Raw genomic sequence first — 72,089 nt, 5'->3', positions numbered from 1 at the left:
AGTGGCTGCGGGGGGGAGGGGGAGGGGGCGTGGCGGCTTATCTCCCTGCAGTGCGGGAGGAACTTGAATCTATCACCGCCATGCCCGCAGAGGGCCGGCGGCAGGAGCCACAGTGGCCGCAGCAGCTGGCAAGCGGCCAGATGTTCGGGCGCTGCCGCCCGCGGCCCACGTGACAGCGGCCCAGCGGGAAAATGCCCGGTTGGTTATATTGCCAATCCGGGCCTGAAGGGGTTACATACAGATTACAGATATCACTTCAGTAAATAAACTAGCAATCACAGACTGATACATAGGGGAGAGGACCCTGTCCTTTCAGGCTTACATGCTACAGGATGGTGGGGAAGGAGACAGTAGGTTGGGGGGTTGCAGCAGCTCCAGTGATGGTGAGGCGGTAGCTCCAGTAGTGATGGTGGGGCAGCGGGGATCATTGCAGGCTGCAAGTGGGTCGCCCTCACAGGGCAGCGGGGTACTCGGTACCGGGCCGGTGTCGGCGGGATGTGTCACAGCAGCGGTGACCCAGTCCGTGGCCCTGGGCACCCAATTAATAGGGGAAGTTGAATGGTGGAATGTAGTTAATGGAATAGTTTGTGACGCCACCTGTGGTGTTCGGCAAGTGAGGTGTTAAGCCAGCGCTGCATGCAGATCCTCTGGGACTGGTGGTGTGGTGCAGCCAAGATGGTGTAGCTCCCCACAGGTGGAGCTGTAGTCCCAGGGCAGTGTAGATGTAGGGGTGGAGGAGAGGCACAAGCAGTGTAGAAGCTGGTACCCCGAGGTAGTGGTACAGGGTGTGTTAGGAATAATTGGAGGACACCAGGCATGTAGTTCCAAAGCTTTACTCACAGTCTGTAGTACACACAGGTGCCTGCCTCCGTGCTGTGTCCTCCGGGTCAGGGACTCAGTCAACCTCCAGGTCAGATGGAATGCTCCCTTCCAACACTCCGCCAACATGTGCCTTTCTGAACGTTTCCTCTTATAGCGCCTTTGGTGTGAAGTACTCCTAGTACTGAGTTACACTGGAGTTCCTCCTGACAGATGTTCCCAAGAACTCTACTTGTAAGGCAGACAGCTGTAGCCTGCTTCGGGGACTCCTTACTCCTGAGTCCCGGCTCACTATCCAAGTTACTGTTGTGCCCTCAAGTCTTAGATGGGAGTAGTGCATTTACAGCTCACTACTCCACTTGTGTCTGCTGTAGAACCATTAGTATCCATACAACCTCGGGGACCGGGCCCCGGCCTTGTGCTTAGAACTTCTAGGCAGGGTTCTCTCCTAACCCTCGTCCTCTGTTCCCTTTTACTCCTTTGTTCTGTACTAGTCTCTCCTTCTTATGGAAGATCAGGTTTCTGTTCAATGTCTTTCTCCTTCTTTCCTTTCCCGTGCCAGCAGACCCAGGTCACTGAGGTCTGCTGCAGCACCTCCTTCCTCCATCCCTCTCCCAGGGATCCTCTCTCCTCACTCTCTCCTACTGACAGACTGACCTGAAATCCTAAACCTTCCCGCTCTTTTATGTATTCTAACTCCACCCACCTCCCAGCACGTTTCGTGTTCCAAGCAAGGAGCCACCAAAGGTGCTCTGCTACACTCCAAGCAGGGAGCCGCAATGTGGCTTTGCTGAACTACTGTTTTGTGTGGGATGCAGGTGTTGGAGCGTGGTCAGGAGCCTCCAACCTACCTGGATGGTGGGGTACCACACCTCAGGAGGAGGTGCAGTACCTCTGTGGAAACTGAATCCTCAGGGGCGCCACATTAGCTTTCCTGAAGAGGTGGGTTTTCAGGTTCCGTCTGAAGGATCCAAGTGTGGTTGATAGTCGGATGTGTTGGAGCAAAGAATTACAGAGGATGGGGGATATTCGGGAGAAGTCTTGGAGGTGATTGGGTGAGGAGCAAATAAGTGTGGAGGAGAGAAGGAGGTCTTGGGAGGACCAGCTATTACGTGAGGGAAGGTATCGGGAGGTTAGTTCAGAGACATACTGTATGGGAGAGACAAGTTATAGATGGCCTTGTAGGTCAGTATTAGACTGGAGAGGTGCGAGGGTGTTAGCAGGGAGACCACAGAAAAGGATGTTGCAGTAGTCGAGGCGGGAGATGATGAGGGCATGCACAAGCATTTTAGTAGAGTGAGGGTTGAACAAAGGACGGATTCTGGAAATATTTTTGAACTGGAGGCGACAGGAGGTGGAAAGAGCTTGGATGTGCGGGTTGAAGGACAGGGCAGAGTCAAGGGTTACTCCGAGGCAGAGGACCTCCGGTACGGGGGAAAGCGTGATGTCGTCAATTGTGATAGATAGGTCGGGTAAGGGAGATTTCAACATCCCCATTGCTCTTCCCCTCTCCCCATCTGCTGCTCACCTTTTATCTCTAACCTCCTCATTTGGCCTTTCGCAGCTTACTAATTCTCCAACGCATGAAGACGGAAACTCCCTCGACTTGGTCTTCTCTCGGCTTTGTGCAGTGGATGATTTTGCAAACTCCCCTCTCCCGCTCTCTGACCACAATCTTCTTTCATTCTCTATCAAGAACTGCCAGGCTGCTCAGGTCACCCCCACTGTCCAGACTTATAGAAACATACAGGCCATTAACACCCAGAAACTTATGAAGAACTTGCAGTCTTCATTGGCCCCTATCTCCTCCCTCTCATGTCCTGATTCTGCATTGAAGCATTACAATGAAACACTTCAAAGTGCCCTGGATGAATTTGCACCCCCTATAAATAGAACACCACAACGCAGACGGCGACAACCCTGGCACACGGTGCAAACACGTTTCCTGCAGCGGTGCTCCAGGTGCGCCGAACGTCTGTGGAGAAAATCCAATCTACACGAAGATTTCATCCATTTTAAGTTTATGCTTAGAACATACAACACTGCCCTTCACCTCTCCAAACAAACCTATTTCAACACCCTCATCATCTCACTGTCCAATAACCCGAAACGTCTCTTTGACACTTTTCATTCTCTACTCAATCCAAGAGTACAGGCCCCAACCACGGAGCTCTGAGCTGACGATCTGGCCAATTACTTCAAAGAAAAAATTGACCAGATCCGACAGGAAATTATCTCCAAATCCCCTCATACCATGCACTGTCCTCCCTCCCCCACTGCATCTAACTCACTCTCTGATTTTGAACCAGTCACAGAAGAAGAAGTAAGCAGGCTCCTTGCATCTTCTCGCCCAACTACTTGCACCAGTGACCCATTTCCGTCACATCTCCTCCAGTCCCTTTCCCCTGCTGTCACCCCTCACCTAACTAAAATATTTAACCTCTCTCTCTCTTCTGGTATTTTTCCCTCCTCATTTAAGCATGCCATCATACATCCACTACTTAAAAAACCATCCCTCGACCAAAACTGTGCCGCTAACTATAGACCTGTCTCTAATCTTCCCTTCATCTCTAAACTCCTGGAACGCCTGGTCCACTCCCGTCTTATCCGCTATCTCTCAGAAAACTCTGTTCTCGACCCTCTCCAATCCGGTTTCCGCTCTTTACACTCTACTGAAACTGCCCTCACTAAAGTCTCTAATGATCTGCTAACAGCTAAATCTAATGGTCATTACTCCATGCTAATTCTCTTGGATCTCTCTGCAGCATTCGACACTGTGGATCATCAGCTCCTCCTCACTATGCTCCGTTCCATTGGCCTCAAGGACACCGTTCTCTCCTGGTTCTCCTCCTATCTCTCCGACCGCTCCTTTACTGTATCTTTTGCTGGTTCCTCCTCCTCTCACCTTCCCCTTACTGTTGGGGTTCCTCAAGGATCGGTTCTAGGCCCCCTCCTCTTCTCCTTGTACACTGCCCCTATTGGTCAAACAATCAGTAGATTTGGTTTCCAGTACCATCTCTATGCTGATGACACCCAATTATACGCTTCTTCTCCTGACATCACGCCAGCCTTTCTAGAAAACACCGGCGATTGTCTAAACGCTGTGTCTAACATCATGTCCTCACTATATCTGAAACTGAACCTGTCAAAGACTGAACTCCTTGTGTTTCCTCCCGCTACTAATGTACCTATACCCGACATTGCTATTTCTGTGTGTGGTTCCACTATTACTCCCCAGCAACAGGCCCGCTGTCTTGGGGTCATACTTGACTCCGAGCTTTCCTTCTCCCCCCACATCCGATCACTGGCTCGCTCTTGTCATCTGCACCTCAAAAACATTTCTAGAATTCGACCTTTTCTTACTTTTGACTCTGCAAAAACTCTTACTGTTTCTCTTATTCATTCTCGTCTCGACTATTGTAACTCTCTTCTAATCAGTCTCCCTCTTACCAAACTCTCCCCCCTCCAATCTGTCTTGAATGCTGCAGCCAGGATCATATTCCTCACCAATCGTTACACCGATGCCTCTACCTTGTGCCAGTCATTACACTGGCTACCCATCCACTCCAGAATTCAGTATAAACTTATTACCCTCACCCACAAAGCCCTCCATGGCTCAGCACCACCCTACATCTCCTCCCTTGTTTCAGTATACCACCCTACCCGCGCCCTCCGTTCTGCTGATGACCTGAGATTAGCATCCTCAATAGTCAGAACCTCCCACTCCCGTCTCCAAGACTTTACACGTGCCGCGCCAATTCTTTGGAATGCACTTCCCAGGTCAATACGATTAGTCCCCAATCCCCACAATTTTAAGAGTGTCCTGAAAACGCATTTATTCATACTGGCCTATCGCCTCAACACATTAACCTAACCTATCCCTGTGTGGCAGAGCCAAAAGTTTTACCATAACCAGGTTCCCCGCATCATGTTCCCACATGCTTTATGCCTCCATTAGCCCTCTGTGTCTGTACTGTTACACACTTAACATTATGGCTGGTCCATACAATCAGGGCAACTGTTACCACCCACCTTTCGTGTCTCCCTCTTTCCTCATAGACTGTAAGCTTGCGAGCAGGGCCCTCACTCCTCTTGGTATTTGTTATAATCTACTGTATGTGATTATTGTTATGCTGTAATGTCTATTGTCTGTACAAATCCCCTCTGAAATGTAAAGTGCTGCGGAATATGTCGGCGCTATAAAAATAAAATTTATTATTATTATTATCTGTGAGATGGAGGAAAGTTGATCAGTTCAGATTTGTCCACATTGAGCTTGAATTAGCAAGAGGAGAAGGAGGATATGGCTGATACACTCCGGGATTCTGGAGAGCAGAGAGGTGACGTCTGAGCCAGAGAGGTAGATCTGAGTGTCATTGGCATAAAGGTAGTAGTGGAATCCGTGGGACTTTATGAGTTTCCCCAGACCAAGTGTATAGATTGAGAAGAGTAGGGGTCCTAGAACAGAGCCTTGGGGGACTCCAACAGAGAGGGGGTGGGATGAGGAGTTAGTATGGGAGTGGGAGACGCTGAATGTGCGGTTGGAAAGGTATGAGGAGATTCAGGATAGGGCGAGGTCTTTGATGCCAAAGGAGGAGAGGATCTATAGTAGGAGGCAGTGGTCAACTGTGCCGAATGCAGAGGACAGGTCTAGAAGGAGGAGTATAGAGTATTGTCCGTTTGATTTGACTGTAAGTAGGTCGTTAGTAATTTTGGTCAGAGCTGTCTCAGTGGAATGATGAGGATGGAAGACAAATTGTAGATTGTCAAAGAGCAAGTTAGATGAGAGGTGGGAGGAAAGTTCAGCGTGGACGTGCTGCTCCAGGAGTAAGCGAATGGGAGCAGTGATATTGGCCGATAGCTGGACATAGCGGTTGGGTCGAGGGTTGGCTTTTTAAGGATAGGTGTGATTGTGGCATGTTTGAAAGCAGAAGAAAAGGTAACGGACGTTAGTGATAGGTTGAAGAGGTGAGTTAGGACGGGATAAGAGTGGTGGTGAGGTTGAGGAGGAGGTGGGATGGGATGGGGTCAAGTGCATAGGTTGAAACAGAAAAATAAATGAATAAAAAAATGAACAAAAAAAAAAAATGATCATTCATCATTTTTTAATTTAATTTTTTTTTGTTCTTTTTTTATTCATTTATTTTTCTGTTTGTTTTGTACCTTAAATATCATGGTTAATGCTTTTAAATTTTGCATAGGACTTGCTTATCTGTCATCTCATATACTATTGTGTTGTGATTGGTTACAATCTTCTATATAGAGATAAGCTGTATATGGACTAGTATGGCTTGGTTAAAGACCAACAAGGTCGAAACGCGTAGCCTCTGTCTGTTATGGCACCTGTGGAAAGCGCAGAAGCTATTTGTGCATTTTAATACTTTTTTTAATAAAGAAGAAAAGGATTTTATGCGCAGCTGGAACCAATTCTTCCTTTGCCTTACTCTTCTCTTATGTGTTTTTACATCAATTGAGGAATTTGCTCCTCAGACCTTCTGGGGTCATCACAACACAGAACCAGACCCCAATCACAGGACAATAAAACTTTCACACTCCTTATCTATGAACTGGTCCACTATTTGTTTCTCCCTCTCCCATAATGATAGTTCTGCTTCACGTCACTTGTCTTATCTATTGGGTTATTTCTGTGCTGTGTTGTGTATAAATATGTGACTCTTCAGATGTTGTATTAGTTTTTGCCTGATGAAGAGACCTGAGGAGTCTGGAAAGCTGCAATGTGTTACCATCTTTTCAGTTCACCATTAAAAGGCATCAACCACTGAGGACTCTCAATTCTGAATATTCTTCTATCTACTGGCTAACACGGAACAAAGATATACATCTTTGCTGTATTATAATTGTTCAGTAATTTAGAAAACTCTATTTGTCCTGGTCATCTGGTGCCACCTAGTGGTTATATATATGAAATACATGCTGGATTCAGTGAATGGATTTCTCATTTCTCGACCCTTGATGCTTATATAAGTATACACTATCTGTACAAAAGTATGTGTCCCCTCCACATCCACTTCCAGAGGGTTTTCTGATTGATAACATACTGATCGCTAGGGGTGTCGACTACTAGGACAGCAGGGAAGGGAGCGACGGACTAAGGGAAAATGGGGTTACTCTGGAGCAGGGTTCCCCAACTCCAGTCCTCAAGGCCCACCAATTGCATCACCTGTACAATACAAGGGAAATCCTGAAAACATGACCTGTTGGTGGGCCTTGAGGACTGGAGTCGGGGAACCCTGCTCCGGAGGATCCTAGAATCAGTGGAGTCGGCAGTCACTCTTCTTCTTTTCCTCTGTTTTTGATGTCTCCTCGGTGCCGACTTTGGTCTTTTAAGATCTGGGAACTTATTGTTGGGTAGAGATTAAACACTGAGGAAAAACTTGGTTCCTAACTGACCCAGATGGAAGATTGTCCAAAACCTGTAAAAAGACCCAGTAAAAATGATCAATCATCTGACAAATTACAGCAGCAAAAGGTGTCAGTATGAAAAAGTGCTTTAAAAAGTATTCACACCCTATGAACTTTTCAACGTGTTTGACGTTACAGCAACCAACTTAATCATATTTTATTGGATTTTCTGTTATGTGTAAAGGAAATGATACGGGGTGTACTAATTATCTCAAACATATAAATCTGGACATTGTGCATTAGTATTCAGCAACTGTAATCTGATACCCATAAAAAAAAATCCTGAGTGACCAATCGCCCCCAGAAGTCACATCATTAGGACATTGTGTTCTCCTGGGTGTGTTTTCTCCTCAGTATAACAACAGCTGTTCTGTGAAGGCCTCAGAGGTTTGTGTAAGAACATTTGTGATCAATCATCATGAAAACCAAGGAGCTCACCAGACAGGTCAGGGATAATGTTGTGGAGAAGAAGCCGAAAGCATAGTTAGGTTATAAAAAGTAGCCCAAGCTCTGAACCTATCACAGAGCACTGATCAATCCATCATCCAAACATAGAAGGATTACGGCACAACTGTAAACCTACCAAGACATGGCCATCCACCTAACCTGATATCCCAAGCAAGGAGAAAAATAAGTAGATAAGCAGCCAAGAGACCCATGGTCACATGTGGAGCTGCAGAGATCCACACCTAAGGTGGGAGCATCTGTCCACAGGTCAATTATTACTTGTAGAATCCACAAACCTGCCATATATGTGGGTCACCCTCCCAGGGCTGTGGGGGTACTCGGTACCGGGCCGGTGTCAGGGGGAAAGGTGTCACAGCAGCGGTGACCCGGTCCGTGGCCCTGGGCGCCCAAATCAATGGTGGTTTGTGATATAGTTTATGTGAACAGTTCGTGACGCCACCTGTGGTGTTTGGCAAGCAAGATGCTAAGCTAACTCTGCGTGCAGATCCTCTGGGGCTGATGGTGTGTTGCAGCAAAGATGGTATAGCTCCCCACAGGTGAAGCTGTAGTCCCAGGGCAGTGTAATGGCAATAGATGAGGATAGGCGCAGGCGGTGTGAGGAATGTTGGTACCCAGATGTAGCGGTGCTGACGGTGTTAGCGCACAAATGAATGGAAGACACCAGGGCTTGCAGTTCCAAAGCTTTACTCACAGTCCGTGGTACACACTGGTGCCTGCTTCCGTGCCGTGTCCTCCGGGGCAGAGACTCAATCAACCTCCCGGGCAAGTCAGGATTCTCCTCTCCAACACTCCGCCAACATGTACCTCTCCTGAACAACTCCTCTATTGCGCCTTAAGGTGTGAAGAGCTCCAGTACCGTGGTACTCTGGAGTTCCTCCTGTCAGATGTTCCTAACAACTCTACTTGTATGGCAGACAGCTGTAGCCTCTCTCGGGGACTCCCTTCTCCAGAGTCCTGGCTCTCTATTCAGTTGCTGTTGTGCCCCAAGTCTTAGATGGGAGTAGTGCATTTACAGCCAACTACTCCACCAGTGTCTGCTGCAGAACCATAAGCGTCCATACAACCTCTGGGACCGGGCCCCGGCCTTGCGCTGAGAACCTAGGCAGGGTTCCTCTTCCAAACACGACTCTTCTCTGTTCTCTCTACTCCTCTTTCCTATGGAAGCTTAGGTTGCAGTTCTACGTCTTTCTCCTTCTGTTCCTTTCCCGTGCCAGCTGGCTCAGATCACTGAGGCAGCTGCAGCACTCCTTCCTCCATCCCTTCTTCCAGGGATCCCCACTCCTCCCGAGTGGCTTCCTTCCTCGCTGACCTTCTGTCAGACTGAAATTCCAGTCTGAACTGTAATTCTAAACCTTCCAAACCTTTTATATGTATCTCAACTCCACCCACCTCCCAGCACATCCAGTGTTCCATGCAGGGAACCACCAAGGCACTCCTAATGTCTATGAGGAGAGAGAGTCCTCAATGTGGTTGTGCAGAACTACCCTGTTGTGTGGGGTACGAGTGTTGGACTGTTGGAAGGAGCTCCCAACTTACCTAGTTTGTGGGGCACTGCACCTTAGGAGAAGGTGCAGTACCTCTGTGGTGACTGAGCCTCAGGGGCGCCACATATGCAAGAAGAGGCCATTTTTTAAAGCCATAAGAAGTCTCATGTAGGGGACACAGCGAGCATGCGGAATAAGGGGCTCTGGTCAGATGAGACTAAAGTAGAACTTTATGCTATGAGTTGTTAGGGTTTGCGGATCGCACTAAATATAAAATATGATAAAGTGCGATCGCAACCCGGAGTCCACCGTGCAGAGATGGAAACTGCTGCTCGGTAATGGCGGACGCCAACTGAACACCGGCGGAGTAACCGCTGACCCGGTGTGCACAGGAGCGAACTCTGTTACAGCACAGAGCCGCAGAGACGCCGACGTGTTATGAATGGGTCACCGAGGAGGATAAAGCAAAACAAGCTAAGTCACAGAAAACCAGAGAGGTTGGTAACTATGCAGATTGCAGATCCCTGATCCTACCACACAACTAGCAGCAGCCGTGGAGCGTACCTACGATGTTCCTAGACGCCTCGTCACGGCCGGAGGACTAAATAAACCTAAAGCAAGAAAAGGGGAAAACTAACTGCCCCAGAGCAGACCCCAAAGGAAAGACAGCCCCCCACACATGTATTGACGGTGAAGCAAGATGAAGGCACAAACACAGGCAGGAAAATAGGCTGAGCAAACGATGGGGCCCAAACTAACTAGAAAGGAAAGGAAAGGAAGGACACTGTCTGCAACCTGCAAAAAACCCTACAAAAATAATGTCCAACACTTCTGATAGCAAAATTAACCCTGAAGTCACTAGACTTCTCCCACTATATCAGCACTCTGAAATGTTCTGAGACAGAGCAAAAAGAGGCCAAACTAGTAAGGGACAAAAAGCAAATTGGCAAATACAGAAAAATAAGAGTGGAAATTCAGCACAGCCCCCAGCCGGGGCTGGCTGACCACATAAGAAACTGAATAGACCAACAAAATCAAGTGTGAACATTAGCAGAAAAACTTAGCTTTAGATGACTGGAACAGAGCTGAAAACAAGAGCTGACAAGCCAGAAGGAATGACCAGCAACAGAATAGAGCGTCGGCTGTCTTAAATCCAATCTGAGACTCCAGAGGTCCAATCGTCATCCTCATTCTCAGGTGGCAGATCTCCACCGATCAAATCAGCCTCATTACCTCCTGTTACCACCAGAGGGAGTCTGGAAGGAGAACTCACAACTGGTGAACCAGAGAATGAACTCACAACACCGAAGCCTGTGACCTCACAGGCTACGGCTTAGGGAACCACTACTGCGGTGCCAGGGATTAACCCTAGAGAAACGCTGTGCCCTGTTAGCAATCACAGGGTGCAGCCAACAGGGGTGTTACCGCACTGCGTGTGTACAGCACCGCCATGGCGGATGCCAGTAACCAGCTTGAGCTTAGCGCTGGAAAGCGCAGTAACTGCGCACAGCAGCGCTAAGACGGACACTGCGGCGTATGTGGTACAGAGGTGTCTTGTGCAGAGGACACTCTCTGGCTGAGCGTGTGTAGGGAGGACCCCCGTAGAGTGTCTGGGCCAGAACCAAGGGGACCGCCATCTGGGTTCCTCGAGAAACGGTACCCAGGGGACAGCGGAGGAGAGAGAGCTACTGAAAGTGACAGGACAGCAAGGGGTGGGGCAAGTATAAAGGGGGCAGGGAGCGCGCTGGGAAGTCAGTTGGTAGTACGCCAGACACAGAGAAAGAGATTGTGGGGGTGTGACAAAGCCAGAGTGACTGACAGCGACCAGTTGAGAGATCAGCAGCAGAGAGGAGGTCTTCAGAGAGGAGGTACCGAGCTTACCGGCAAGAGACTATCGCCCCTCTCCTAATTGGGCCCGCGACCCGCCCACGGTTGTCCTCAGCCACTGCCGCTGCACTCCAGCCCGTTGCGCCTGCCCGGTGCCTCCCGCGGCCGCTGACGCGCCCCTTCAGCCTGTGGTTGCGGCCTGCCCGCTGCCGCCCTGCCTCCGTCCTTGGTTGCGGCGTGTTCATCACCGCCCACAGCTTCCATTACCCCACTGCAGTTGGCAGTTGGGGCCTGCTCCTCGCCTACGGAGAGACTCTTTGCACAGGCCGAGTCCGTGCGCGTGGCCTACCAACCGCCACTCTTCTAGACTGCGTCACTACCCCGCTTGGGGGGAATGGAGTTCCCGTGGACTCGCTAACGAACGGGACCCTGCTGTGGCTACAGTGGGTTACCGCAACAAAAGACTTCCTTAGGGCCTGTTGTGCCCCAACTTCTCACTCGCTGGTGAACGGGACCCTGCTGTGGCTACAGGGGGTTACCGCAACTAAAGACTTCCTTAGGGCCTGTTGTGCCCCAACTTCTGGGTGCTGAGACGCCTGAAGACTACTGCAGTTTTACGACACCTGTGCCCAGCGGCTGCGACACCAAAGCAGCCACATCAGCGACACCAAACCAGGGGAAGAGTCTTGAGGAGATCATTTGCATATTCCCAGTGCCTTCTGGGATAAGTGAAGAGTCTCCGCGAGCTCAACGATCACTGGGTTTTGGTTTTGAATTTTGGCTCATCTTTCATCGTTTTTAAGAAACCTCAATATGGAAGAGTCCAGGAGCCATTTGGTGAGCTGCATTTCTTGCTACATGTTCACAGACTTACCAGTGGAAAAGCCAAACTTCACATGCCACAAATGCAACCCTGCTCCGGTGGATCCTAGAATCAGTGGAGTCGGCAGTCACTCTTGTTCTTTTCCTCTGTTTTTGATGTCTCCTCGGTGCCGACTTTGGTCTTTTAAGATCTGAGAACTTATTGATGGGTAGAGATTAAACACTGAGGAAAAACTTGGTTCCTAACTGACCCAGATCATTAAGGAAGGTGAAGAGTTCTTGGACAGAGCAGAATTATCTCTTCATGTTACAGAAAGAGAAATTCGAAGTGCACTTGAAGAAACAGAGGAATGGAGACATGTGACCCAGAGAAGCAGGAGGATCAGGAGGCGGTCAGCACCCATACCGCTCAGGAACCAGTACCAGGCTCTCACGCAGGAAAACGATGAAGAAATACATCAGGATAAGACTTTGCCCACAAACAGCAGCCTTGTACGCCTTCAGAGTCCTCCTGGATGGAGAAAGAAAAATGTTGTGAAGAAGAAACGGAGAGTGGTGGTCATGGGGGATTCCCTGCTGAGAGGAACAGAGGCCGCTATCTGCAGACCGGATATAACTTCAAGAGAAATGTGCTGTCTTCCAGGTGCAAAAATTAAGGATGTGTCTGACAGGATATCAGGACTCTTCAGACCTACAGATGACTACCCATTCCTGCTACTACATGTGGGGACAAATGACACCGCAAGAAACGACCTGGAAACCATCTGCAGAGACTTTGAAGACTTAGGCAAGAAAGTGAAAGACCTGGGAGCGCAGGTGGTCTTCTCTTCCATCCTCCCAGTGGATGGCCATGGAACAAGGAGGTGGAATAAGATTCTGCAGGTGAACAACTGGCTACGTCGATGGTGCCGTCAGCAACGATTTGGATTTCTGGATCACGGAGTGAATTACCTTTACGATGGACTACTTGCTAGAGATGGGGTGCACCTTACGAAGACTGGAAAACATGTATTTGGAAGTCGCCTTGCTACACTTGTAAGGAGAGCTTTACACTAGAACAACATGGGAAGGGAAGCAAAAGACCAGAAAAAGCCATACACCTGACAAATGCTATTGAGAACTCTGCTATTAGAAGTGGAAAGGAAGAACAAAGACAAAAGAATCTAAATAATAAAAATATTGGAGAAAGAGAAACCAATCACAAACTAAAATGTTTCTATACTAATGCACAAAGCATGGGCAACAAACAAGGAGAATTGGAACTACTAACACAGGAAAAGAAATATGATGTCATTGGAATCACTGAAACTTGGTGGGACGATACACATGATTGGAATACAAGACTAGAAGGATACAACTTATTTGCAAGAAACAGACTTGATAAACGAGGAGGAGGTGTCGCATTGTATGTTAGAAACGCGTATATCTGCACAGAGATCCAAGCTTCAGAGACTGGGAGTTCTGTGGAAACTGTTTGGGTAAGAATACAAGGACAGAACAATGGAAAGGACACCATTGTAGGCATTTACTACAGGGCGCCTGTGCAAGCTGAAGATATGGATGAACTCTTTATGCATCAAATGGCCAAGTTCTCCAAAAAATATGACATAGTTGTCATGGGAGATTTCAACTATCCAGACATTTGTTGGGAATCTCTCTCAGGCAAAACTAACAGGTCAAGGAAATTCTTATCCTCTCTTGCTGACAACTTTATCTTCCAAAAGGTAGGGGAGAAAACCAGGGGAACTGCTACCTTGGATCTAATCCTTATAAATAGGGAGGAAATGGTTGAGGAGGTAAAAGTGGCTGGGACCCTAGGAGGTAGCGACCATGCTATTTTAGAATTTTGGATAACTAGAGGAGGAAGACCTGTGAAGACTCAGGTGTCAAGGTTAGATTTCAGAAAGGCAGATTTTAAGGGACTCAGAAAGAGAATTGGAGGGATCCAATAGCTGGATATCCTTAAAGACAAAAATGTCCAGGAAGGATGGGAAATCTTGAAAAATTAAATTCTCAAAGCACAGTTGTTAACAATTCCGAAAAGAGGGAAGAATAGGAAGCATTTAAGGAAACCAGGATGGATGAACACAGAACTTAAGCACATGCTAAAAAGGAAGAAAAAAATGTTTATAAAATGGAAAGAGGGAGGCATATCTAAAGAAGAATATAATGCTGTCTGCAGAACCTGCAGGGCACAAATCAGATTATCTAAAGCTGACAATGAATTGAGGCTTGCAAGAGATGTCAAAAGCAATAATAAAGAATTTTGGGGATATGTCAAAAGTAAAAGAAAAGTCAAAGATGCTATAGGATTTTTACAGGATGAAAATGATGAAATGGTAAGACAGGATGTTGAGAAGGCCGAACTTTTAAATTCCTATTTTGCATCTGTTCTCTCTCAGAAAGGAAATGTAACATCAACTGTTCTTCACTGTCCTATTAAGGGAATAGAAGAATCCAGGATATCTATAAACAGAAAGATAGTGAGGTAACACTTAGCTAACCTAAATGAATTCAAGTCTCCAGGCCCAGATGAATTACACCCCAGAGCACTGAAGGAGATGGCAGAAGAAATTTTTGAACCCCTCTCCATAATCTTTGAAAATTCTTGGAGAACAGGAGAAGTCCTAGAAGACTGGAGAAGAGCAAATGTTGTTCCTATCTTCAAAAAGGGGAAGAAGGTGGACCCAGGCAACTATAGGCCGGTGAGTCTGACTTCTATACCAGGAAAGATCTTTGAACAAATTATTAAACAACATGTATGTCAATACCTGGATAAGAATGAAGTGATTAAGCAGAGTCAGCATGGGTTTGTAACTAATAAGTCATGTCAGACTAACTTAATTTTCTTCTATGACGGAATCACTGATTGGGTGGATCAAGTAAATGCTGTAGATATAGTATATCTTGACTTCAGCAAAGCATTTGACAAAGTATCTCATACAATCCTTATTGAAAAAATGACTAAGTATGGAATGGACAAGGCAACTGTTAGGTGGATTCATAACTGGCTTAGTGATCGGACCCAAAGAGTGGTCGTAAATGGCTGCACATCCAGTTGGAAGAATGTCTCAAGTGGGGTACCACAGGGCTCTGTCCTGGGCCCTGTATTGTTCAACATCTTTATCAACGATTTAGATGAAGGAATTGAGGGTAAACTGATTAAATTTGCTGATGACACAAAGCTAGGAGGGATAGCTAATACTAGAGAAGAGAGAGAGAGGATTCAAAAAGATGTAAATAAACTGGAGAAGTGGGCAGCAACTAACAGAATGGTTTTTCACAGGGAAAAATGCAAAGTACTACATCTGGGCAATAAAAATGTAAAAAGCATATACAGAATGGGAGGAATAGGGCTAAGCAACAGCACATGTGAAAAAGACTTGGGTATACTAATAGATCACAGACTGAATATGAGTCAACAGTGTGATGCAGCAGCAAAAAAGGCAAATGCAATTCTAGGATGTATTAACAGAAGCATACAGTCTAGATCACGTGAAGTCATTATTTCCCTCTACTCCTCTTTGGTCAGACCTCATCTGGAATATTGTGTCCAGTTTTGGGCACCACATTTTAAAAAAGACATCAACAAACTGGAGCAAGTTCAGAAAAGAGCAACCAGAATGGTGACCGGTCTGCAAACCCTGTCTTATGAGGAAAGGTTGCAGGATTTGGGATTGTTTAGTTTGCAAAAGAGAAGACTGAGAGGAGACTTAATAGCTGTCTACAAATATCTAAAGGGCTGTCACAGTGTAGAAGGATCAACTTTATTCTCATTTGCACAAGGAAAGACTAGAAGCAATGGGATGAAACTGAATGGGAGGAGACACAGATTAGATTTTAGAAAAAACTTTTTGACAGTTAGAGTGATCAATGAGTGGAACAAGCTGCCACGAGAAGTGGTGAGTTCTCCTTCAATGGAAGTCTTCAAACAGAGGCTGGACAGACATCTGACTGGGATGATTTAGCGAATCCTGCTTTGAGCAGGGGGTTGGACCAGATGGCCCAGGAGGTCCCTTCCAACTCTACGATTCTATCAGCCACTCCAGCGACACCGAGGACGTCAGGAAGGATAAGTTGACTTTGGGAAATAAGGACCCGTGGTTGGCCGTTTCGTGGCCCCATAATATCTGGCCTTGCCGGGTTAGTCGCATTCTCGTTAAAAGAAATGTGTTGTTATTGTTGTTGAGTCCCTGCGAGGACAATTAGTGTTACTCCTTTTTGGTTGTTCAGTATAGCCCCAGTGGCTCCAGTTCATAAACGATACTTTCCAAAACAACACTCAGTCTCGTGTCTCGTCACTGCATCCTGTGAACCTGCTGTTACCTACATTTGGTGTAGTCGGCAGGATGCAGTCTCCGAGCGCGGTCAATGGTGCCCCAGACCAGGGCAGGGCTGTGATCTCTACAGATAATGAGGGCCCCCGTTCCAACATTTCATTGGGGGCTTGTCACGTCGCCGTCAGACTCGGGGCCTGCTGTCCCGGCCTCGGCCACTAGGAGGCGCCGGACTGTCACATCGCCGTCAGACTCGGGGCCTGCTGTCCCGACCTCGGCCACAAGGAGGCCCCGGACTGTCACGTCGCCGTCTGACTCGGGGCCTGCTGTTCCTGCCTCGGCCACTGGGAGGCGCCGTGGTTCACCCCGAGTGATGGCGGCGGCAGAGAAGGGGCTCCTGTGCAGGCATCTGGTGGACGCAGGCTCCGCTCCTCTGTCAGTCATGAAGGGGTTGGTGCATCACCATCTGGCCTGGTCCTGGGGGCGGTCCTGATGACATAATCAGTCCGGGAACCTGTGAGGGATGACCTGATCCCTCAAATACCTTGGGACTGGTCTTGCAAGCCGCCGGATATATTCTTGGTTCCCCTGTGTGCTACGGTGTGATTTGCTATTGTTTGACTCTGACCTCAGCCTGGATTTCGGACCCCTCTACTGCCTGACAATTTTGTACCTCTACTACTCTCCTGGTTTGTGACCTTGGCCTGGATATTCGATTCTGCTACTGCCTGCCGTTTTTGTACCTTTGCCACTCTCCCGTTTTGTGACTTTGGCCTGGACTGTCTCCTCTGCCACTGCCTGCCGATTCGGTACCTCCGCTGCTCTCCTGATTTCTGCCTACGTTTTTGGTTCCCTGCCTTTTTCCCTTGGCGACCGTTCTGCTCTGGTCCACTGCTCCTCGAGACAGCAACCCCTGGACCTTGCTACAATTCCAGATCCCTGTATAGGGGTTAATGGTCTCGGGGTTTCTCTGGGTGCTGTCCCTATTGCAGCCCAGATTCGCGGACGGACGTCACAGGGCTATGCTGAACAACCTGCCTAGGTTTTCCGGCTCCAATACTATGTTATGGAGCTGGACAGAGCGGATGCGGGGACTCTTTCGGATGCACCCAATGACTCCTGACCTGGAAGCCGAAGTAGCTCTCATGGCATTAGACGGGGAGGTTCGGAGGTCAGTGATGTTGAGGCCCCCGGGACACCGCAACACCTTTGATAAAGTTTTGCAGATAGTAGAACAGACCCATGGGGACCCAACTAATGTGGGAGAATTAAGGACCAGGTTGTTCAGTCGAATGCAGGGAGAGGGGGAGACTATCACCCAGTATATGAAGACTGCGGAGACCCGTGTGCCGTAAACGGTGCCTTCCCCCATCCCACCAATCCCGAATTGACAACGCAAAAACAGGCCTAGATGGGTTGAAACAGGTCGGTCACAGTTTATTAATTTGATAAGCGGGGAGGGGCAATTACATCTCGCAACGTGCTCACCGCCGGGGGCCCAGTCCGCGACGGACAGGCGGGCAGCCAATGAGCGGCTACAAACCTTTGCCCCTCCCTCAAATTCGCCATGGAGGATCAGGTGTACTACCTACACGTGACTCCGACCCCCACCCATCAGCATCAGGGCCTGTTCGATTCCGTCCAGCAGACCTGACAAAAATATGTCGAGCCCGATGTCCGCGAGGTGAATGCCATCGGACCTTAGTAACCCTGAGTTGTCGCCTTCCAGTTGGTGGTGGCGAACTACGATGCCATATTTTCCCTTTACGAATCTTGCCACTCTCAGGTTGACCTTTCTTCTTGAACATTCTAAGGCTTTTGGGTCCTTGGCTCCGTGCCAGACAGCTCGTGGCACTATCTCCGACCATACCAATGTCATATCCGGTAGCAGATAGAAAAACGCTCGGTCAGCCGTCATCGTTGAACTGAGCTCGACAAATCTCCGTTTACCCAGGTCGTTCCCGCCGGCGTGCAGGACTAGTATCACTGGCGCTTTAGCCCTCTTAGCAATGCCGACTACTTCTGGGAAGATCTTTTGCCATTGCAGCCCTCTTATCCCTCTCCAGTTGATCTCTACGTTCCGGAAGCTTAAATTCACGCCGCCCGGCCGATGTTCGGCCCTTTTCTTAGCCCAGTGGATGTACGAGTGTCCGACCACCCAAACTACTGTTTTTTGGACGCCTGAAAGAGACATGATATGTTAATTGAGCAAGTCGGGCCTTATGTATCTGGCGAAGCATGCGGATTTCCATCGACCCAATCGCTGCACTTCGGCCTGTGGAATCCCGGCCTTAGCTGCTTCGGTAGCGGCCCCTATTCGGAAGGAATGTGTGCCGTATTCCGACGCGTCGACGCCAACTGCCTCAAGAGACCGATTGAAAATCGTGTGGAACTGGTATTTAGTGAGGGGGGACTCGTCTGTATGTGACAAAAAGAATCTACTTGCGTGTCTTACTGCCGTGTAACGTCTGACTATGCCAAGTGGGCATACGGAACCAACCTCCAACTTAACGAGGACCCACGTCCCTCTACCGGCGGGGTCGCATTTGTATTTGCGCACCCTAATGCGCAGTGCGTCGCTGCATACGACGAGGTCTTCGTTGATTAGGCCGCCTTCTGACGAAGTTTTAGACCGCGGCATGAGCTCTCTAATACGAAGCGCTCCGAAAAAGGCGATGGCGAACGTGGTTGATAATAGGAATGACCCGTATTGGGACTTGCACACCGATGGGGAAATTGCGATTATATCATGGAAAAGAAATGGGGCGGTGACACTCCTGACTAGGTTGGAGTCTCTTCCAGCCTTTAACGGGTTGTCTGATGGAAAAATATTTTGTCACGTCCGCCCACTCCATTAGCTGGAAGAAAAAGGCGCCGCTGCGCAGACGTTCCTGATGTGCCTCTTTGTCTGAGCAGATTCAAGAGGTCGACCAGTACCTCGCATCTTGCCCGATCGCACTTATCGACCGGTCTTCTGTTAATTAAAGAGCGCCACTCGTGCCACGCCTTACCGTAACCCTGCCAGGTGGCTGGAGTAACCGATGCGCAGATCAATGGCATCATTGATTGGCTACTGTGTCCAAAAAGAGTGCTGGACACTGGACGCCCAATGGTTGCGCGTTGGGTAGGAGAGCTTTGAAGGCCTGCCAATTGGAAAATAACAAAGAGTTAACAAGGTTATCATCGACCCGGCGCCGACGTTACGGTGGCGCGACACCAGACGTTGTGTTTTAACCATAGTAATGCTAGGCGGCGCAGGAGAGCGAGTAAAGGTGGGGATGCAGAAGACATGCTGTTTAAGCTCTTTGCTCTGCCGGGGTGTTTGGTTAAGAATCTGATATTTCTGTTCTCTAGTTGTGCGCCCCAGAGCTCGACTGCTGCAACTATTGCGAAGACTTCTAGCAGGGCTGGGTCGCGGCCCCAGCCGGCTGTGATCCATAGTGCAGTTCAGCTGCCTTTGCACCACTGGTCTTGGTAGATTGCCACAAAACCGTCTCTGAGAGTTCCTCCTGCTGCTAGTCCTAAGTCTTTGCTTAGCATTTCTCGAGCCATGACGCAGGTATGTCCGTTGTAGGAATTTAGGAATGTTTTCCAGACTAGCAAGTCTTCCATCGGTGTACAAATGAGCCTGATTCTATGGCCTGGCTGGGAGATGCCTTCCGTTGCCAGCGATAAACGGCGTGAAAAGCCTCTGCCCGCCAGCATTACACGGCAAGCGAAATTGAGTAATCCTAGCAGGGACTGCATCTGATGGAGGGTGACTTTTTTAACGACGTAGAAATCTTCTACCGTTTGCCGAGTTCTTTGCAATTTGTCCTCTGGCAATCTAAAAACCATTGCGTAGGTATCTATTTCGATGCCGAGGAAAGGCAGCACATTGCACGGGCCGACTGTTTTTTCAGTAGAGAGCGGTACGCCGAAATGACTGGTTAGGAACTTAAATTTTTGGAGGAGGAAGGAGCAAAGTTTGGAGTCTTTTGGTCCGACGAACAGGAAATCGTGGAATTGCTGCCGGTTTCGTAACGTACTACCCAGTCCAGGAAGGTACTGAAAAGCTCGAAATAGTGACAGGAGATGGAGAAGCCCATCGGTAGGCACCTGTCAAAGTGAAAGAGCTGGTCCACCTTACAACCTAAAAGGTGGAAGCACTCGGGGTGAATGGGTAGTAGGCGGAATGCTGACTCTATGTCCGATTTTGCCAGCAGGGCACCCGGCCCAGCTGATCGCACGAGTTCGACTGCCCTGTCAAATGAAGCATAGGTTACGGATGATTCTTCCGGGAGTATTGCGCCGTTAACCGAGTTGCCTTTGGGGTATGAGAGGTGATGTATTAACCGATATTTTCCCTGTTCTTTTTTGGAGACGATGCCTAGGGGTGAGATTCTGAAATTTTTGAATGGCAGCGATGTAAATGGGCCCGTCATCCTGCCTAGTTCTACTTCCTTCTCGATTTTTTGCCGTAAAATCTCGGGGAATTCGCGAGCGGATTTCAGGTTATTCGCCGATGTTGGAGCGCGACTAAAATTAAAAGGGATAAAGAAACCAAATTTGAAACCGTGATCAAGGTGCTGCGCTGCCTCTCTATCGGGGTACAGGCTTAGCCAGGGGGCCATTGCGGTTACGTTCACCGGGGTTATGCCTTGTAGGTGCTTGGCGTGTACATCTTGCTGCAGGGTGTCCGCCTCCGCAGGCGGAGCAGTCGTGCTTATATTTACAGGCCCCGTGGAAGCGGCAGTACCCCTCGTTGTACAGCAAGCAGGCCCCTGGTCTCTGTACGACCACTGAGTTTTGGCCTGCGGTGGCTGGGTAATTAGTGGCCGACGACGCAAAGGGGGGCTGTTTTTGGGATAGCATAAGTCTTAGCCAAACGTCCATCGCTTTTACGCCCCAGCCGAGGTTTGGTTGCATGGCCAGCCGCCTGCGGAATTCTTCGTCGTACCGCTTCCAAGTTGAACCGCCGTGAGACTTATATGAATTATATACTAGATCCTGGTAGATGAATAGCTCGGAACAGCGTTCCGGGTGTTTCTGACCCATAATGCAGCCTAGGACTGCGAAGGCCTGGAGCCAGTTGTTCATTGTTTGGGCTACTTTTGGTCTGTTTCTTTCGTACCCTGACCTCCTCTCCTTATCTACGGACTGTTGGTCTGCCAATAATAGCGACCATATATCCACGTAATCGTTATTCCATATTTTCTGTTTTATCTCTAGATCTACGTGTGTACCTAGGGGGCTAATACCGCAGAAAAAAGCGTCTTTGTGAAGGCTAGCTGATTGGGTTGTCCTTGCGTCGGTTGATCCGGCAGGGCGAGTCAGCTGGTGGACTAGCGCCCTGATGGTGGAAGTTAATTCGCCTTCTCCTGCGATGTGTATGGCGTGGTGCTCACTGAGTTCGGAACACTTACCGCTGTCTAACGCAAGCCGAGTGTCTACCGGTGGTAGAGGGACTCCGACTCCCGTCGTCGCGGCAACTTGTTGTGTGCAGGAAGCCCAGGGAGGTGGAGATGGGGTTCCCTGGCAGGTAGCCACTGACGCAGCCCCTGGTTGTAGGCAGCCGTATGTCTGGGCTCCCGTTGCAGCGGATTGTTGATGTTGGCCGGTGGCCCGGGGAGATGAGGGTGGGTATCCCCTGCCGGCAGCTGAGGATGGGGCACATGACAGCAGGGGCTCGTCGTGTGCCTGAGCGGCTACTGCGGATGGTGTCGCTCCGGCCCCGGCGATGCGTCCTCTGGACGACCGCCATCTTCTACGGTACTGCCTATCGTGGCTCCCGGAACTGTCGGAGCAGCCTGAGGTGGACGGTGAACGCCACCTGGCGGACCGGGACCTGTGGTGGTACCTATGTATGCTGCGTCTGCATCGCCGGGGGGAATATTGGGAGTTAGAGGGGCGGCGAACGTGGTTTTGGGAGTCTTCGGAGGAGGATGGGGACGGTCTGCGGCGTATATGCCTGCGACTGTCGTGGTTAGGGAATGTGTTGATGGCGGTTCTTTCGGTGCTAAGGGGGGGGCGTTGCGCTGGTCGTGGTACGCGACTGGGGGTGTGGGGGCGTGATGGCGCTGAAGCGGGGGGCGGGACGTGTGGGGTGTGACAGAGGGGGCTTGGGAGGGCGTAGGACTGTAACCGATTTGAGACTGAGTGTCTGGGGGAGTTGGCGGGGCACCGTTTATTATTGGGGTGTTCCTGTTGCGTGTGACCGTGTGCGTGCTTGATACGTACTGCATCGGTTGCGGGGCGCGACGGTCTGTCACCCTGGACCAGTCGTGGTGCTCCGCAACCGCGTTGGCGGATGTGCGGCTTGACCCTGCGGCCCCCGATGCGGACGTTGTAGCCACGTTCGCGGGGGGGCGTTACAGGGTGAGTCGTGGGTGTCTAGTGGCCTGTGCTGGGGTGGGGGCTGGGTGAGCGGGACCTGATGCCTAGGGGAGTTGGCTGAGGGGGTCGTGAGCCACGACCTGGGCTGCGCCACGCCGGGTGGGATGAGTGGGTTGCCGCCGGCGCGCTGTGCCAACCAGGGTGGATGCTCGGGCCTGGAGGAGTGGGGCATAAGATGGTGGGCCGGGGAAAAGGGGCCTGATGGCGCGGCCTGTGTGTATGGGCGTGGAGGTGCGTCGTGCTTCCCTGGCCCACGCTGCACTCTGGACAGCAGCGCGGGCCTGCGGGCCGGTAGTGGGCGGGGTTTCCCAGGCTCACACTTCGCTCTGGGTGACGGGGCGGGCCTGTGCAGCGGAAGTGGGCGGGGCCTCCGCTGCACGTGCGAGCCGGGGACTGGAAGTGACCGGAGCCCGCGCGGCGGTGGAGGAGGGAGCCGGGCGCGCCCGGGCCTGGCGACTGGCTACTGCGCGGCCGGCAGCGGCGCACGGCGGCGACCCCGCCGCTCCCCCCGGTGCGATGCGTGGGGCGGCAGAAGGAGAGCGGCGACTTGGAAGCGCCGGCTCCCCGCTGACACGCAGGCGCTCGGGAGGGCGGGAGGAGCGCGCCGAGCGTCTACCCTGTGGAAACGCTGCACCGCCGGCGATAGGGGCGCCGGAGGCCGAGATCGTGGGCCCCGGCGCGGCGGGGGAAGATGAACCGCCCGCCGTCTCGGCGCTGGACGGAGGCAAGTACTCGGCCGAGGGGGGGAGGACTGGCAGTTCCGTGGAGGGGGCAGAGGAAGATCTGGAGGAACTCCCCGTGTGACCCGAAAACAGGATGGGAGAGGATGGAGCACCAGGGACGATGGGGAGGCCTGAGGGTGGGCTAGGGGGTCGCGAGAGGGCACAGGAGGGTAAGCATCCAGGCCAGATAGGAGGTCTATAACCCATTGCTCACCTTCCTGTGCTGCTCTCTGCCGCAGGGCCGCGATCATGGTTTCAGACATGGTTGTCGGGAAGTCTGGGACGACAGCTACACCAACTGCTTCCAAGGGGGTCAGCCGGCGAGAATGAGGAAGATACAGACCCCGGCGACTGGGTTTAACCCTTGTGGGTGTAGCCGGATGCCCCTTCCTCTTCCTTCCTGTTGGTCAGCTGGGCGTCCCACATAAACATCACCTGGGGGAGTAGTGGGAGGAGGGAATTGGCACTACACGGTGTTTTCTCCCAACTTTGCCATAGGGGCTCCGCAGTCCGAGGCCCATTCCCTATGCAGTACCGTGCCTGCCATGTCCTCCAAGAATTGCATACGGCTATTGAAAGAAAGGATGGAGTAGGGGTAGGACCTATTGACATTACCCTACGTGACCTACTGGTGACTGGACTGCGAGACCCGTTAATAAAACAGGCATTACGGGAGCAGATCAGAATGAATCCCCATATAGACTATTCAGAGGTGGGAAGTCAAGCACGCGCTCGAGAGCAGGGGATGGCGGTCCCCGTGGGGAAGGTCCGGAGTGTGGAGGCTTCCGTGAACGCAGTCGAGGAGCCTCAATGGGTGGAAGAGATGAAACAAGAGTTGAGGAACATCAAGGGCGAGTTGGCTGAAGTGAAGAGAAGGACCGAGTCCGGGACTGGACGGCCTAGTTTTAATCCCGGCCCCAGGGGGTCCCGCTCCCCGCGGGGCGGGCGGTCTGCGCAGGCCCAGTGTTATGAGTGCGGAGAACCAGGCCACTTCGCCCGAGAGTGTCCGCGGCGTGGGAAATACCCACCCCGGCGGCCGTTAAACTAGAGGGCTCCGGGCTGGGGGGATGCCACTCGGAGCCAAATACCACAACTAGGGGTGGTGGAAGTCCCAATGATTTGGTCGCAAGATGTCCAGTGGTTTGGGCAGAAGTGGAGGGCCGGGCCGTCCGGTGCCTGGTGGACACGGGGTCACAAGTAACCACGATGCCCGCAACATATTTTCAACAAAATTTCCCTGAGGCAGCGAGACCCCAGTGGGGGCCCATGATCAGATTAGTAGCTGCCAATCAACTACCGGTTGCCAGGGTGGTGTGGGTACAGGTGACGTTGTGCGGTAAATCCCTTGGTCGCAGAGGGATGGTACTGACTCAAGGAGAAACTGATAAGCAGCATCCAGTCATCCTAGGCATGAACATACTACGGGAGTTCGGCAACCTGCTCCTCGATGATCCTACGCGTAAGATCCTGAAGCAGTGGGGTTCTCGCACGACCCAGGGACAGATATTCCAGCAGTTGGTGCGAGAAGCGCGGGTACATCAGGACTGCCAGGAAGGCGAGGCTCTGGGCAAAGTCATTGCAACAGCGGCTCCCCTGCTTGTGCTGCCTCCCGGGCAGACTGTGATGGCCCTGCCAATTCGAGCCTCGATACCCTTGGAGGGCGTGGAGATGCAGGTGGAGCCATGCTACTCGGAGCGCTTGCCTCCTGGCATACTGGTGGCCCGTTCCCTGACTACAGTGCAAAAAAGGGACCGTCCTGGTGCGCTGCGTCAACCTCGAAGACTGAGACATCGTCCTGAAAGCGCCGACCGAACTGGCCAAGCTAGTAAGGCCTTTAGAAGAAGTGCTGCCGGCTCCTGCAGTTCAATTGGGAGTACAATCCGAGAATCCTTGGGAAGTAACGATTCGAACTCTACAGGCCACCGAAGTCTTGGCTCAGGAGAAGGGTCGAAACATCCTGGAACAGATGCGGGCCGAGCTCTCTGGGTTAACTCCAGCCCAGCTCTAACAGATAAAAACATTGCTTGTCAGTACCATGAGGTATTTGCTAGTCTTGAGGAAGATTTTGGGTGTACCACTGCCATCACTCATGAAATCCCCACGGCAGGGGCGGCCCCCATCCGAAAACGATACAGACAGATTCCTCCACAACTCTATCAAGAGGTGAAAACTTTGTTGGCCCAAATGTTGCGAAAGGGGGTGATACGGGAAAGCCAAAGCCCCTGGGTGGCCCCCATTGTGTTGGTCCATAAAAAAGATGGTACATTATGATTCTGTGTGGATTATCGAAAGCTGAATGCTTGCACTATTAAAGACTCATACCCACTGCCCTGCATAGATGAATCCTTGTCTGCCTTGGGAAAGGTGACGTATTTTTCGACTCTAGACCTGGCCAGTGGGTACTGGCAAGTGCCCATGTCAGAAGAAGATAGGGCCAAGACGGCGTTCATACTGCCCATGGGACTATTTGAGTTCAATCGAATGCCGTTTGGACTGGCCAACGCCCCGGGAACCTTTCAGCGGTTGATGGAGCGGTGTCTGGGAGATCTCAATTTTGAGGCCACGTTGATCTACCTGGACGATATCATCGTCTATGCTGCCACATTTGAGGACCACTTGAAGCGGTTGGGACAGGTGCTCGGCCGGTTGCAAAAGTACAGGTTGAAGGTAAAACCCCAGAAATGCCACCTATTTCGCTCCCAGATTGAGTATCTGGGCCATGTCGTCTCGGCAAAGGGTGTGAGGCCATCTCGGGAAAAGGTTGCTGTTATTCAGGGATGGCCTACCCCCGAGATGATGAAAGACGTGCGGGCATTCCTGGGGTTGGCCGGATACTACAGTCGTTTCGTAAAGAATTTTTCATGTCGAGCTCGAGCCCTGCACAACCTGCTGAAGGGGGCTCCCGCTGGGGCAAGTGGATGGAAAATCCAGTGGCAACAACCTCAGGAAGAGGCCTTCCGAGACCTCAAGGCTGCGCTTTCGGATGCTCCGGTGTTGGCCTATGCGGATTTCTCGCAACCGTTTATCCTACACACTGACGGGAGTCTTCACGGGCTGGGGGCTGTGTTGTCACAAATTCAAGACGGCCGGGAGAGAGTGATTGCCTATGGAAGCCGCTCACTCCATGACTCCGAGCGCAACCCTGATAATTACAGCTCCTTTAACCCCTTCACTGCCAAGGGTGGTTTGCACGTTAACTCCCGGGCCAATTTTTACAATTCTGACCACTGTCCCTTTATGAGGTAATAACTCTGAAACGCTTCTATGGATCCCGGTGATTCTGACATTGTTTTCTCGTGACATATTGTAATTCATGTTAGTGGTAAAATTTCATTCAAATAACTTGCGTTTATTTGTGAAAAAAAAGGAAATTTGGCGAAAATTTCGCAATTTACCAACTTTAAATTTTTATGTCTTTAAATCACAGAGATACGGCATACAAAAAACTTAAGTAACATTTCCCACATGTTTACTTTACATCAGCACAATTTTGGAACCAAAATTTTTTTTTGTTAGGAAGTTATAATGGTTAAAAGTTGACCAGCGATTTCTAATTTTTGCAACACCATTTTATTTTTACGGACCACATCACATTTGAAGCCACTTTGAGGGGTCTATATGATAGAAAATGCCCAAAAGTGACACCATTCTAAAAACTGCACCCCTTAAGGTGCTCAAAACCACATTCAAGAAGTTTATTAACCCTTCAGGTGCTTCACAGGAATTTTTTGAATATTTTAAAAAATGAACATTTAACTTTTTTTCACAAAAAAAATGCTTCAGGTTCAATTTTTTTTATTTTACCAAGGGTAACAGGAGAAATTGGACTGCAAAAGTTATTGTGCAATTTGTCCTGAGTACGCTGATACCTGATTTGTGGGGGGGAACCACTGTTTCGGCGCATGGCAGATCTCAGAAGGGAAGAAGCGCCGTTTGACTTTTTCAATGCAAAATTGGCTGGAATTCAGATCAGACGCCATGTTGTGTTTGGAGAGTCCCTGATGTACCTAAACAGTGGAACCCCCCCCCAAGTGACCCCATTTTGGAAACTAGACCCCCCAAGAAACTTATCTAGATATGTGGTGAGACCCTTGAACCCACAAGGGCTTCACAGAAGTTTATAACGTACAGCGGTACAATTAAAAAATTATATTTTTTACACAAAAATGATCTTTTCACCCCCAATTTTTATTTTCCCAAGGGTAACAGGACCCTATAAGTTATTGTGCAATTTGTCCTGAGTACACTGATACCCCACATGTGGGGGTAAACCACTATTTGGGCGCATGGCAGAGCTCGGAAGGGAAGCAGCGCCATTTGACTTTTTGGCTGGAATTCAGATTGGACGCCATGTCACGTTTGGAAAACCCCTGATGTACCAAAACAGTGGAAACCCCCCACAAGTGACCCCATTTTGGAAACTAGACCCCCCAAGGAACTTATCAAGATATGTGATGAGAACTTTGAACCCCCAAGGCCTTCACAGAAGTTTAAAACGTACAGCAGTACAATTAAAAAATCATTTTTTCCACAAAAATGATCTTTTCACCCCCAATTTTTATTTTTCCAAGGGTAACAGGACCCTAAAAGTTATTGTGCAATTTGTCCTGAGTACACTGATACCCCACATGTGGGGGTAAACCACTATTTGGGCGCATGGCAGAGCTCGGAAGGGAAGCAGCGCCATTTGACGTTTTTGGCTAGAATTGAGATCGGACACCATGTCACGATTGGAAAGCCCCTGATGTACCAAAACAGTGGAAACCCCCCACAAATGACACCATTTTGGAAACTAGACCCCCTAAGGAACTTATCTAGATGTGTGGTGAGCACTTTGAGCCCCCAAGGGCTTCACAGAAGTTTATAATGCCAGGGCATGAAAATAAATCGTATTTTTTCCACAAACATGATCATTTAGTCCCCAATTTTTTTATTTTCCCAAGGGTAACAGGAGAAATTGGACCCCAAAAGTTGTTGTCCAATTTGTCCTGAGTACCCTGATACCTCATATGAGGGAGAAAACTACTGTATGGGCACACGTCGGGGCTCGTAAGGGAAGTAGTGACGTTTTAGAATGCAGACTTTGATGGAATGGTCTGCGGGTGTCATGTTGCCTTTGGAGAGCCCCTGATGTACCTAAACAGTGAAACCCCCAATTCTAACTCCAACCCTAACACCAACACACCACTAACCCTAATCTCAGCCCTAACCCTAGCTCTAACCCTAATGGGAAAATGGAAATAAATACATTTTCTTTTAGTTTTATTATTTTTCCCTAACTAAGGGGGTGATAACGGGGGGTTTGATTTACTATTTATGGCGGGTTTTCTGTTTGGCAGCTGTCGCACGCTAAAAGACGCTTTTTATTGTAAAAAGTTTTTGCATCACCACATATTGAGAGCTATAATTTTTCCGTATTTTGACCAACCGAGCCATGTGAGGTCTTATTCTTTGCGGGACGAGTTGACGTTTTTATTGGTACCATTTTCGGGCACGTGACATTTTTTGATCGCTTTTTATTCCGATTTTTGGGACGCAGAATGAACAAAACCAGCTTTTCATGAATTTCTTTTTGGGGAGTGCGTTTACACTGTTCCGCGTGCGGTAAAATTGATAAAGCAGTTTTATTCTTCGGGTCAGTACGGTTACAGCGATACCTCATTTATGTCGTTTTTTATGTTTTGGCGCTTTTATGCAATGAAAACAATTTTATATAAAAAATAATTATTTTTGCATCGCTTTATTCTGCGAGCTATAACTTTTTTAATTTTTTCGCTGATGATGATGTGTGGTGGCTCGTTTTTTGCGGGACAAGATGACGTTTTCAGCGGTACCATGGATATTTATATGCGTCTTTTTGATCGCCCGTTATTGTACTGTTTGTTCGGCGGTATGATAAATCATTATTTTTTTGCTTTGTTTTTATTTTAATTTTTTAAGGGGTTCGCTAAAGGGGTTAACTAATGGGACAGTTTTATAGGGAGGGTCGCTACGGACGCGGCGATACCAAATATGTGCACTTTTATTGTGTTTTTTTTTATTTCCAAAAAATGAATTTATTAGGGAATATTTTTTTTTAATTTATTTAGCGATTTTTAAAAAATTATTTTTACATTTATTTTTTTTTAACTTTATTACATTGTCCCAGGTGGGACATCACTGTCCTGTGACAGATCGCTGATCTGTCACATCATAGATCGCTGTGACAGATCAGCAATCTGTCACAGGCACTACACAGGCTTCCTCCTTGCCTGCGCTTTGCAGGCATGAGGAAGCCAGCTCCCTGCAGGCCTCCCTGCCGATGCTTCCCTTTAACCCCCGGTATATCGTGATCGTGTTTGATCGCGGTGTGCCAGGGGTTAACGTGTCGGGGGCGGTCCGTGACCACCCCTGACACATTGTGCCGGGTGTCAGCTGTGATAATCAGCTGACACCCGGCCGCGATCAGCGGCCCTCACCACGTGGGCGCCGCTGATCGCTATGACGTAATATTCCGTCCATGGGTATTAGGTCCCAGGTCACATGGACGGAATATTGCGTCCATCGTAGGAAAGGGGATAAGCTTGAGCTCCTCGCAGTGGTGTGGGCCATGACGGAGTGGTTCGCAGAGTACCTGGCGGGCTCCGAGGTAGTGGTGCAGACCGACAACAACCCGCTGGCCCATTTGGAAAACGCCAAATTGGGGGCTCTGGAACAACGATGGGTGGCCCGGATGGCGAAGTTCAACTATAAAATCATCTACAAAAGAGGGGCCGAGAATGTCCATGTTGACGCCCTCTCCAGGATTCGACATACAACCCCAGGAAAGAATCGAGACGACGAATTAGAAGGAGAAGAAATACCGTACGCCCTCACTGCTGCTGTGCTCACAGCTGCCACCCAAAAAGTATCTTCCCCAGAGACCCCAAGGGGCATACTGGAACAATCTCGGGATAAGTGGATACAACAGCAACAAGAAGATGAAGAAGTTGGACTTCTCCGGACGTGGGTTGCCGCTGGCCAACTACCCACTCATTCCCAAAGACAAACTTTGACTCAAGACATGTCACTGATGTTGCGACAATGGGAGAGGTTGGTTATCCGAAAGGGACTATTGTACTGTAAAATAACATCACAAACAACCTTCATGACGTTTTGGCAGGTGGTTACGCCTGGAGCCCAACTCTACGAACTGTCTCGAGAGGCCCACGAAAAAGGGGCTAATTTTGGAGCTAAAAGACCTTGCAATGGTTGCAACAGATAGTTTACCACCCATGCTTGCCGACTGTTGTGGACGAAATTTGCCGGACCTGTCGCCTATGTGAATTAGCCAAACCGCCCGCTCAGCAAGCCTCAGTACAGACAATCGTGACCTCAGCGCCCCTTGAGCTCCTGACGGTAGATTACCTGACCATTGGTCCCGCATTCCAGGGGTATGAACACTGCCTCGTCATGGTGGATCATTTCCCTAAGTTCGCTGTGGTCACCCCCACTCGTGACCAGACCGCGTAGTCGGCCGCCTCCGCAATTTGCAGAAACTGCATACAAGTATAAGGTTGCCCCCAACGAATACATTCCGATCAGGGAGCATGTTTTTTGGGAAAAGTTATGGAAGAACTACACCATCTCTATGGGATTGACAAATCCCGCACCACACCATACCACCCGCAAGGAAACTGGGCCTGTGAACGATTTAATCGGACATTAATCCAAATGTTGCGTACTCTGCAGAGTGACATGAAGGCCCGTTGGCCCGAATATGTTCCTGAATTAGTATGTGTCTATAACAACCGAGTACATCGAGTTACCAGCTACACCCCCTACTCTCTGTTGTTCAGACGAGAGGGTAAAGGAATCACGGAGGTGGAGTTGGACCCTGAAGAGCCTCAGCCCTGGACCGGAGTATCATCCTGGGTCCAAAATCATCGTCACCAGCTGCAAACTCTTCATCGAATTGTACATACTAAACTCCGAGATTTGGAATACCCGGGAAAGAATACAACTCCACCTCCCGACCTCCAAAGCGGGGACCGTGTACTTGTACTAGTTCAGCGCCCCCAGAACAAACTGGAACCGCGCTGGGAAAAGAGTCCCTATCGGGTCCTACGCCGTATTAATCCTGAAGGACCTGTGTACGAAATATGACCTGAGAAAGATGAAACGCTGCCTACCCGCATTGTGCATCGTAATATGTTACGCCAGTGTATTTCCACTGACCCGAAGCAACCGGAACCTGTCCCTCCGGCCTCTGAACCGCTACCCGTGTTTTGGGACCCGGACGACGACGGAGACTTTCCTCCAACTTCCAGAGTCCCTCCACTCAATGATGAGCCAACTGACAAACTTAGCCCACCACCGTCCACCACCCCAGAAGACCTCACCCCAGTTGAACTAAGACGCTCCGAACGGTCAACAGCCAGCAAACCCCCCAAACGATACGAGCAAGAAGAGTTCATATGGCAACAAAAATTGATAAGCCTACAGACCAATCTCAATATACTGAGGCCCTCGCCCGAGGACTGGCGAGCTTACATGATGGGAGAGTGTAGGGAGGAGGACCCCCGTAGAGTGTCTGGGCCGGAACCAAGGGGACCGCCATCTGGGTTCCTAGAGAAACGGTACCCGGGGGACAGCGGAGGAGAGCAAGCTACTGAAAGTGACAGGACAGCAAGGGGCGGGGCGAGTATAAAGAGAGTAGGGAGCGTGCCGGGAAGTCAGTTGGTAGTACGCCAGACACAGAGAAAGAGACTGTGGGGGTGTGACAAAGCCAGAGTGACTGACAGCGACGAGAGGAGATATCAGCAGCAGAGAGGAAATCTACGGCGGCCTTCAGAGAGGAGGTACCGAGCTTACCGGCAAGAGACTATCGCCCATCTCCTAATTGGGCCCGCGGCCCGCCCACGGTTGTCCTCAGCCACTGCCGCTGCACTCCAGCCCGTTGCGGCCTGCCCGGTGTCTCCCGCAGCTGCTGATACGCCACTTGAGCCTGTGGTTGCGGCCTGCTCGCTGCCGCCCCACCTCCGTCCTTGGTTGCGGCCTGTTCATCACCGCCCACAGCTTCCATTACCCCGCTGCAGTTCGCAGTTGGGGCCTGCTCCTCGCCTACGGAGAGACTCTTTGCACAGGCCGAGTCCGTGCCTCTGGCCTACCAACCGCCACTCTTCTAGATAGTGTCACTACCCCGCTTGGGGGGACTGGAGTTCCCATGGACTCGCTAACGAACGGGACCCTGCTGTGGCTACAGTGGGTTACCGCAACGAAAGACTTTCTTAGGGCCTGTTGTGCCCCAACTTCTCACTCGCTAGTGAACGGGACCCTGCTGTGGCTACAGGGGGTTACCGCAACTAAAGACTTCCTTAGGGCCTGTTGTGCCCCAACTTCTCCTGGGTGCTGAGACGCCTGAAGACTACTGCAGTTTTACGACAGCTGGGCCCAGCGGCTGCGACACCAAAGCAGCCACATCAGCGATACCAAAGCAGCCACTCCAGCGACACCGAGGACGTCAGGAAGGATAAGTTGACTTTGGGAAATAAGGACCCGTGGTTGGCCGTTTCGTGGCCCCATAATATCCGGCCTTGCCGGGTTAGTTGCATTCTCGTTAAAAGAAAAGTGTTGTTATTGTTGTTGAGTCCCTGCGAGGACAATTAGTGTTACTCCTTTTTGGTTGTTCAGTATAGCCCCAGGGGCTCCAGTTCGTAAACGATACTTTCCAAAACAACACTCAGGCTCGTGTCTCGTCACTGCATCCTGTGAACCTGCTGTTACCTACACGTGTAATAGGTGCTGGGGGCACTGTGGCGCTATGCAGTGTCACCGCTTGGCGCTGACTCAAGACTCTAAACCATACGTATCAAAGGGAATGGGTTTCTTAATGAGTCATTCAGCGGCTCACAAGCATCCATCATCACACACAACACTATCCATAACTGTCTATACTAGTGCATGGCCGAGCGGCCATGCAACTCTTTTATAGCGGCGTCCTTCCGGGACCTTCCCAGTAGTGGACCAATCCGAGCAGGAACGGGACCTGCGCATGTGACCTCCGGCCTCCAATGAGAGGTCGTCCCACAGGCATGCTCAGTACCCAAAAGACAGGACTTGGTCCCAGAAGCGTCTACTTACTGCTGACTCAAGCATGGAGTTATGGCAGAGCCAGAAGAAGCAACCAGACACCTAGCATCAGCCTGGGCAAGACGCCTGGACCGACATCTCTGCTGAGCAGGAATCTCTGTGGCTGCAGAGAAATGGGAGACCGCAGAGGACATGGCATGAGATTCCCCCTGTGCAGTGGTGGAAACTTAACATTACCCCCCTGAGCCTCGCTACGCTCAAAGGCCACAATGAGCAGGGGAGCATGAATATTCTCCACTAGTTCCCAGGTCCTATCCTCTGAGACATGACCCTTCCAGTCCACTAGATAATATTTTTTGCCCTGTACCACCTTACACCCTACGATGGCGTTCACCTCGTACTCATCCGAGGACAAGCTTGATTCCCTGGTAGATGACTCCGAAAACCGGGACATGTGAATGGGCTTAAGGAGGGACACATGAAGGGTGTCAGTGATACCTAAGTGTGGAGGAAGGGACAGACGGTAGACCACAGGGTTAACCTGCTCCAGAACCTTGAAGGGACCTATAAAGCGAGGCGCCAACTTAGTGGACTCAACCCGCAGTCTGATGTTACGAGCGGAGAGAAACATCAAGTCGCCGGGAACAAAGGTGGAAGCAGGGCGCCGGTGTGCATCAGCGGAGGACCTCATTCTCTCCTTGGAGGCCCGGGTGGCATCCTGAGTGCGGTCCCAAATGTCACGTGCCTCCACCGCCCAGTCTGCCACCCTAGAGTCTGTGGACGACACGGGCATGGGCACAGGAACGCGCGGATGCTGGCCGTAATTAAGGACGAATGGGGTCTGACCAGTGGAGTCGGCCACAGCGTTGTTCAAAGCGAACTCCGCCCACGGCAGCAAGGATGCGCAGTCATCCTGCCTGACCGAGACAAATTGTCGCAGATATGTGACCAGGGTCTGGTTGGCTCTACCAACCCGTTCGTCTCGGGATGATAAGTCGAGGAGAGATTTAGCTCAATGCTGAGCAGGGTACAGAGCTCTCTCCAGAACCGAGACGCAAACTGAGGATCCCGGGCGCTGACAATCTTGTCCGGCATACAGGGCAGGCGGAAAACGTGCTTAATGAACAGCGCTGCTAGGCCCCGTGCAGAAGGTAACCGAGAGAGTGGTATCAGGTGCACCATCTTGGATAAATGGTCGGTGACACCCCAAATGACGGTGCTGCCCCTGGACTTGGGCAGTCCATACCGACCATCTCCCAGGGCCTGTCTGCTACCGGCAGGGGGTAAAGTAGCCCAGTGGGCCGCTGCCGAGACTTATTCTGGGCGCAAGAGGCGCACGCCTGAATATAGTCCCTGACGTCACAGGCCATATGCGGCCACCATTACGTCCTCGCCAGAAGCTCAGAGGTCCGTTTTGTCCCAAAATGTCCACCCACCCTGGACAAGTGAGCCCAAGAGAGGACCTCCGGTCGCAGACGGGCAGGGACAAATGTCTTGCCCGGAGGAACTGACTCAAGGGCGACCGGAGCCACGATCCTCAGGCTCTCGGATGGGACAATCAGCCGAGGCTCCTCCTCCGATGACACCACGGAGCGAGAAAGAGCATCGGCGCGGACGTTCTCCCAAGAGAGAAAATGTAGGGTAAAGTGGAACCGGGAGAAGAACAGGGACCATCTGGCCTGGCGAGAGTTCAGCCGCTGGGCCATCTGCAAATACACCAGGTTCTTGTGGTCGGTGAACACCTGGAAAGGGTGGTGAGCCCCCTCCAGGTGTCTCCACTCCGAAAAGGCCAACTTCATCACTAGCAACTCCCTGTCCCCGATGGAGTAATTCCTCTCCGCCCGTGTGAAGGTCTTGGAGAAAAAGAAGCATGGGTGCTTCCGACCATGCGTGTCCTGGAACAGGACCGCTCCAGCACCGACGGAAGAGGCATCCACCTCCAGTATGAAGGGCTTATTTACATCGGGGCGATGTAGAATGGGAGCACTAGCGAAATGGAACTTAATGGAGGAGAAGGCCTTGGAGACCGGCACCGACCACAAGTTGGGATTTGCGCCGTTCTTGGTGACGGCCACCAAGGGGGCTACCAAAGTCGAGAAGTGGGGGATGAATTGGAGATAGTAGTTTATGAACTCCATAAAGCGCTGCACCGCTTTGAGAGAAGGCGGTTCCTGCCAATCCATCACCGCCTGTAGCTTGGCAGGATCCATGGCCAATCCCTGGGCCGAAATGATATAGCCCAAGAAAGGCAAGGACTCCTGCTCAAACACACACTTCTCCAACTTGGCATAGAGTGAGTTTGCCCGCAGGAGGTCGAAAACTTTGCGAACATCTCTCCGGTGGGAGTCAATATCTGGAGAGATGAGAATATCATCCAGATAGACTACTACCAAGATGGTAAGCATATCCCGGAAGATATAGTTCACAAAGTCTTGGAAGACGGCTGGGGCATTACAGAGCCTGAAGGGCATCACCAGATATTCATAGTGCCCGTCTCTGGTGTTAAATGCCGTCTTCCATTCGTCCCTCTCACGAATGCGAATCAGATTGTAAGCCCCCCGTAAATTGAGTTTGGTAAACACTCTAGCTCCCCGTAGCCTATCAAACAGCTCCGATATCAGGGGTAGAGGGTATTTATTCTTAACAGTGATGGGTTTAAGACCCCTGTAATCGATGCAGGGATGTATTTCTCCATTCTTCTTCTGGACGAAGAAGAATCCCGCCCCAGCAGGTGACACCGACTTTATAATGAACCCCGTTGCCAGATTCTCCCTGATATATTGAGACAAGGCCTCTGTCTCCGGGAGAGAAAGGGGATAGACTTGACCCCGAGGAGGCTAAGCACCAGGGAAGAGGTTAATGGGACAGTTGTAGGGGAGATGGGGCGAAAGAGTCTCTGCCGCTCTTTTGGAGAACACGTCTGAATACTGTTGATAGTGTTTGGGGAGAGAGGAAAGATCTGCGGGGACTTCAGTGGAAGCAACCTGAACACATTCCCTCTGACATCTACCCTCACAAGCTTTACCCCATCTGAGAATCCTCCCCGAAGACCACTCTATATGGGGAGAGTGGAACCATAACCAGGGAACCCCTAAGAGGACCTGATCGATACCCTCAGGCATGACGAGAAAGGATACCATCTCCTGATGAGACGGAGGCACCGAGAGTATCAACGGGGTGGTCTGGTGGGTAATTTGATAGGGTAGAGTCGCGCCGTTCATCACCCTGACAGTTTAAAAACATATGTGACATGCACAAGTGTGAACAAGTCAGTAAGACAATGCTCACACCACCCAATGGCTGAAACACAAGAGAAAACAAAATGACAAATTTGCAAAAATACTCTGCAGTAAAAAACATAACAGTGATCAGCAAGTGCTGTATAACAAATACAGGGTATTTAGTCGATACGTTTTTTGCAAAAAATATATACTAAACCGCTTCACCACGTCACGGTAACCCTTCACGAAGCAGTCCCTATCTAATGTATTCAAAACCTGAACATCTGAACAGTGTCTAAATGAACAAGATACAGACAGGCGCCTCCTAGCTGCCGGATGCACGCAAGAAATCGCTGCTCGTCCGCCATTAGAGCCAGACTCTGGGCTAGTATACTGTAAGGGTTGTGGATCGCACAAAATATAAAATATAACAAAGTGCGATCACAACCCGGAGTCCGCCGTGCAGAGATGGTAAACTGCTGCTCGGTAATGGCGGACGCCAACTGAACACCGGCGGAGTAACCGCTGACCCGGTGTGCACAGGAGCGAACTCTGTTACAGCACAGAGCCGCAGAGAAGCCTGTTACCTCACAGACTACAGCTAAAGGAACCGCTACTGCGGCGCCAGGGATTAACCCTAGAGAAACGCTGTGCCGTTAGCAATCACAGGGTGCAGCCGACAGTGGTGTTACCGCACTGCGTGCATACAGTGCCGCCCTGGCGGATGCCAATAACCAGCTCAAGCTTAGCGCTGGAAAGCGCAATAACTGCGCACGGCACCGCTGAGACGGACACTGCGGTGTATGCGGTACAGAGGTGTCTCGTGCAGAGGACACTCTCTGGCTGAGCGTGTAATAGGTTCTAGAAGCACTACGGCGCTATGCAGTGTCACCGCTTGGCGCTGACTCAAGACCCTAAACCATACGTATCAAAGGGAAGGGGTTTCTTAATGAGTCATTCAGCGGTTCACAAGCATCCATCATCACACACAACACTATCCATAACTGTCTATACTAGCGCGTGGCCGAGCGGCCATGCGGCTCTTTTATATTGGCGTCCTTCCGGGACCTTCCCAGTAGTGGTCCAATCCAAGCAGGAACGGGACCTGCGCATGTGACCTCCGGCCTCCAATGAGAGGTCGTCCCACGGGCATGCTAAGTACCCAAAAGACAGGACTTAGTCCCAGAAGTTTCTGCTTGCTGCTGACTCAAGCATGGAGTTATAGCAGAGCCAGAAGAAGCAACCAAACGCCTAGCATCAGCCTGGGCAAGACGCCGGGAGAGACATCTCCTCTGAGCAGGAATCTCTGCGGCTGCAGAGGATATGGCTCAAGATTCCCCCTGTGCAGTGGGGGAAACTCGATGCCTAACAAGAGTGGTGGAAAACTAACACTGCACATTATCCTGAAAACACCATCCCCACTGTCACTCATGGTGGTAGCAGCATGCTGCTGCGGGGAGGCTTTTCCTCAGCAGGGGCAGGAAAGCAGGTCAGACTTGGTGGGAAGATGGAGCTAAATACAGGGCACTCATGGAGGAAAACCTATTAGAGGCTGAAGAAGATGCGAGACTGAAGGTTAGGTTCACCTTCCAGCAGGACAATGACCCTCAACATCCTGCCAGAGTTACAATGGAGGGTGTATATCCAAGTATATTAATTAGTGTGAGCAGCGCAGTCACCGTCCAGACCCAAATCCCACAGAATCTATGCCAAGATGTGAAAGTTACTGATTACAGACGTCTCCATCCAATGTCACTGAGCGAGAGCGAGGGGGAAAAGAAGGAGCAAAATGTCACCTCTTGATGTGCAAAGCTGGAGAGACAGACCCCAAAAGACTGCAGAGAAAGGAGGGAGAGACAGACCTCAAAAGACTGCAGAGAAAGGAGGGAGAGACAGACCTCAAAAGACTGCAGAGAAAGGTGGAGACAGACCTCAAAAGACTGCAGAGAAAGGTGGGAGAGACAGACCCCAAAAGACTGCAGAGAAATGCTGGAGAGACAGACCCCAAAAGACTGCAGGGAAACTGTGAAGAATTTTTCAAGGGGCTGTATAATCTTACAAATAGGGGAAATGTCATAGTAGTTATATTCCTGTACACAGCTCAGTGTCTCTGCTCTGATCTCTAGTGATGGATAGGAGGCATTCTCAGTGATGTCACCGCTGATCTCTAGTAATGGATAGGAGACATTCTCAGTGATGTCACCTCTGATCTCTAGTGATGGATAGGAGGCATTCTCAGTGATGTCACCTCTGATCTCTAGTGATGGATAGGAGGCATTCTCAGTGATGTCACCGCTGATCTCTGGTGATGGATAGGAGGCATTCTCAGTGATGTCACCTCTGATCTCTGGTGATGGATAGGAGGCATTCTCAGTGATATCACCTCTGATCTCTGGTGATGGATAGGAGGCATTCTCAGTGATGTCACCACTGATCTCTGGTGATGGATAGGAGACATTCTCAGTGAGGTCACCTCTGATCTCTGGTGATGGATAGGAGACATTCTCAGTGATGTCACCTCTGATCTCTAGTGATGGATAGGAGGCATTCTCAGTGATGTCACCGCTGATCTCTGGTGATGGATAGGAGACATTCTCAGTGATGTCACCTCTGATCTCTAGTGATGGATAGGAGGCATTCTCAGTGATGTCACCGCTGATCTCTAGTAATGGATAGGAGACATTCTCAGTGATGTCACCTCTGATCTCTAGTGATGGATAGGAGACATTCTCAGTGATGTCACCTCTGATCTCTGGTGATGGATAGGAGGCATTCTCAGTGATGTCACCGCTGATCTCTGGTGATGGATAGGAGACATTCTCAGTGATGTCACCTCTGATCTCTAGTGATGGATAGGAGGCATTCTCAGTGATGTCACCTCTGATCTCTAGTGATGGATAGGAGGCATTCTCAGTGATGTCACCGCTGATCTCTAGTAATGGATAGGAGACATTCTCAGTGATGTCACCTCTGATCTCTAGTGATGGATAGGAGACATTCTCAGTGATGTCACCTCTGATCTCTAGTGATGGATAGGAGACATTCTCAGTGATGTCACCTCTGATCTCTAGTGATGGATAGGAGGCATTCTCAGTGATGTCACCGCTGATCTCTGGTGATGGATAGGAGGCATTCTCAGTGATGTCACCGCTGATCTCTAGTGATGGATAGGAGACATTCTCAGTGATGTCACCGCTGATCTCTGGTGATGGATAGGAGGCATTCTCAGTGATGTCACCTCTGATCTCTGGTGATGGATAGGAGGCATTCTCAGTGATGTCACCTCTGATCTCTGGTGATGGATAGGAGGCATTCTCAGTGATGTCACCTCTGATCTCTGGTGATGGATAGGAGGCATTCTCAGTGATGTCACCTCTGATCTCTGGTGATGGATAGGAGGCATTCTCAGTGATGTCACCTCTGATCTCTGGTGATGGATAGGAGGCATTCTCAGTGATGTCACCTCTGATCTCTGGTGATGGATAGGAGGCATTCTCAGTGATGTCACCTCTGATCTCTGGTGATGGATAGGAGGCATTCTCAGTGATGTCACCTCTGATCTCTGGTGATGGATAGGAGGCATTCTCAGTGATGTCACCGCTGATCTCTAGTGATGGATAGGAGGCATTCTCAGTGATGTCACCGCTGATCTCTGGTGATGGATAGGAGGCATTCTCAGTGATGTCACCTCTGATCTCTGGTGATGGATAGGAGGCATTCTCAGTGATGTCACCGCTGATCTCTGGTGATGGATAGGAGGCATTCTCAGTGATGTCACCGCTGATCTCTGGTGATGGATAGGAGGCATTCTCAGTGATGTCACCTCTGATCTCTGGTGATGGATAGGAGGCATTCTCAGTGATGTCACCTCTGATCTCTAGTGATGGATAGGAGGCACTCAGTGATGTCACCTCTGATCTCTAGTGATGGATAGGAGGCACTCTCAGTGATGCACCACTGATCTCTAGTGATGGATAGGAGGCACTCTCAGTGATGTCACCGCTCATCTCTAGTGATGGATAGGAGGCATTCTCAGTGATGTCACCGTTGATCTCTAGTGATGCATAGGAGGCATTCTCAGTGATGTCACCTCTGATCTCTAGTGATGGATAGGAGGCATTTTCAGTGATGTCACCGCTGATCTCCGGTGATGGATAGGAGGCCTTCTCAGTGATGTCACCGCTGATCTCCGGTGATGGATAGGCGGCATTCTCAGTGATGTCACCGCTGATCTCCAGTGATGGATAGGAGGCATTCTCAGTGATGTCACCTCTGATCTCTAGTGATGGATAGGAGGCATTCTCAGTGATGTCACCACTGATCTCTGGTGATGGATAGGAGGCATTCTCAGTGATGTCACCGCTGATCTCCGGTGATGGATAGGAGTCATTCTCAGTGATGGCACCGCTGATCTCCGGTGATGGATAGGAGGCATTCTCAGTGATGTCACCGCTGATCTCTAGTGATGGATAGGAGGCATTCTCAGTGATGTCACCGCTGATCTCTAGTGATGGATAGGAGACATTCTCAGTGATGTCACCGCTGATCTCCGGTGATGGATAGGAGGCATTCTCAGTGATGTCACCGCTGATCTCTAGTGATGGATAGGAGGCATTCTCAGTGATGTCACCTCTGATCTCTAGTGATGGATAGGAGACATTCTCAGTGATGTCACCGCTGATCTCTAGTGATGGATAGGAGGCATTCTCAGTGATGTCACCGCTGATCTCTAGTGATGGATAGGAGGCATTCTCAGTGATGTCACCGCTGATCTCCGGTGATGGATAGGAGGCATTCTCAGTGATGTCACCGCTGATCTCCGGTGATGGATAGGAGGCATTCTCAGTGATGTCACCGCTGATCTCCGGTGATGGATAGGAGGCATTCTCAGTGATGTCACCGCTGATCTCTGGTGATGGATAGGAGGCATTCTCAGTGATGTCACCGCTGATCTCTGGTGATGGATAGGAGACATTCTCAGTGATGTCACCGCTGATCTCTAGTGATGGATAGGAGACATTCTCAGTGATGTCACCTCTGATCTCTGGTGATGGATAGGAGGCATTCTCAGTGATGTCACCGCTGATCTCTAGTGATGGATAGGAGACATTCTCAGTGATGTCACCGCTGATCTCCGGTGATGGATAGGAGGCATTCTCAGTGATGTCACCGCTGATCTCTGGTGATGGATAAGAGGCATTCTCAGTGATGTCACCGCTGATCTCTGGTGATGGATAGGAGGCATTCTCAGTGATGTCACCGCTGATCTCCGGTGATGGATAGGAGGCATGCTCAGTGATGTCACCGCTGATCTCCGGTGATGGATAGGCGGCACAAACCACACTCACACAATGATGGATTTTGCACTTTTGATTTAGTGGCCCCAGGAATCAGGTCTCATATTTTTCTATAAACCACAAATCAACTGCTTGAAAAAAAAATCTATCAAGGAAAATAAAAAATATGGAAAATGAAAAAAACAAAAAAATAAACCCCTTCTTTGCCAATTATCCACCCGCACTTCTGATGCTTTAAAGTTTTTTTTTTTTACTTAAAATAAAACAACAGACGCCATTGGGTCAAACTGCTGCCAGGAAGTGTCCGAGTGCAAACAGGAAGTGATGCTGCGCGTGCAGCCGTGGAGCGATGATGTCACTGGGAAGGTGCTGATGAGATCATCCATGTGACATCACCAGTACAGAGCGTGAAGTAAAACCCGAGCGTAGATAAAATGATGTTAGTGCAATTTACAAATTTTACAAAAGATTGAAGAAAGTTTTGTCCCAGAGCCACGAGGACCATGAGAGTCCCAGTGCACCGTCCGCGGCGTCTTTCTCCAGTGCAAAAACTTCCAAAAATACGAGTCCGGCATTAATAAAAAACCATTCACTAGTCTTGGTGAAGGCGCCGCACACAATGCCGCCCGCACAGTACCGGTATGCGGCTGTATTACGCCAATTCGCTCCCAAGGTTAACCATGAACATCCATGATAAGAGGTGCGGGGGCAAAGTGCCGAGTCCAGCTGCTGCAAGAAGTTACTACTCCAGTCCATGCGATATAAGAACTAAAGACATCGCAACCCACAAGATCACAGATCAGCAATCGTCCTCCTGAAACATCTGCTCATCCAGCTCCTGAGACTCCAGATGTTCCAGGCGGTCCGTCCTACTGCCGCTCATTATCTCATCCGGCGTCTTCATGAACCTAAGAACGAGGAGAAGGTTTATACACAGTTGATGTAGAAGTATACAACACAGCATTATACCAGTATTATAGTAGTTATATTCTTGTATATAGGAAGCAGTATTATAGTAGTTATATTCATATACATAGGGGGCAGTATTATAGTAGTTATATTCTTGTACATAGGAGCAGTATTATAGTAGTTATATTCTTGTACATAGGGGGCAGTATTATAGTAGTTATATTCTTGTACATAGGAGGCAGTATTATAGTAGTTATATTCATATACATAGGAGCAGTATTATAGTAGTTATATTCTTGTACATAGGGGCAGTATTATAGTAGTTATATTCTTGTACATAGGGGGCAGTATTATAGTAGTTATATTCTTGTACATAGGGGGCAGTATTATAGTAGTTATATTCTTGTACATAGGAGGCAGTATTATAGTAGTTATATTCATATACATAGGAGCAGTATTATAGTAGTTATATTCTTGTACATAGGGGGCAGTATTATAGTAGTTATATTCTTGTACATAGGAGGCAGTATTATAGTAGTTATATTCATATACATAGGAGCAGTATTATAGTAGTTATATTCTTGTACATAGGGGCAGTATTATAGTAGTTATATTCTTGTACATAGGAGGCAGTATTATAGTAGTTATATTCATATACATAGGAGGCAGTATTATAGTAGTTATATTCTTGTATATAGGAAGCAGTATTATAGTAGTTATATTCTTGTACATAGGAGCAGTATTATAGTAGTTATATTCTTGTACATAGGGGGCAGTATTATAGTAGTTATATTCTTGTACATAGGAGGCAGTATTATAGTAGTTATATTCATATACATAGGAGGCAGTATTATAGTAGTTATATTCTTGTACATAGGAGCAGTATTATAGTAGTTATATTCTTGTACATAGGAGCAGTATTATAGTAGTTATATTCTTGTACATAGGAGGCAGTATTATAGTAGTTATATTCATATACATAGGGGGCAGTATTATAGTAGTTATATTCTTGTACATAGGAGCAGTATTATAGTAGTTATATTCTTGTACATAGGGGGCAGTATTATAGTAGTTATATTCTTGTACATAGGAGGCAGTATTATAGTAGTTATATTCATATACATAGGGGGCAGTATTATAGTAGTTATATTCTTGTACATAGGAGCAGTATTATAGTAGTTATATTCTTGTACATAGGGGGCAGTATTATAGTAGTTATATTCTTGTACATAGGAGGCAGTATTATAGTAGTTATATTCATATACATAGGAGGCAGTATTATAGTAGTTATATTCTTGTATATAGGAAGCAGTATTATAGTAGTTATATTCTTGTATATAGGAGCAGTATTATAGTAGTTATATTCTTGTATATAGGAGCAGTATTATAGTAGTTATATTCTTGTACATAGGGAGCAGTATTATAGTAGTTATATTCTTGTATATAGGAGGCAGTATTATAGTAGTTATATTCTTGTATATAGGAGGCAGTATTATAGTAGTTATATTCTTGTATATAGGAAGCAGTATTATAGTAGTTATATTCTTGTATATAGGAGCAGTATTATAGTAGTTATATTCTTGTATATAGGAGCAGTATTATAGTAGTTATATTCTTGTATATAGGAGGCAGTATTATAGTAGTTATATTCTTGTACATAGGGAGCAGTATTATAGTAGTTATATTCTTGTATATAGGAGGCAGTATTATAGTAGTTATATTCTTGTATATAGGAAGCAGTATTATAGTAGTTATATTCTTGTATATAGGAGGCAGTATTATAGTAGTTATATTCTTGTATATAGGAAGCAGTATTATAGTAGTTATATTCTTGTATATAGGAGGCAGTATTATAGTAGTTATATTCTTGTATATAGGAAGCAGTATTATAGTAGTTATATTCTTGTATATAGGAGCAGTATTATAGTAGTTATATTCTTGTATATAGGAGGCAGTATTATAGTAGTTATATTCTTGTACATAGGAGCAGTATTATAGTAGTTATATTCTTGTATATAGGAGCAGTATTATAGTAGTTATATTCTTGTATATAGGAGGCAGTATTATAGTAGTTATATTCTTGTATATAGGAGCAGTATTATAGTAGTTATATTCTTGTATATAGGAGGCAGTATTATAGTAGTTATATTCTTGTACATAGGGGCAGTATTATAGTAGTTATATTCTTGTATATAGGAGGCAGTATTATAGTAGTTATATTCTTGTACATAGGGAGCAGTATTATAGTAGTTATATTCTTGTATATAGGAGGCAGTATTATAGTAGTTATATTCTTGTATATAGGAAGCAGTATTATAGTAGTTATATTCTTGTACATAGGAGGAGTATTATAGTAGTTATATTCTTGTACATAGGAGCAGTATTATAGTAGTTATATTCTTGTACATAGGGGGCAGTATTATAGTAGTTATATTCTTGTACATAGGGGGCAGTATTATAGTAGTTATATTCTTGTATATAGGAGCAGTATTATAGTAGTTATATTCTTGTACATAGGGGGCAGTATTATAGTAGTTATATTCTTGTATATAGGGAGCAGTATTATAGTAGTTATATTCTTGTATATAGGGAGCAGTATTATAGTAGTTATTTTCTTGTATATAGGAGCAGTATTATAGTAGTTATATGCCTGTATATAGGGGTATATATTACAGTAATCCACTATAATTAGTAGCCGCCATATTTGTGGCTCCCTGGTTGCAGACTGTATATTACCCTGGTGTCTGACGCCCCTGTATATCAGCCTTTCTACCTCTGTACAGTGCGGCGGAGCATCGTTACCTGAAGAGTAGTCTTTGTCCGGGTTCCTTGCGGATGATGTTGAGCTTGTAGTAATGGCGGAGCGCACGTGACATCTTCTCGTAGGTCATGTTCGTTCTGTTCTGTTTATTGAGGTGATAGGTGATTTAGCGTGTGGAGGGGGAGGGGAGAAGTCAGCAGGAGAAAATCTGAGAAACTCACTTTGTGGTTGCCCCACAGTCGCGCCAAACCATTGGGGTCCATGATTCGGAAGACCATCGACTCCTTATCTTCCCAGCGGATGAAGTTCTCGTATCTGATGTCGGACAAGAGCTGATACACGTAATCCCAGAGCAGCCGGCAGTCTGGAGGGCGAGAGATACAGAATCAGAGGTGCCCCTTATAGTGGGGTCATGGGCTAGTAACCCGCTATACCCTGCGTGCACCCCACTGTCTACAGCAACACCCCACACGTGGCAAAGCAGCCATGTTACCCCTATATGCCAGTCACTGTAGACTATGGACGATTGCTTATCACTGCAGCCCCGTATGTGTATATATATGCCGTCATCTCACCCGCTATCCTACCCATGGGTATCGTCTGTTCCTCAGGGGGCGAGATGGACACCATGACGTGGTTCATGTACGCCATCTCCTCGCGGTGAGATAAGTTCATGGGTTTGGTCTCGCGCTGCTGCCCATCGTCCGCTCCCATCCTCGGCTGCTTGAATTCCACAGGATGCCGCGTGTTGAGCAGCAGCGGGTGCATGATGGGGCTTGGCATGAGCTGGATGACCCGCGGGTTCTCCTGCCGCAGGTTCTCCTGCCGCGGGTTCTCCTGCCGCGGGCTGCTGGCTTTGGGCAGGGTATCGTTGGGACAGTGGTTGGTTTCGGCTGGAGACACAGACAACGGGTAGGCGTCCTGATTGAGGTGGTTGCTTTCACTTTGCAGTCGGTGGAGGCGATCGGCGGGGGACGGGCGACGGAGGCTGCTGTCGAGTGGTGAGCGCAGCGGGCGAGGCTCAGGATCCGGAGACGGGTGATGGTTGGACGCGAGGGGTGAGAAGGATCGATGGCGCAGCTCTATTGTGGGGGTGTTCTGCGGGTGGATATCAGAGGGCGTTCTGGGGGGAGGTCGGTGATTAATTTGATCTGAAGAAAAAAAAGCCAAAAATCAATCAAACATGACCCTACTCATCCTGAGTCTCCTGGTTCATGAACGGAAAGCTAGAACTGCACTTACCGTCATGGTGGTTCTGGGGGAGAATGATATCGGTGTGATTGTGGAGAGAATTTCCAGTGTGAAACACAGACGGGGGCAGCGGCCGCGGTTTCCTCTGTCGCAGGATGTGCTGCAGAACCTCGTACAAGACGTCACCTGAGGAACAGAAACGCGTAACTCGCCACCTTAGAGCAGTTCCACCCAACAACTCTAGAGGGCGCCACTGCCAAGAAGGAAATCTACTGTAAATACAAGGCCCTGGACCATGCTCTGCTTCTGGAAAAGCTGGGTGACTGCGAATATTGCCGACATTACGGCTCACATACGCCAGCTTTCCTGGCTTCCAGAGTCTAAGAAAACTGGGGGATGTCCATGGTGGCAGGGTGCGCGCCGCGTTTTTAACCTTAAGGGTATGTGCACACGTTGCAGATCCGCAAGCAATGTACAGTACCATGTTAGCCAATGGGATTTCAAAACCGCTGTGCACATGCTGCAGATTCTTTTGCGTGGCTTTGCTGCGGTTTTAAATCCGCAGCATGTCAATTCTTTCTGTGGATTCCGCAGCGGTTTGACACCTGTTCCATTGTCCAGGTGTCAAACTGCAGGGGAAAACCGCTGGCCACATTACCTGCAAATCCGCGTGGACAAAAACGCAGCTCAATCCGCACTGTGTGCACTCACCCTTAGAATAAACGTCCAACCACTCACCTGAGTGGGGGCAGCGGTAGCGGAAATCCTCCTTGGTGAGGAGCAGGAGGGCTTTACCATTCATCTCAAATGTATTACTCTCTATGGGATGCAGAGAGAATTCGCCTTCAGCCCAGCGCAGCCACTGAGACACGTCCTCCCGGGACCAAAAAGACGGCGGGAGACCTGGAGAAGAGAGAGCAGAGCCATTACAGTATCCCAAATACTGCACTTTGGTTCATCATAGTCACATGACCACTAGATGGCGGCAAGGGGACACATGACCACTAGACAGAACCAACGGGACACATGACCACTAGAGGGGCCCGAGGGGGACACATGACCACTAGTGGGCCCCGACGGGGACACATGACCACTAGTGGGCCCCGAGGGGGACACATGACCACTAGAGGGCCCCGAGGGGGACACATGACCACTAGAGGAAACCAAAGGGACACACGACCACTAGAGGGCACAGATGGGACACATGACCACTAGACAGAACCAAGGTATACATTATCACTAGAGGGCACCAAGGAAGAACACAGCCACTAGATGGGCGCAAGGGGACACATGACCACAAGAGAGAACCAAGGTGACTCATGACCACTAGAGGGCACCAAGAGGTCACATGACCACTAGAGGGCACACGACATCTAGAGGGCAAAGGGGGGGCCCACATGACCACTAGAGGGCACCGAGGGGAACACATGTCTACCAGAAAGCATCGAGGGGATAGATGACCACTAAATGGCATGACGGGGACAAATGACCACTAGACTGCACCAAAGGGACATGACCACTAGAGGGCACCAATGGGACACATGATCACTAAAGGGCACTGAGGGGGACACATGACCGCTAGATGGCACCGAGGGGGACACATGCCTATCAGAGAGCCCCAAGAGGACAAATGACCCCAGGGTGGCACCAAGGGGACACATGACCACTAGATTTCACCAGAGGGACATGACCACTAGAGGGCAATAAAAGGGACAAATGACGACCAAGGGAACACATGACCACTAGATGGCACCAACGAGACACATGCTCACTAGAGGGCACTGAAAGGGATAAATGACCACTAGATGGCACAGCAAGAACCAAAAAATATGGTAGCAATTTTAAAAAGAAAAAAAAGTAAAAATTTGAAAGAAGTATAAAAATTGGAAAGATCTGTATTTTTAAATACAACTGGTGCATTTAAACATTTTAATCCCCCTTCCCCATAATCCCACCCCGACATTCACCCTCTCTTCTCTCCAGGAAGCTCTTGTATTTGGGAAGGAAATTTCCTGTGGTCAAAACATACAAGGCCCGAAGGTCGTATCAGACCTAAAGCAGAGCGGGTGTCAATAGTCACTGTGGAAACCACAACTGAAACCCAACCTTCAGGTGGACGGGACGGCAGTAGAGGTCAGCAGCAGCGAGCGGCGGAGGAGCAACAATGGAATCTCAGACAGACGTTTTAGGACAAAGATGTAAGAGAAAAAAAAAAATGACGTTTCTGTGCGCTGACCGCAGTCAGAGATCTGGAAAATGGTGAAAAATATTCAGCAAAAGTAGGAATTTATGAAGCCTGGCTCGTCCCACCGGGAATAGTCTACAGCCGCAGTCAGGTCTCTGGCTCTCCGTGCAGCAGAAATCAAGGCAAATATGTGACAATAACCCTGAAACTTTCACCAGGTTCTGCCCACTTTGAATGAAGCAGCTGTCAACTTTAGCAACTTTTTTCCAACAGCAAATCAGGCTCATGGTCCTTAGTTCCAGCTAAAGACTTAATAAAGCCTAATTATCGTGGGAGGCTGGACGCCGGCCCGTCACCAGAAGGTGAAGAAAAACCACGACAGTAACAACCGATAAGCAGGCAAAATAAAACTGGTGCCGGCACGAGAACCCCAGAAACACCGGAGAGGAAAGCTGGGGAACAGTTGTGTCCCGGCCGCCATAACGCAGGATTCCTCCGCTCCTTACAGCAGTCTGCAAACATCGAGGACATCAGGGGACAATCGCTGGAGATTGGGGAGTCTTGTCCCCTTCTTGGCTGATGTCAGATTCTCGCTCCTCCACAATTAAGGATCCTTGTTTTTTACTGGTGAAAGGTCCGGACTGCAGGCGGCTGCTTCATCCCCGGACTCTCCTTCTGCAGAGCCGTACAGCTGTGATCGACGCAGTATGTGGTTTATCATTGTCCTGCTTAATTATACAAGGTCTTCCCTGAGACAGACGTTGTCTGGATGGAGCAGATGTTGTTCAATCACCCGTGAAGCCACTGCCGTAGGCACTAATGCCCCCCATACATTAGTGGTGCTGGAACTGTGCGCGCATAACAAGCTGGGTACTGCCTCTCCTCCATAACAAGCTGGATGGTCCCTCACCTCCAAAACAAGCTGGATGGTCCCTCACCTCCATAACAAGCTGGGTACTGCCTCTCCTCCATAACAAGCTGGATGGTCCTTCTCCTCCATAACAAACTGGATGGTCCCTCTCCTCCATAACAAGCTGGGTACTGCCTCTCCTCCATAACAAGCTGGATGGTCCCTCTCCTCCATAACAAGCTGGGTACTGCCTCTCCTCCATAACAAGCTGGATGGTCCAGCCTCTCCTCCATAACAAGCTGGATGGTCCAGCCTCTCCTCCATAACAAGCTGGATGGTCCAGCCTCTCCTCCATAACAAGCTGGATGGTCCTGCCTCTCCTCCATAACAAGCTGGATGGTCCTGCCTCTCCTCCATAACAAGCTGGATGGTCCTGCCTCTCCTCCATAACAAGCTGGATGGTCCTGCCTCTCCTCCATAACAAGCTGGATGGTCCTGCCTCTCCTCCATAACAAGCTGGATGGTCCCGCCTCTCCTCCATAACAAGCTGGATGGTCCCTCTCCTCCATAACAAGCTGGATGGTCCCGCCTCTCCTCCATAACAAGCTGGATGGTCCCTTTCCTCCATAACAAGCTGGATGGTCCCTCTCCTCCATAACAAGCTGGATGGTCCCTCTCCTCCATAACAAGCTGGGTACTGCCTCTCCTCCATAACAAGCTGGATGGTCCCTCTCCTCCATAAGCTGGATGGTCCCTCTCCTCCATAACAAGCTGGATGGTCCCTCTCCTCCATAACAAGCTGGATGGTCCCGCCTCTCCTCCATAACAAGCTGGATGGTCACTCTCCTCCATAACAAGCTGGATGGTCACTCTCCTCCATAACAAGCTGGATGGTCCCTCTTCTCCATAACAAGCTGGATGGTCCCTCTCCTCCATAACAAGCTGGATGGTCCCTCTCCTCCATAACAAGCTGGGTACTGCCTCTCCTCCATAACAAGCTGGATGGTCCCGCCTCTCCTCCATAACAAGCTGGATGGTCCAGCCTCTCCTCCATAACAAGCTGGATGGTCCCTCTCCTCCATAACAAGCTGGGTACTGCCTCTCCTCCATAACAAGCTGGATGGTCCAGCCTCTCCTCCATAACAAGCTGGATGGTCCAGCCTCTCCTCCATAATAAGCTGGATGGTCCCTCTCCTCCATAACAAGCTGGATGGTCCCTCTCCTCCATAACAAGCTGGATGGTCCCTCACCTCCAAAACAAGCTGGATGGTCCCTCACCTCCAAAACAAGCTGGATGGTCCCTCACCTCCAAAACAAGCTGGATGGTCCCTCACCTCCATAACAAGCTGGATGGTCCCTCACCTCCATAACAAGCTCGGTACTGCCTCTCCTCCATAACAAGCTGGATGGTCCTTCTCCTCCATAACAAACTGGATGGTCCCTCTCCTCCATAACAAGCTGGGTACTGCCTCTCCTCCATAACAAGCTGGATGGTCCCTCTCCTCCATAACAAGCTGGGTACTGCCTCTCCTCCATAACAAGCTGGATGGTCCCTCACCTCCATAACAAGCTGGATGGTCCAGCCTCTCCTCCATAACAAGCTGGATGGTCCTGCCTCTCCTCCATAACAAGCTGGATGGTCCCGCCTCTCCTCCATAACAAGCTGGATGGTCCCGCCTCTCCTCCATAACAAGCTGGATGGTCCCGCCTCTCCTCCATAACAAGCTGGATGGTCCCTCTCCTCCATAACAAGCTGGGTACTGCCTCTCCTCCATAACAAGCTGGATGGTCCCTCTCCTCCATAACAAGATGGATGGTCCCTCTCCTCCATAACAAGCTGGATGGTCCCTCTCCTCCATAACAAGCTGGATGGTCCCTCTCCTCCATAACAAGCTGGGTACTGCCTCTCCTCCATAACAAGCTGGATGGTCCCGCCTCTCCTCCATAACAAGCTGGATGGTCCCTCTCCTCCATAACAAGCTGGATGGTCACTCTCCTCCATAACAAGCTGGATGGTCACTCTCCTCCATAACAAGCTGGATGGTCACTCTCCTCCATAACAAGCTGGATGGTCACTCTTCTCCATAACAAGCTGGATGGTCACTCTCCTCCATAACAAGCTGGATGGTCCCTCTCCTCCATAACAAGCTGGGTACTGCCTCTCCTCCATAACAAGCTGGATGGTCCAGCCTCTCCTCCATAATAAGCTGGATGGTCCCTCTCCTCCATAACAAGCTGGATGGTCCCTCTCCTCCATAACAAGCTGGATGGTCCCTCTCCTCCATAACAAGCTGGGTACTGCCTCTCCTCCATAACAAGCTGGATGGTCCTTCTCCTCCATAACAAACTGGATGGTCCCTCTCCTCCATAACAAGCTGGGTACTGCCTCTCCTCCATAACAAGCTGGATGGTCCCTCTCCTCCATAACAAGCTGGGTACTGCCTCTCCTCCATAACAAGCTGGATGGTCCCTCTCCTCCATAACAAGCTGGGTACTGCCTCTCCTCCATAACAAGCTGGATGGTCCCTCTCCTCCATAACAAGCTGGGTACTGCCTCTCCTCCATAACAAGCTGGATGGTCCCTCACCTCCATAACAAGCTGGATGGTCCAGCCTCTCCTCCATAACAAGCTGGATGGTCCTGCCTCTCCTCCATAACAAGCTGGATGGTCCCGCCTCTCCTCCATAACAAGCTGGATGGTCACTCTCCTCCATAACAAGCTGGATGGTCACTCTCCTCCATAACAAGCTGGGTACTGCCTCTCCTCCATAACAAGCTGGATGGTCCAGCCTCTCCTCCATAACAAGCTGGATGGTCCCTCTCCTCCATAACAAGCTGGGTACTGCCTCTCCTCCATAACAAGCTGGATGGTCCCTCTCCTCCATAACAAGCTGGATGGTCCCTCTCCTCCATAACAAGCTGGGTACTGCCTCTCCTCCATAACAAGCTGGATGGTCCCGCCTCTCCTCCATAACAAGCTGGATGGTCCCTCTCCTCCATAACAAGCTGGATGGTCCCTCTCCTCCATAACAAGCTGGATGGTCACTCTTCTCCATAACAAGCTGGATGGTCCCTCTCCTCCATAACAAGCTGGATGGTCCCTCTCCTCCATAACAAGCTGGGTACTGCCTCTCCTCCATAACAAGCTGGATGGTCCCTCTCCTCCATAACAAGCTGGATGGTCCCTCTCCTCCATAACAAGCTGGATGGTCCCTCTCCTCCATAACAAGCTGGATGGTCCCTCTCCTCCTTAACAAGCTGGATGGTCCCTCTCCTCCTTAACAAGCTGGATGGTCCCTCTCCTCCTTAACAAGCTGGATGGTCCCTCTCCTCCTTAACAAGCTGGATGGTCCCTCTCCTCCTTAACAAGCTGGATGGTCCCTCTCCTCCTCAACAAGCTGGATGGTCCCTCTCCTCCTTAACAAGCTGGACGGTCCCTCTACTCCATAACAAGCTGGACGGTCCCTCTCCTCCATAACAAGCTGGACGGTCCCTCTACTCCATAACAAGCTGGACGGTCCCTCTCCTCCATAACAAGCTGGACGGTCCCTCTCCTCCATAACAAGCTGGACGGTCCCTCTCCTCCATAACAAGCTGGACGGTCCCTCTCCTCCATAACAAACTGGCGGTCCCTCTCCTCCATAACAAGCTGGACGGTCCCTCTCCTCCATAACAAGCTGGACGGTCCCTCTCCTCCATAATAAGCTGCATGGTCCCTCTCCTCCATAATAAGCTGCATGGTCCCTCTCCTCCATAACAAGCTGCATGGTCCCTCTCCTCCATAACAAGCTGGATGATCCCCTCTCCTCCATAACAAGCTGGACGGTCCCTCTCCTCCTGAGTCCACAGGACACAGCGTCTGGATTTGCCATAAAGAATTTCACATTCTAATTCATCTGACCAGAACAGTTTTCCATTTTGCCCCCACCCAGAGGCTGCGACCCAGGCAAGGCGGTAGCGTTTCTGGATGGTGTTGATATGACTTCTTTAGCTTTCACTTGCACTTGTATATGTACATAGACTGATCGCAGACTATGATTTCTGGATTATTCTTGAGCCCATGCAGTGCTTCATGCCTGTATATATTGCAGTGCCACCTGAGGGCATGTAAAGCACGAGCATCCAATATGGACTGCTGGCCTTGTTACCCGATTTTTAGCCACGGCTTGGTGACCTCCGACCATCTTTGCTGCTGAGAGACTCTGCCTCTCTCACAAGCTCTTTTCATACACAGTCACATGACTCAGATGAGAATTGACCCTCCGGCTGTTTTTCATAATACTTGTGGATCCTTTTGTTGACCCCGTCCCAATTGTTCCGTACCACTGACATTTATTTCTAAAGAAGATCATTTTTTCAACTACAGTGGAGAGATCTCCAATGTTCACCTTCTGATCGGTGCAATAATATATGGCAGTAGGAGATTTCCAAATAATTGCAGTAGTTTTTTTTTTTTACAACTTTCTTTGTAGCCAAACTTTTTAGGAATTGGGGATTGTAACAAACTCTCAGAACACTGCCATATTTATCTCACACAAAATAGTGTACACTGGATGCAGCTGTAACAGACCCTCAGCTGTGACGAGTATTCGCTCAGACTCAGCCTCGGATATGGTGGAAGGGGTTAAGCAGCCGCCGGGTTCACAGGGGTCCCCGGAGGTGAAGTTCATTTGTCATCTCCATTAGGAAACTCAGGTCCCATCCAAGAAGTAGGATGCAGGAAACCTCATCGTCCCACGTAGTAAATTCCTTCCACTTCACGTTCCCAAATAGGAAATTTCCCTTGTGGAGAAAGGAGAAGCCGCAGGAAGAAGGGAGAGGAGCGGCGCCCACAATAATAGGAGGGGGTGGCGGTAGAAACGGTTCCACAGCGCACACGAATGAGAATATACACTGTATACAGCATCAACTCACCTACAGACCACATTAATACCGCCAAATAGTGCATAGGGGTCAAAACAGTGCCGAAAATAATTGTAGGAAAAGTAATTCCATTAAAAATAAGCCTGCAATAACTACCCAAGTAATAGTGGCATGTACTGCGCTAAATAATACCGCCACACACAACTAACAATCCCATACAGTCACCAAATAACATTACTGAAAGCAGCCAAGCTCTGCCGCATCGCACCCAAACAAGGCTTAGTTCTACCCAATCATCTCTGTTCTCCAGAGTCTGACATGGAGGTAACTGATCAGATAAACCCCAATTACACCGCCATCACTGCCCCGGACCATGGCGCGCGTCGGAGTACAGAATGCTACAACAGCAGCTCCTCATCTGACAACCTGCCTGTCTATATATTGTGAGCGGCTGTCAGTCCCGCTGCCTACTCCTGACACCCAGTCCGTATACCCTGACAGTTATGGATGCAGTAGTCGGTGTTTCCTAACTTCTCGCCATCTCTGTGTATGTTTCTCTCAGCTGCACAATAAAGAGTTAAATAAACCCGGATCCTTGGTAGTAAGAACATTTCCCATGTAATTGTGCAACGTCTCTGAGCGGAGAATTCCCCTTTTTCTGTGAGCTCCACTGTGAGATGTTCCGGACACAACCGTTGGATTATTTCTGCATGACTGTACAGAGTAGTGTGTGACTGTATGCGGGGGGTGGGGGGTATATGGCGGGTCAGGCCGAGACCTCTGCCACACCGGGAACCCTGGAGCCCATCACCAACTCCTGCCAGAGACACGCGGGTCACATCACAGCCGAGACGGGGAAACAGAATTAAGAGGAGCGTAAAGAGCATGAGTATCTGGTGACCGCCCGTCACCTCCATCATCAGTACCTGCTGACCACCCATCACCTCCATCATCAGTACCTGCTGACCACCCGTCACCTCCATCAGTATCTGGTGACCACCCATCACCTCCATCATCAGTACCTGCTGACCACCCGTCACCTCCATCAGTATCTGGTGACCGCCCATCACCTCCATCATCAGTACCTGCTGAACACCCGTCACCTCCATCATCAGTATCTGGTGACCGCCCATCACCTCCATCATCAGTACCTGCTGACCACCCGTCACCTCCATCAGTATCTGGTGACCGCCCATCCCCTCCATCATCAGTACCTGCTGAACACCCGTCACCTCCATCATCAGTATCTGGTGACCGCCCATCACCTCCATCATCAGTACCTGCTGACCACCCGTCACCTCCATCAGTATCTGGTGACCGCCCATCACCTCCATCATCAGTACCTGCTGAACACCCGTCACCTCCATCATCAGTATCTGGTGACCGCCCATCACCTCCATCATCAGTACCTGCTGACCACCCGTCACCTCCATCAGTATCTGGTGACCGCCCATCACCTCCATCATCAGTACCTGCTGAACACCCGTCACCTCCATCATCAGTATCTGGTGACCGCCCATCACCTCCATCATCAGTACCTGCTGACCACCCGTCACTTCCATCAGTATCTGGTGACCGCCCATCACCTCCATCATCAGTACCTGCTGAACACCCGTCACCTCCATCATCAGTATCTGGTGACCGCCCATCACCTCCATCATCAGTACCTGCTGACCACCCGTCACCTCCTTCAGTATCTGGTGACTGACCGTCACCTCCATCATCAGTATCTGGTGACCGCCCATCACCTCCATCAGTATCTGGTGACCACCCGTCACCTCCATCATCAGTATCTGGTGACCGCCAGTCACCCCATCAGTACCTGCTGGCCGCCAGTGGCGGTATTATAATAGTTATATTATTGTACATAGGGGGCAGTATTATAGTAGTTATATTCTTGTACATAGGAGCAGTATTATAGTAGTTATATTCTTGTACATAGGGGGCAGTATTATAGTAGTTATATTCTTGTACACAGGGCCGGTATTATAATAGTTATATTCTTGTACATAGGGGCAGTATTATAGTAGCTATATTCTTGTACATATGTGGCAGTATTATAGTAGTTATATTCTTGTACATAGGGGCAGTATTATAGTAGTTATATTCTTGTACATAGGGGCAGTATTATAGTAGTTATATTCTTGTATATAGGGACAGTATTATAGTAGTTATATTCTTGTACACAGGGGCAGTATTATAGTAGTTATATTCTTGTACATAGGGGCAGTATTATAGTAGTTATATTCTTGTACATAGGGGCAGTATTATAGTAGTTATATTCTTGTACATAGGGGCAGTATTATAGTAGTTATATTCTTGTACATAGGGGCAGTATTATAGTAGTTATATTCTTGTACATAGGGACAGTATTATAGTAGTTGTATTCTTGTACACAGGGGCAGTATTATAGTAGTTGTATTCTTGTACACAGGGGCAGTATTATAGTAGTTATATTCTTGTATATAGGGACAGTATTATAGTAGTTGTATTCTTGTACACAGGGGCAGTATTATAGTAGTTGTATTCTTGTACACAGGGGCAGTATTATAGTAGTTATATTCTTGTATATAGGGACAGTATTATAGTAGTTGTATTCTTGTACACAGGGGCAGTATTATAGTAGTTATATTCTTGTACATAGGGGTAGTATTATAGTAGTTATATTCTTGTACATAGGGGCAGTATTATAGTAGTTATATTCTTGTATATAGGGACAGTATTATAGTAGTTGTATTCTTGTACACAGGGGCAGTATTATAGTAGTTATATTCTTGTACACAGGGGCAGTATTATAGTAGTTATATTCTTGTACACAGGGGCAGTATTATAGTAGTAGTATTCTTGTACATAGGAGCAGTATTATAGTAGTTATATTCTTGTACATAGGAGCAGTAGTATAGTAGTTATATTCTTGTACACAGGGGCAGTATTATAGTAGTTATATTCTTGTACATAGGGGCAGTATTATAGTAGTTATATTCTTGTACATAGGGGCAGTATTATAGTAGTTATATTCTTGTACATAGGGGCAGTATTATAGTAGTTATATTCTTGTATATAAGGGGCAGTATTATAGTAGTTGTATTCTTGTACATAGGGGGCAGTATTATAGTAGTTATACTCTTGTATATAGGAGCAGTATTATAGTAGTTATATTCTTGTACATAGGGAGCAGTATTATAGTAGTTATACTCTTGTATATAGGAGCAGTATTATAGTAGTTGTATTCTTGTACACAGGGGGCAGTATTATAGTAGTTGTATTCTTGTACACAGGGGCAGTATTATAGTAGTTGTATTCTTGTACACAGGGGCAGTATTATAGTAGTTGTATTCTTGTACACAGGGGCAGTATTATAGTAGTTATATTCTTGTACATAGGGAGCAGTATTATAGTAGTTATATTCTTGTACATAGGGAGCAGTATTATGGTAGTTATATTCTTGTACATAGGAGGCAGTATTATAGTAGTTATATTCTTGTACATAGGGGCAGTATTATAGTAGTTATATTCTTGTACATAGGGAGCAGTATTATAGTAGTTATATTCTTGTACATAGGGAGCAGTATTATAGTAGTTATATTCTTGTACATAGGGAGCAGTATTATGGTAGTTATATTCTTGTACATAGGAGGCAGTATTATAGTAGTTATATTCTTGTACACAGGGGCGGTATTATAGTAGTTATATTCTTGTACATAGGGAGCAGTATTATAGTAGTTATATTCTTGTACATAGGGAGCAGTATTATGGTAGTTATATTCTTGTACATAGGAGGCAGTATTATAGTAGTTATATTCTTGTACATAGGGGCAGTATTATAGTAGTTATATTCTTGTACATAGGGAGCAGTATTATAGTAGTTATATTCTTGTACATAGGGAGCAGTATTATGGTAGTTATATTCTTGTACATAGGAGGCAGTATTATAGTAGTTATATTCTTGTACATAGGGGCAGTATTATAGTAGTTGTATTCTTGTACATAGGAGCAGTATTATAGTAGTTATATTCTTGTACATAGGGGCAGTATTATAGTAGTTGTATTCTTGTACACAGGGGCAGTATTATAGTAGTTGTATTCTTGTACACAGGGGCAGTATTATAGTAGTTATATTCTTGTACATAGGAGCAGTATTATAGTAGTTATATTCTTGTACATAGGAGCAGTATTATAGTAGTTATATTCTTGTACATAGGGGCAGTATTATAGTAGTTGTATTCTTGTACACAGGGGCAGTATTATAGTAGTTATATTCTTGTACATAGGAGCAGTATTATAGTAGTTATATTCTTGTACATAGGAGCAGTATTATAGTAGTTATATTCTTGTACATAGGGGCAGTATTATAGCAGTTGTATTCTTGTACATAGGGGCAGTATTATAGTAGTTATATTCTTGTACATAGGAGCAGTATTATAGTAGTTATATTCTTGTACATAGGGGGCAGTATTATAGTAGTTATATTCTTGTACATAGGGGCAGTATTATAGTAGTTATATTCTTGTACATAGGGGCAGTATTATAGCAGTTATATTCTTGTACATAGGGGGCAGTATTATAGTAGTTATATTCTTGTACATAGGAGCAGTATTATAGTAGTTATATTCTTGTACATAGGGGCAGTATTATAGCAGTTGTATTCTTGTACATAGGAGCAGTATTATAGTAGTTATATTCTTGTACATAGGGGGCAGTATTATAGTAGTTGTATTCTTGTACACAGGAGCAGTATTATAGTAGTTATATTCTTGTACATAGGGGGCAGTATTATAGTAGTTATATTCTTGTACATAGGAGCAGTATTATAGTAGTTATATTCTTGTACATAGGAGCAGTATTATAGTAGTTGTATTCTTGTACATAGGGGCAGTATTATAGTAGTTATATTCCTGTACATAGGGGCAGTATTATAGTAGTTATATTCTTGTACATAGGGGGCAGTATTATAGTAGTTGTATTCTTGTACACAGGGGCGGTATTAGAGCAGGTCCTTCTCTTCTATTTGGGGCTATGGATACATGTGATGAGTGACTACTTATGGGAGACATTTTCTCAGTGCAGTTGTCCCCTCCTCCGCTCGTACACAGGTAACATAGGTACTCACGTAGGTGTGCCGGCAGTCTGACAGGATCTTCTTCCATCCTGTAGGTACGTGGCCCGGAGACATGGAGAGATGAGGGGGATGGTGTGACACAGTTTTGCCCTGGGCTTTCTGGAGGGGAGTATGAAATGTGTTCTTGCTGTAATAATAATGAAGAGAACAGATGTAAATCTTTGCTGCTCTCGAGTTGCTGTTGACAACGGCAGACATTTTGGATAATACATATATATAACTAATGTTATCTATAGCACCCAATGAGAGCCCAGGATTCATCCTGGAAGTGAAGAGAAAAACATGAGAGCAGCAATTTTATTGGCTGATATGGGCAATAAAACAGAAAAAGGAGGTTCGTACAGCAACCAATCAGCTCACAGGTTTCATTTTAAAAACTCAAATAGAAAAGCTGTAATGAAAGCTTGAGCTTGACTGGTTGCTATGGACCTAGCACAACCAATCAGATCACGGTTTACATCTTTTGCCCCTGCACTGGAAAATGAAAACTAGAATCCAATTGGTTGCTGTGGATCGTCAGTCGTCAATGGCTGCCAACATCCGGTAACACAATGACACAAAGATGGAGCTGCAGTCGGACCGTTGCTATGGGTAACAGCGTTACATTTCTGCACCGTTACTGTGTCGCTTAGTATTCAGAATCCCCCCGGCCCCTCATACCTCACACTGTGAAGAGCAGGAGCCTCACATGTAAATACTGGGGGCGACGGCCATCATGAGGACGAGGCTTTGAATATGAAGTTATAATAAGAACATATTCCAGTATTCAAATAGAAGCGGCAGCGATCCAGAAACATGGAAATAACCCCGAGCCGTGTATCTAATCCTCTCCTGTGTGATACTGACTGCTGAGCCGTGTATCTAATCCTCTCCTGTGTGATACTGACTGCTGAGCTGTGTATCTAATCCTCTCCTGTGTGATACTGACTGCTGAGCCATGTATCTAATCCTCTCCTGTGTGATACTGACTGCTGAGCCGTGTATCTAATCCTCTCTGTGTGATACTGACTGCTGAGCCGTGTATCTAATCCTCTCCTGTGTGATACTGACTGCTGAGCTGTGTATCTAATCCTCTCCTGTGTGATACTGACTGCTGAGCCATGTATCTAATCCTCTCCTGTGTGATACTGACTGCTGAGCCGTGTATCTAATCCTCTCCTGTGTGATACTGACTGCTGAGCCGTGTATCTAATCCTCTCCTGTGTGATACTGACTGCTGAGCCGTGTATCTAATCCTCTCCTGTGTGATACTGACTGCTGAGCTGTGTATCTAATCCTCTCCTGTGTGATACTGACTGCTGAGCCATGTATCTAATCCTTTCCTGTGTGATACTGACTGCTGAGCCGTGTATCTAATCCTCTCCTGTGTGATACTGACTGCTGAGCCGTGTATCTAATCCTCTCCTGTGTGATACTGACTGCTGAGCCATGTATCTAATCCTCTCCTGTGTGATACTAACTGCTGGGCCGTGTATCTAATTCTATCCTGTGTGATACTGTCTGCTGATCCGTGAATCTAATCCTCTCCTGTGTGATACTGACTGCTGAGCCGTGTATCTAATCCTTTCCTGTGTGATACTGTCTGCTGAGCCGTGTATCTAATCCTTTCCTGTGTGATACTGTCTGCTGAGCCGTGTATCTAATCCTCTCCTGTGTGATACTGTCTGCTGAGCCGTGTATCTAATCCTATCCTGTGTGATACTGACTGCTGAGCCGTGTATCTAATCCTATCCTGTGTGATACTGACTGCTGAGCCGTGTATCTAATCCTATCCTGTGTGATACTGACTGCTGAGCCGTGTATCTAATCCTCTCCTGTGTGATACTGACTGCTGAGCCGTGTATCTAATCCTACCCTGTGTGATACTGACTGCTGAGCCGTGTATCTAATCCTACCCTGTGTGATACTGACTTCTGAGCCGTGTATCTAATCCTACCCTGTGTGATACGGACTGCTGAGCCGTGTATCTAATCCTCTCCTGTGTGATACTGACTGCTGAGCCGTGTATCTAATCCTCTCCTGTGTGATACTGACTGCTGAGCCGTGTATCTAATCCTCTCCTGTGTGATACTGACTGCTGAGCCGTGTATCTAATCCTCTCCTGTGTGATACTGACTGCTGAGCCGTGTATCTAATCCTCTCCTGTGTGATACTGACTGCTGAGCCGTGTATCTAATCCTCTCCTGTGTGATACTGACTGCTGAGCCGTGTATCTAATCCTCTCCTGTGTGATACTGACTGCTGAGCATTTATATCTAATCCTCTCCTGTGTGATACTGACTGCTGAGCCATGTATCTAATCCTCTCCTGTGTGATACTGACTGCTGAGCCGTGTATCTAATCCTCTCCTGTGTGATACTGACTGCTGAGCCATGTATCTAATCCTCTCCTGTGTGATACTGACTGCTGAGCCGTGTATGTAATCCTATCCTGTGTGATACTGACTGCTGAGCCGTGTATCTAATCCTCTCCTGTGTGATACTGTCTGCTGAGCCGTGTATCTAATCCCTTCCTGTGTGATACTGACTGCTGAGCTGTGTATGTAATCCTATCCTGTGTGATACTGACTGCTGAGCCGTGTATCTAATCCTCTCCTGTGTGATACTGACTGCTGAGCCGTGTATCTAATCCTCTCCTGTGTGATACTGACTGCTGAGCCGTGTATCTAATCCTCTCCTGTGTGATACTGACTGCTGAGCCGTGTATCTAATTCTATCCTGTGTGATACTGTCTGCTGATCCGTGAATCTAATCCTCTCCTGTGTGATACTGACTGCTGAGCCATGTATCTAATCCTCTCCTGTGTGATACTGACTGCTGAGCCGCTCCATTATATAAATTGATGTCTGTTATTATACAAGACATAGACAAAAATCTGAAGGAAAAAAAAAAGAAAACTAGTGGGAAAACGTGCCACTTGCCATTGGCTGCACCACACCCTGGCACTGGCAGCACCTGCTGTCACCCACCTGGCACAGGAGTGCAGGGGCCCCTGGGTGGGACGTGTGGCTACAGCCCAGTCTTGACCTTAGATTCCAAGGAATCCTCTAAACTGCAGCTCCTTATACCCCCTCAAAAAGAAAACAAAAAAAAATCAACAAAACGTTTGCTCATAACTATGTCCTTGTCCTCAATTTTGTGCTCAGTTCAGCTGGAGCTGTATACCCCACCCTGCCCTGCTACTCCAGCCGCGCTCACCCTGCCTTGCCACTTCCACCTACTTTTGCCCTTTCAATCTATTTCTCGGCTCCGCAGTAATATTATTTCTAGCCCTGGCTTTCCATATTCTGGCGTCTGCCCAGCCTTCTCTATATAGCCCGGTCTCCTCTGCTCCCTTTGCCTTGCCTCCCCCTGCCTTATTCCCTCTACCATGATCTGCTCTCCCTGCCCCACTCCACTCCCCTTTTCCCGCTTCCCCGTTCCTCATCCTGCCACGCTCTGCTCCTCTTGCCCCGCTCACCCTGCTCCCCCTGTCCTGCCCCACTCCCCTTGCCCCTGCCCTGCTCCCCTTGCCCCTGCCCCCCTGTCCTGTCCCGCTCTGCTCCCCCTGCCCCGTCCCACTTTGCCCACCCTGCCCCATCCCACTCTGCTCCCCCTGCCCCGCTCCCTGTCCTGTCCCCCTCTGCTCCCCCTGCCCCGTCCCACTTTGCCCACCCTTCCCCATCCCACTCTGCTCCCCCTGCCCCACTCCCTGTCCTGTCCCGCTCTGCTCCCCCTCCCTGCTCCCCCTGCCCAGTCCCACTTTGCCCACCCTGCCCCATCCCACTCTGCTCCCCCTGCCCAGTCCCACTTTGCCCACCCTGCCCCATCCCACTCTGCTCCCCCTGCCCCCCCTGCCCAGTCCCACTCTGCTCACCCTGCCCCACCCCACTTTGCCCACCCTGCCCCGTCCCACTCTGCTCACTCTGCCCCGCTCCCCCGTTCTGTCCCACTCTGCCCCTGCCCTCCCTGCCCAGTCCCACTCTGCTCCCCCTGCCCTGTCCCGCTCTGCTCCCCCTGCCCCGTCCCGCTCTGCTCCCCCTGCCCCGTCCCGCTCTGCTCCCCCTGCCCCGTCCCGCTCTGCTAACCCTGCCCCGCTCCCCCTTTCCCGTCCCGCTCTGCTCACCCTGCCCCGCTCCCCCTGTCCCGTCCCGCTCTGCTCACCCTGCCCCGCTCCCCCTGTCCCGCTCTGCTCACCCTGCCCCGCTCCCCCTGTCCCGCTCTGCTCACCCTGCCCCCCCTGTCCCGTCCCGCTCTGCTCCCCCTGCCCCGCTCCCCCTGCCCAGTCCCACTTTGCCCACCCTGCCCCGTCCCACTCTGCTCCCCCTGCCCAGTCCCACTTTGCCCACCCTGCCCCATCCCACTCTGCCCCGCTCCCCCTGCCCTGTCCCACTCTGCTCACTCTGCCCCGCTCCCCTGTCCCACTCTGCTCCCCCTGCCCCATCCCACTCTGCTCACCCTGCCCCGCTCCCCCTGTCCTCTGTCCCGCTCTGCTCCCCTTGCCCCGCTCCCCCTGTCCTGTCCCGCTCTGCTCCCATTGCCCCGCTCCCCCTGTCCCGCTCTGCTCCCATTGCCCCGCTCCCCCTGTCCCGCTCTGCTCCCCTTGCCCCATTCTGCACGCTGTCACTTCCACCTTCTTTCGCCCTATTTCTCGGCTCCGCAGTCATTTTATTTCTAGCCCTGGTGTTTCTATATTCTGGCATCTGCCCAGCCTTCTCTATATTGCCCAGTCTCCTCTGCCCGCTGCCTCCTGGGCTATCTGCTCTCTGCCATATTTAACCCTTTCAGGGACGCTTCGGCGATGGAGGAAGTGTCAGTGGAAGTTGTACTGTGCACCTCACTCCTATCCATACCCTGCTCCCGGCCACAAGTACTTTTAACCCCACACTCCCCAGTGAGTGCAGTCCCTCCTAGAGGTACCTGCTCTTACCCATTTTCTCCAGTCTCCTCTGAGTCTCCTCATGTCCCTTTTTCTGGCTTTTTTCCTCCTCCGGTTCCTTCCTGTCACCCGGCCGCCTCTCTCCTTCTTGTGACCCTCCCACCTCTGTCTCACCCTGTCTCTGGAGAATTTCCCTTCCCGGTTTCTCTTTCTGTGTCCTTCTTCCTCATGACTCCTTCCCTCGGTCACTAGACGCGTTTTGGGTTCCCATTCCTACGTCGTCACAGTATACGACTGGAGTATAGGACCTCCTGGCGACGGAGGGGTTAAGGGCTTTCCATACATTTGGGAGAGTCTGCGATCCTCTCCTAGACTTTGGATCCGGCCCAATGGAGAACGGAAGTCAACAAAGCGACCAAACTGGTCAGACAGTCCACGGATCAACGTGGAAGAGCGCCGTAACCTCAGCGCGGGGCAGCGCACACCTCCGCAGGGTCTCCCCCATCACTCTCACACTCAGGTGCAACGCTTAAGAATAAGGCTCCAGTCACACACCCGCGTGAAGTCTCAAGCCCCCGTTACACACGGCGACATCGCTAGCGATCTCGCCAAGTGTGACACGCGGAAACGACCGGCTCCCTGCTGCGATGTCGCTGATCGTGCGCGAACGTTCAGGATCATTGTTTGATCGCTGGCGTCCCGCTGGCTGGCGTGCATCGCTGTGTTTGACGCCCCTTATCAACGACGAGAGACCTCGTTGGCGACTCCGAACTCGTATAGATAGCGCTGACGGACGCCTATTCAAATTCTGGATCGCTATTATAGACAGCGTGTGACATGGTACCAACGATCGCCGGGGTCGTTAGTGACATCGCTGATGCGTCGTTGTGAAGATCGGCCTGTATGACTGCTTACTAGCGACGCACCAACGATCTTAGCCAGATCGTATCATTGTCGGGATCGTTGGTGCGTCGCTACGTGTAACGGGACCCTCAGCGAGCGGGCGGACGGTTTATCGGCCGGCACACAGACCCATAGAGATTCAAGAGCTGGTCGGGTCCAGAAAGGGGCACAGGACCCTCTCCCCAACCCTCCTCATCCTACAGAGCTGTGATCTACCAGTACAGTCAGCGGCTCCTCACTTTGGGGGGTAAGCGGTGGGGTGCGGTGATATTTAACAGGTCTGAGTATATACTGCAGTCAGATGGGAGGAACTGTATGGAAAGTAATCGGCAAAAAGATACTGGACATTAATTCCCACACTGTATAGGGGGGTCTCTAATGGATGACCCCTTCTATTGAGCAGGTAATTATCCAGCTGCGCTGGTTGCTGCGCGACACCAACCGCTATAAGCAGCCGGTCATTTCTTTGGCTACTCGAGGCTCTCGATCAAATCTTCACGGATGACAGATGGCAGATACCTGGAGCTAAACGTATTCAGACATTTCACCAATCTGAGAATTTAAAAAAAAATAATGTATTTTAGCGCAATGGTCGCTCCTCGCCAAGACGTTCTTACACTCAGCGCACAGACAGATTTCTGGCATCAACCATGTAAACCCGCTACAGGCAAAATGGGGAAATTCCCAAACAAACAGGATTTTTTTCTTTTTTTAAAAAAAAAACAAAACAAAAAAAACAGACCAATAAATATCACAAGTGGAGATCCTCCCACAGCTGAGAGCGAGGTGAAGTAGGTTCAGGAAATTCCCCCAGAGAAGAAAATCTCCGAAGGCAAAACTGCAAGAGTGGTAAAGGGGCCCATAGTCCAATGGGTGGGATCAATCAGCAAGAGTATCTTACTACTATAATACTGTCCCTATGTACAAGAATATAACTACTATAATACTGCTCCTATGTACAAGAATATAACTACTATAATACTGCCCCTATGTACAAGAATATAACTACTATAATACTGCCCCCTATGTACAAGAATATAACTACTATAATACTGCCCCCTATGTACAAGAATATAACTACTATAATACTGCCCCCTATGTACAAGAATATAACTACTATAATACTGCCCCCTATGTACAAGAATATAACTACTATAATACTGCCCCTATATACAAGAATATAACTACTATAATACTGCTCCTATGTACAAGAATATAACTACTATAATACTGCCCCCTATGTACAAGAATATAACTACTATAATACTGCCCCTATGTACAAGAATATAACTACTATAATACTGCCCCTATGTACAAGAATATAACTACTATAATACTGCTCCTATGTACAAGAATATAACTACTATAATACTGCCCCTATGTACAAGAATATAACTACTATAATACTGCCCCCGTGCATTAGACTCCACAGTGTGTTTTGGCCTCTGGATCTCTGCACAGCTGCTGACAGTCAGGCAGACATGTTTTCTTACATATAATACTATAGAAAAGCGCCTCACATAGAATAAATGATCCCTTCAAAGAAAAACTGTAGAGAAAAACAGGAAGATTGATCCCAATAAATGCAATTTTATTGAGTGAATATAACAAATACAATGTGACAAATATCAACAATAAATAACCTACATGGATATTAGTGGATGAATGCTGGGTAATAGTACCTGTAAGGAAGGACTGGCTACAGATCATGAAAAATCATCGAGGCGGTGAAACGCGCGTCGAGGTGAGGCCGGGGTCCACGCAACAGGCTACTATGACTGCAGGTACGGCAATTTACAATGACTTTAATATGGTGTCTGTGACCTAGGATACCATTATAAGATAGATATACACCAATATAGCATCATATTGGGGCGGAGCATTTTAGTTGGCCGATACTAGTGGGCATAGACTATATTGTGATTTATATGCAGTTGTCACGCTCATTCCTGTACGCAGTTAGATAGTAGTCATACATATACTGATTCTAGAATTCTCTCTGTATGACATGCTGCTGTTTGTGTGGCCCCGCAGCCAGTATATTACCCAGCATTCATCCCCTAATACCCACGTAGGTCGTTTATTGGTGATAGTGGTCACACTTACAATTGCATATATTGGGATCACTTGTCCTTTGTCTCTCCATGTTTTCTTACAAATAGCCGATAATCGGGGCGCCATCTGAGCGCCGCCAGTCATGTGACTACGCCCTCGCCAGGACACATCCGATACGGTCCCGGTATCAGGCACAGGGCAGCCTCTTTGCAGGGGAGTTTCGAGGTTACAGGGTAGGACCGGCAGCTCGTATCTCTGGCAGTGACGTCAGCACACACGGCGTCATAAGAAGCCTTGTGTAACGATTAACACAGGAGCACGAACTGGACGAGAGGCAGGAGCACGGGGGTAATGCGTCCATCTCCAGTCTGACCTGTCAGTGTGATGTTACTGTACGAGGCACATGTATTGCCGGCTTTTCAAAAGACACTAGTGTGTAAAAATCGGACGGTAGTCGCATGGTGTGAGTTTTTTTCTCGCACCCATAGTCTTGCATTGGCGCGTCTCAGATGATAGCCGCAGACAATCGCAGCCCGCTATGATTTTACACACTGATGGGAGCTGCCCCCATAGAGAAACACTGGGCCGCTGCTGTGATGTCTGCTCGCACAGCACTCGCCCACACGGCAGTGTGACGCCGGCCTTACCCTGCATGTTGACGGTTTCCAGTCCTGCAAATTTCACTATGAGACTATATTGTTTGCAATATTGCGCAGTTCAGATTAAAGTCACCTCCACCATCGCACCGCAGAATACGGGCTGTTTAGAGCAGAACTATGGCTCAGTGGTTAGTATTGTATGGTGGCTCAGTGAGTAGCACTGTACGGTGGATCAGAGAATAACACTGTACGGTGGATCAGTAGTTAGCACTGTACGGTGGATCAGTAGTTAGCACTGTACGGTGGATCAGTAGTTAGCACTGTACGGTGGATCAGTAGTTAGCACTGTACCGTGGATCAGTAGTTAGCACTGTACCGTGGATCAGTAGTTAGCACTGTACGGAGGATCAGTAGTTAGCACTGTACCGTGGATCAGTAGTTAGCACTGTACCGTGGATCAGTAGTTAGCACTGTACCGTGGATCAGTAGTTAGCACTGTACCGTGGATCAGTAGTTAGCACTGTACGGAAGATCAGAGGTTAGCACTGTACGGAAGATCAGAGGTTAGCACTGTACGGTAGATCAGTGGTTAGCACTGTACGGTGGATCAGAGGTTAGCACTGTACGGAAGATCAGAGGTTAGCACTGTACGGAAGATCAGAGGTTAGCACTGTACGGAAGATCAGAGGTTAGCACTGTACGGTAGATCAGAGGTTAGCACTGTACGGAAGATCAGAGGTTAGCACTGTACGGTGGATCAGTAGTTAGCACTGTACGGTGGATCAGTAGTTAGCACTGTACGGTGGATCAGTAGTTAGCACTGTACGGAAGATCAGAGGTTAGGACTGTACGGAAGATCAGAGGTTAGCACTGTACGGAAGATCAGAGGTTAGCACTGTACGGTAGATCAGTAGTTAGCACTGTACGGTGGATCAGTAGTTAGCACTGTACGGTAGATCAGTAGTTAGCACTGTACGGTGGATCAGTAGTTAGCACTGTACGGTGGATCAGTAGTTAGCACTGTACGGTGGATCAGTAGTTAGCACTGTACGGTGGATCAGTGGTTAGCACTGTACGGTGGATCAGTGGTTAGCACTGTACGGTGGATCAGTGGTTAGCACTGTACGGTGGATCAGTGGTTAGCACTGTACGGTGGATCAGTGGTTAGCACTGTACGGTAGATCAGTGGTTAGCACTGTACGGTGGATGAGTGGTTAGCACTGGTCCTTGTAGTGCTGGGGTCCTGTGTTTGAATCCCACCACGGACCACATCTGCACAGAGTTTGTATGTTCTTCCCGTGTTTCCTCCCAAGATGTAATGAGAGGGAATGTAGATTGTGATCCCCAGTGTGGGACGTGATGTCTGTACAGCGCCGTGGAATATGATGGCGCTATATACGCAACGCATAATAAAGAGCACAAGGAGTCAAAATGTGGCGAAACAGCAGCCACTTATACTAATAACATCTCCAGGGTGCCATGAACAGAAAGGGGACCTGTCCTGAGACCGCTCAGGAGAGACAGGTGACAACAGCCACTGAGGAGGCAGATTACAGCAGCAGACACGTCCCATCATGCCCCAGTCACGCAGACACCTGTCACATCAGACCAAATGGGGGGCTCAGAACTAAAGAGAGCACAAAGTACAGGATTAACCCTGAGAATGCCACTTCTGGGATACCCCTGACCCCTCACTGCACATTGTCACATAGCACAGAGGGGACGGCAGTAATCTCCCCCCTACCCCCATCACCTGCAGGGAGGACCCCCAGCCTGACACACAGGGGGCGCTTACCTTAATACAGAACTGTGCAGAAGCCATGGCCACAGGGGTCCGCTGTGTCACCCCTGGGACTCCCAGAAGTTAGCACATTGCTGCAGGAGTTGGGGGGCTGGCACCCAGCAGCCAGGACTTGGGGGGGCAGGATCCTGGGGAGGGTTCTGCTTCTGTTTCTGGATTTTCGGGCTTTTTTTCTGTTTTCCTTCCTGGAAGAGAGAAGTGAAGGCAGAAGTGAGTGCCCCCTCCTTCCTCCCTCATTGATCTCACAGTGCAAGTCCTGAAACTGACGTGTATTCCCAGCAAGCAGCTCTGCCTCTTAAAGGGCCAGGAGCACCAGGAAACACAGACAGGGAAGTGGCAGACACAGGGGGAGGGGGAGGGGAAGCCAAGGATGGAGGAGGAGGGGGGAGAGCTGGAGAGATGTGGGCCAGGCTGAACCAAGGGGGGAAGCAAGATGGAAGCACATGGGAAGTGACTGTCCAGAGGGGGAGGGGGATTACAGGAAGTAGGGTCCAGCAGCTCCAGGGGCTGCACAGTGGGCTCCTCTGCTCCTGGCCTGATACATTGTAGCAAGCAGCACAGATCTGGATACAAAGGCCTGGAGGAAGTGGATTTAACCCCTTAGGTGAAGAGACAACAGCGGAAGGGGGCGCTGCTGTCACTGCAGGAGGACAGGAGGGTCCAAGGATGAGGAGCACAGGGGCCACAGAAGGGCCCCCTATAGAAGAGCTAATGTTACAGGGAGGAACATGGGGAAAGAGGAAGAAGAAGGAGAGTGGGGGTAGGGAGGATCAGAGAATGGATGGGGGGATCAGAGAATAGATGAGGGGGATCAGAGAATAGATGGGGGTCAGAGAATAGATGGGGATCAGAGAATAGATGGGGATCAGAGAATAGATGGGGGGATCAGAGAATAGATGGGGGGATCAGAGAATAGATGGGGATCAGAGAACAGATGGGGGGATCAGAGAATAGATGGGGGATCAGAGAATAGATGGGGGGGATCAGAGAATAGATGGGGGATCAGAGAATAGATGGGGATCAGAGAATAGATGGGGATCAGAGAATAGATGGGGGGATCAGAGAATAGATGGGGGGATCAGAGAATAGATGGGGGGATCAGAGAATAGATGGGGATCAGAGAACAGATGGGGGGATCAGAGAATAGATGGGGATCAGAGAATAGATGGGGATCAGAGAATAGATGGGGATCAGAGAATAGATGGGGGGATCAGAGAATAGATGGGGATCAGAGAATAGATGGGGGGGATCAGAGAATAGATGGGGGGATCAGAGAATAGATGGGGGGATCAGAGAATGGATGGGGGGATCAGAGAATAGATGGGGGATCAGAGAATGGATGGGGGGATCAGAGAATAGATGGGGGATCAGAGAATAGATGGGGATCAGAGAATAGATGGGGATCAGAGAATAGATGGGGGGATCAGAGAATAGATGGGGATCAGAGAACAGATGGGGGGATCAGAGAATAGATGGGGGATCAGAGAATAGATGGGGGATCAGAGAATAGATGGGGGGGATCAGAGAATAGATGGGGGATCAGAGAATAGATGGGGATCAGAGAATAGATGGGGATCAGAGAATAGATGGGGGGATCAGAGAATAGATGGGGGGATCAGAGAATAGATGGGGATCAGAGAATAGATGGGGGATCAGAGAATAGATGGGGGGGATCAGAGAATAGATGGGGATCAGAGAATAGATGGGGGGGATCAGAGAATAGATGGGGGGATCAGAGAATAGATGGGGGATCAGAGAATAGATGGGGATCAGAGAATAGATGGGGGGGATCAGAGAATAGATGGGGGGATCAGAGAATAGATGGGGGGATCAGAGAATAGATGGGATCAGAGAATAGATGGGGGGGATCAGAGAATAGATGGGGGGGATCAGAGAATAGATGGGGGGATCAGAGAATAGATGGGGGATCAGAGAATAGATGGGGGGGATCAGAGAATAGATGGGGGGGATCAGAGAATAGATGGGGGGGATCAGAGAATAGATGGGGGGGATCAGAGAATAGATGGGGGGGATCATAGAATAGATGGGGGGATCATAGAATAGATGGGGGGATCATAGAATAGATGGGGATCAGAGAATAGATGGGGATCAGAGAATAGATGGGGGGATCAGAGAATAGATGGGGGGATCAGAGAATAGATGGGGATCAGAGAATAGATGGGGGGGATCAGAGAATAGATGGGGGGATCA

At 49.1% G+C, this 72,089-nt stretch overlaps 2 protein-coding genes across 2 annotated transcripts in view; both read right to left on the bottom strand.

Annotated features, from left to right (window-relative positions):
* Positions 1-23,495, bottom strand: part of BCL2L14 (BCL2 like 14) — a 76,079-nt gene extending 52,584 nt beyond the window's left edge. The window contains exon 1 of the mRNA XM_073544060.1: positions 23,432-23,495. Coding sequence (XP_073400161.1) covers positions 23,432-23,480 — 49 coding nt within the window. The 5' untranslated portion in view covers positions 23,481-23,495. The remainder of the gene's footprint in view (positions 1-23,431) is intronic.
* An 18,348-nt stretch (positions 23,496-41,843) lies between these two features.
* Positions 41,844-70,241, bottom strand: ETV6 (ETS variant transcription factor 6). Its single transcript, XM_073544058.1, has 8 exons — positions 69,873-70,241; positions 59,655-59,790; positions 47,385-47,549; positions 46,698-46,832; positions 46,031-46,606; positions 45,677-45,819; positions 45,497-45,597; positions 41,844-42,693 (listed from the first exon to the last, which is right to left on the bottom strand). The coding sequence occupies exons 1-8, from the start codon at positions 69,897-69,899 to the stop codon at positions 42,585-42,587; spliced, it is 1,392 nt and encodes a 463-aa protein (XP_073400159.1). The 5' UTR covers positions 69,900-70,241; the 3' UTR covers positions 41,844-42,584.
* Positions 70,242-72,089: the final 1,848 nt, after the last annotated feature.

This window comes from Dendrobates tinctorius, unplaced genomic scaffold (genome assembly GCF_039654945.1).
Source record: "Dendrobates tinctorius isolate UK_male_01 unplaced genomic scaffold, ASM3965494v1 ptg000136l, whole genome shotgun sequence".
In the NCBI taxonomy this organism is placed as follows: Eukaryota; Metazoa; Chordata; class Amphibia; order Anura; family Dendrobatidae; genus Dendrobates; species Dendrobates tinctorius.
This window is presented reverse-complemented; position numbering and strand designations above follow the sequence as displayed.

Coding starts and splice junctions, on each gene's coding strand:
- ETV6 (XM_073544058.1), bottom strand. CDS start 69,899: ATGGCTTCTGCACAGTTCTGTATTAAG. Junction 59,791..69,872: donor CTGCACAGTTCTGTATTAAG/GTAAGCGCCCCC, acceptor TTATTATTACAG/CAAGAACACATTTCATACTC. Junction 42,694..45,496: donor GGACAAAGACTACTCTTCAG/GTAACGATGCTC, acceptor CCTCGTTCTTAG/GTTCATGAAGACGCCGGATG.